Genomic DNA, 71,390 nt, shown 5'->3' on the forward strand with positions numbered 1-71,390 from the left:
AATTGCTACTAATTTTTATTTATCTAAAAACATAATTTTATTTCATTAAATTCTTATTATTTGGTTTCCTTTTTTAAGAGATATCAAATCTCAATTAACTAATTCCTATTGGTGGGTGAATGTAGAGGTTCACCTTAGGGGGTGAAGCTAAGTTTTGTTCCATATATAATCACGCTTTGCAATTATATTATATGATCCAACTTAAACTTCCACTGATATAATCATTTTTTTTTCCTTCAGAAAGCTGTCAAAATGAAAATTTGTTAAAGAGTGATTTCGAATGACCTCATGAATCATGAATCATGAATGCAATGCATACATTTATATGATAATACCCAAATGATGATATACATGAACACATCGATTTCCAAATAGACAACAATTTAAATAATGTATAAGAAAAAAATAAAAATGTATAAGAACATAAGAGTAACATCACTCTGTTCTTTATAATCACTTTTTGACATAGGAAAACAATACTCATTATGGCATATATTGATTGGGAGTGGTCAGAAGTTCATTTCCTTGTCAGCCATTAATCAAGATCCACGTTTGAGATCAGATATGCTATACGTCGTTAGAATTTCCATATGCGAATCATATGATATACGATGTTAGTAAATGGTAATAGGATAGTCAAGATATCAGACGTTGCTAGGAAATTTTTTTTTTATACTATGCTCACCCTAAATGCTCTATAAAACTGCCACGTCAGCTATTTCAAGGCACAAATAACTGACACATAGGATGAGATCTTTTTATAATTATTATAAATTTGAGTTCATATTTTTTAAATGATTCTCAAATAATATATAGGGAATATGAAATCCATTCAACTTACATACATAAATCAATAAAGTTGATCATCATATAAATAATACAGAATTGATAGTGAACTGATAAATAAATAATATAGAAACTCTATATATATTATAATTATAAACCATATTTCTAACTCCACTCCACCATCTAAATACTAAACTCTAAATCCTAAATATTAAACCCTAGATCTTAATCAATAAACCATAAACCCCAATCTAAAAGAAAATATATACTTATAACACATTTTAAACAGAAAATGGAGAAATGGATAGTACATCATAGATGTTAATCATAGTACATCGTAGATGTTTTATTCCATTTACGTACGTAAACAATAAAAATAAGCATCATATAAAATAGTATGGAACTAATAGTGAATTAAAAGATAAATAGTAATAGGAGCTCTATAAATAGTATAATCATAAATTTTACCTCAAACCCTCATCCCAACCTGTAAATACTAAACCATAAACCTTAATTACTAAATTTAAACTCAAACATAAAATATAATATACTTATAATATTTTAAATCAAATTAAAATCTAAAAACAATATATAAATTTTAACATTAAACTATACTATACTAAACAGTCTATAAATACTATACTATTTTTTTTTTATCAAACCTTTATATTAATTCAAGAACAGAGTTTAACACCCAAGGGTGGTTACAAGATGGAGATTACAAGCTGATTTCGCTAGCCGATCAGCCTCAACATTATTAAGTCTTGGAACATAAGAAAAAGAGATAGATTCGAAGGAGTCCCTCAACAGGAATATATCATGGAGGATGCCTTGAATTTCCACAGCAGAGCCTTTGCTTGAGAGCAAAGAAACGAGACTTTTAGAGTCAGAGAGGCATTCCAGCCTTCTAAGTCCCGCAGAGATGGCAGCAATAAGAGCTGTCTTTACCGCTAAAGCTTCAGCCATCAAGGCCGAGCTAATAAAGGTGCGGTTTGTAGATCCTTCTCCTATGTAGGAGCCGGTGTGTGACCGGAACACCCAACCCAAGCCGCCTATTCCAGTCCCCGCTATCCAAGAAGCATCAGTGAAACACTTTGCAGCAGAGGAGGAGTTGCGATGGTCTGAGGTCCGTAGCTGTCGAGTAGGAGTTTTGGTCGGGTTTATCTTCTGCGCATTTTGCCATGACCTTGCCTCTTTAATAGCTTTATCCACTATCTCCTGATCTGCAAAAGTTCTATTCTCAAACACCAGTTTATTCCTGCTAGTCCAGAGAGACCAGAGGATCCATGGATGGAGAGGAGAAGCAACACCAGTAGGAGGAAAGCATGTGAGCAGACGACAAGTTTGGAGAAGCTGGCCTGGTGATGATATAGTGTCTGAATTTGGTTTATTAATTGCAGGGACCAGATTCCACACTCGTTGAGCCACAGGGCACTGCAGCAGCACATGGAGGATGGTTTCAGGTGCTCCACAACTTTTACACGCAAAGGAGCCCTGTACTCCCCGAGAACGGAGAGCCTCGCCTACCGATAGAGCATTGTTCATGATTTTCCAGAGAAAGTGCTTGAGCTTCGGTAAGGTTTTCAGGTTCCAAACATTTTGGTTCCAGTTGAAAGAGGGAGAGACAGGGGCAGCAACTGCTGTTTTTGCTAAAGCATAGCCCGAGCGCGTAGAGTACACACCATTCTTTTCAGGGAGCCACACCAACGAGTCATCCATGTTGAAAGTACTAAGAGCAAGCTTCCGAATGTGATTCTCGTAGTGAGGCATTACCTTACGAATAGCTGATACATCCCACTCCAGGGTGGAGGCGTTTATTAGGGTGTCCATGGTTGCATCAGCTGTTTCTTCAGTTGGCGGTCCTATTGGACAGGTTGGGGAGGATGTTGACAGCCAATTGTCTTTCCAGATATGAGTTGAGTGACCGTTACCCACCACCTTGCCAAGGCCGAGCTTTAGAACCTCTCTTCCAGCCAATATACCACGCCAGCCGTGGGAGCAACTTGAAGGAGCCTCACAGAGTAGAAAGTCCGAGTGTTTACAATATTTGTTGAGGAGGGTTCTACCAAGCAGTGACGACGGATCTTTAAGGATACGCCAGGATAGTTTAGCAAATAAAGCGTCGTTAAACTGCTGTATCTCTCTAAAACCCAAACCACCTGCCGACTTTGGTAGAGTGAGCTTATCCCAAGCAACCCAACACATCTTTTTAATTTCCGGTGATGCGTCCCACCAGAATCTCGTCATAACAGACTGAATTTGTTTGCATAGGGATTGGGGAAGTTTGAAGCAGGTCATGGAATAAGTAGGCATGGCAGCTAGCACTGCCTTAAGCAACACCATTTTCCCCGCACCCGAGAGCATTTTCGAGGACCAGCTATGTGATCTCTGCCGTATCCTATCAACGATTCCAGCGAAGATGTCTCTCTTCTTCCTCCCGAAATGCTCCGGGAGGCCCAGATACTTTCCAATGCCTCATTCTCCAGTTATGTCTAAGCAGCGCTTGATCCTAGCTTTTGCCGGTCCTGTTGTCTTGGATGAAAACGTAATAGCAGATTTCGCCCTGTTTATACGCTGGCCTGACGCTTTAGCATATCTATCCAGAATCCGGGAGAGGGCTGAGCAGCTAGCTGGATCGGATTTAGAGAAAAACATGGTGTCATCGGCGAAGAGGAGGTTGTTGATCGGGGGACAGCTACGGCCCACTTTAACTCACAGGAGGGAGCCATTTTCTTGCGCCTGAGCACATAGTCCCGACAACACTTCCGTGCACAAGATGAACAAATAAGGGGAGAGCGGGTCTCCTTGTCGGAGGCCTCGGGACGGGTAGACCTTTCCTTGTGGAGCTCCATTAACAAGAAAGGAATACGAGACAGACGAGACACATTCCATCGTCCATTCGATCCATATCTCATGGAAACCGAGCTTAGCTAGTACTTCTCGGAGGAAATCCCATTCGATCCTGTCATAAGCTTTACTCATGTTCGTTTTTACTGCCATGGAGAACCTCTTCTTGGCTTGAGATGTACGGAGGTAGTGCAGTATCTCATGAGTAATCAAGACATTGTCGGCAATGGCTCTTCCCGGAACGAAGGCTGACTGGTGGGGTGAGATCAAGGTCGGTAGCAGCGGTTGCAATCTCTTAGTTAGGATCTTGGCTATGATTTTATAATGGGTGTTGCAGAGTGCAATCGGCCTGTAGTCCGAGACTTGTTTAGGGCCCTTAATCTTCGGTATAAGGCGGAGATGCGTTTCATTTTGACGCTGATGCAAGGATCTAGTGATGAAGAAGTCATGCACCTCGCGAGTGACGTCATCTCCAATGATGTCCCAAAAAGATTGGTAAAAGCCGGCCGAAAATCCATCGGGACCCGGTGCCTTATCCGCGTTGATAGCAAAGACAGCAGCTTCTATATATGTTTATCATATAGTATAAGACTAAAAGTTACAGTGATAACACAACTTTTTCCATCTTTAATATCGTCGTCGTTTCTGAATCATATCGGAAGAGAACTTGTGGTGAAGCAAGAAATCAATAACAAATAAAAAGATCAGTAACAAAGAAAATTTTTGAGATCGATGGTATCAAAATAGATTAAGATCGATAACTAAGGAGATTATATATATTGACATCATGGGAGGATGAAATGGACAACAATAGAGAGGATTAAAAGTGATGGTACCAAAATCTGAAGATAAACGGTAAAGAGAAACACAAAATAGTGTTAAGGTGAATTGATCATAAATGAGGTGTTTTGTTTCCAATAATGTAACATTGGTAATGAAATGATAAAAATGCAAAAAAATAAAAGAACATAGAAAAAAAGAAATGTGATATTCGTGTACACGCACACCAATTAACGTAATGTGCACACTACCACAATCGAATGGTATGTCGATGTAGCACTTTAAGATCGAATCCACAGAGACCAACTCTTACACTTTATTTCTATTGGATCAATACTTAGCTAAAACAAATATTGGGTTTTGTTTTGAGGGTAACGTGCAAAGCAAGTAAAATAATATAAATGAGAATTCAATTTAAAGAGAAACCAGCCTAGGGTTACTTCATCGGGTGTCAATACTTGTGAGCTAAACAATTATTCAAGTGCTAATAAGAACAGTCTAGAACTCGGATCACTCAAGTAGAACAGTCCACTGTCGTGGTACTGCTCCCTATGCTGATCGATCTCACCGTCTAACTGTCGTTGAGGTGAGAAGCGATCGCAAGCAATAGAGATCAGGTCCGATAGGTTCACAAAACACCCTAATATCTACTTTCGCTGATTAGGGATGCAATGCTCATTCAAAACAGATCTAGCAACCTATTACACGGTTAATGAACAGGTTAAACCTATGATCTAACATTATGCGGCCAGTTTAATGCAAGCAATAAGAACAGTTATGAATGAAGACAATCAATGGATTCACTTATCTATGTTTAGCTCACGAAATCAACACCCTAGAACCCTAGACAAGCTAGCCGACTACTCAGTCATGACACAAGAAAAGACAAGCATCAATACTGAATAATACTGCATAAAATAACAGAAACAAGAGATAGGGTTCAGGGGTTCTTCTCTATGGAGAGAGATAGCCTTCTCCCTTTACAAAGTAGCAAATCTCCAAGTAAAAAGCTCTAGAGTCTGTTTCTTTATGAAAAGTAGCGTCGAATGATGTAGAAAAATAGAAAAAGAAGTTATATCAAAAGCCACAGGCGGCCAGAGAGAAAAAGAGGATAATTAGGGCAAATCCCGAGATGTTGTATTTTCCTTATTCGTCGGGAACAACCGCGGGATCACTCCGTCTGCTTGTTCCGCTTGATCGGAAACAGTCATCAGACTGTTCTGCGTGAAAATCACCAAACTGCACTGTTTTCTGCTTCTTTTGTTCCAGCAGGTCCATCTCCCATCCAGTGCAACTCCAGACCTGTAATGACTCGAAAAGGACTAGAAAGACTCGATAAAGACTTGAAAACCAATTAGAAAACATATATACAATGATGTATAAAACACCATATATCAAAATGCAACCGTAAAAAGAAGAAAGAGAAAATATAGAATTACCATTTTTTTATCAAGATAGAATTACCATTATTATAGAATATACAAAGAATAATTTTGACTTTTTTTGTTAGTTTGTGATTTATGAAGTTTTTGAATGTCATAGGGTGCAATTTCCCTATATGTTATATGTATTTTCATTAAAAAGGCTTTTTAAACATTGAACTTCCATTAAAATAGCAAGATTTTAGAGAAAACATAACTTGAAAATCTAAAAGCGACGAGTTTACACAAAACCTCTCGGAGCCAAGCCAATAATCCCTGGAACCCAAAGCAGACAATTAAAGTAAGTAACCTAATCCTCAAAATAAGAGTTCAAATTCAGATCAAAAACTATAAAACGCCACAAAGGAGGAGAGAACTAAGCTGAGGCCAGGAGGAGACATGAATAGACCAATCAAAGACGAAATTATTGCGAACTAGACCACAAGCAAAGACCCATTATATTGATCAAATCTGAAGAGCCACCGAATACAAGCACTTGATAAACCAACCAGAAAGACGAGGTGAGAACCGAATTAACCCATTCCTACGTCTTGACTAAATACGTCTTCCTATTAAAAAGGCTTTCAATTAGTTATTAGTATCTGCTCTCAATTATCTTAGAATGTATTTTTTGTTAACCTAATTAGTTTAGTTGCATTTTCCAACAATGGTTGCTCGTATGCTTTCATTTTTTCTTCTTTTTTTTTGTTTTGTTTGTTTGGAAAGATCTACAATATGTACGCATCATGGGCGAATCTACATAACCCTGGAAGGGTGCAGATGCCCCACAAAAATTAGAATAAAATTTATTTGCATTAGATTGGATAGAGATCTTGTAGCTAGGTCGGCTTAAGTGCTCTCTTTGCCCCCATTTAATCCAGTTTCGAATCCCCTCCTACCCATTATATTCACTGTGTTTATATTATTTTCCTTTCCTTATTTTTCTAATTTCGTTTTTCTATTGTTATATTTCTTGTTTTTTATCTTACGTTGTGCTCCTTCAAAATTTTTTTTGTTCATCTACTCACTTTTCCTCTGCCTTGAGGTATAAGGTAAACTTTTGTTGAGGTTTTCGCCTCTTTTGATTTATATCACTCGAGATACTTTAAAAAAACACAAATAGTTTCTATTTTTGTTAATATTTTTTTTTCTTCTTTCGGTTATTAAACATTTCTTTAGCTGTATTATTAAGTTATTTTTTCTTCTACATATTATCTTTACTAAAAAATGTAAAACACATTCATATAAAATATATATAAAACAAATTTTTGCCCCCATTCAAAATATTTTCTAGATCCGCCACTTGTACGCATGAGTGACTAATTTGGTAAATATGGTCGAAACATGTAGATATCCACGTGAAATCAAACCAGATATGTATTTTTTCCTTTTTAGTAATCTGTTCGAAAGTTCACTCGTGAAAATAATAATTTGTTAGGAAATATACCTAACTAAACACCATTTCTATTTCAAAAAGAAGGGCGTATTAGTGGTGTAAAGACTAAAGACTCACTATTAATTTGCCCAAATTTCCGGAACTAGTGCTTACAAAGTATTAATTTAAAATACAATTAATGGAATTAATTTAAAAATTTTCGTTTTTGTAACAGAAGATAAACCTTTTTTAGTTTAAAAAGAAGAAAACAAATCCCCTTATATGTTGAAAAAGAAGACAATAAACCATTTTATATAAAGTTTATACTTTTATCCAAGTCTCATTCTCTCAACGGTAAAGGTTACAAAAATGGGTCGGGTAAGGACCCATCAATATAGTAACGGGTCAGCTTAGGACCCAGCAAGACAGTTAACTATGACAAGCTGATGAAGAAGGAGAGGGAGGCCAATCTTAGTTGGGATATTTAATGACTTTTTCTTGGGTTCACCCTTAGGATGAATCTTTAGGTTCACCAACCAATAGAAATTAATTATTTTAGATTGATTATCTTTTAAAAAAGGAAACAAAATAATTGTCAAGTTATATTATGTTTTAAAATAAAAAAGTAAAAATAAATAAAAGTAATAGTAATTGTATAAATGTATTTAAAAATAACTATATATAAATTTTAAGGTTTAGAATTTATCTAAAGGTTTAAGATTTAGAATTAAAAAATTCAGTGTTTTTATGATTTAGAGTTTGATATTTATGAATTAGAATTTATGATTTATCCAAGGATTTAGGGGTTACCCAAAGGTTTAGGGGTTAGAATTAGGGTTTAGGGTATAGTTTTTTGCTGGCGGATTTTAAATTATTTTTAAAAAATTCTTTTTTTGTTGATTACTATTTTTATTTATTTTTCATTTATTTTAAAAACATAATGCAATTTGATAATTATTTTGTTTCATTTTTTAAAAGATACTGAGTTTAAAATAACAAGTTTATATTGGTTGGTGAACCTTTTTTAAAAGATACTCATTTATTGGGTGAAACAAAGACGAGTCAAAATAGGATAATTGGTTTACATAAGGAGGATGGAACGTGGGTCAATTCGGAAGAGGGCATTGAGAGAGTGGCTGTAAACTATTTCAATGATTTATTTCGCACCTCCTCTCCATCAGGTATTGAGAGTTTTCTGGAGGAAATACCGACTTCGGTTACGGAGGACCAGAACAATAGACTGATAGCTAAGGCTACTGAGGAAGAAGTACGGGCAGCACTTTTTATGATGCACCCGGAGAAGGCGCCGGGACCAGATGGAATGACAGCATTGTTCTATCAACAATCCTGGTCAGTAATTAAGGGTGATGTGGTTTGTATGGTTAACGAGTTTTTGCGAACTGGGGTTTTTGATGGTAGATTGAATTTGACAAATATTTGTCTAATTCCAAAGACAGCGAGACCGAATAGAATGACATAACTTAGACCCATCAGCTTGTGTAACGTATGATATAAGATCATATCTAAGGTGTTATGCCAGCGGCTCAAAGTAATACTACCAAATTTGATTTCGGAAACACAATCGGCTTTTGTCTCTGGGAGGTTGATATCAGATAATATTCTCATTGCACAGGAAATGTTTCATGGGCTGCGAACTAATAAGTCATGTCAGAGAAAATTTCTAGGAATCAAGACGGATATGAGTAAGGCATATGATCGCGTTGAATGGAGCTTCCTCCAACGGATTCTATTAAAAATGGGGTTCTCGGAAGTTTGGGTTGCGCTGATGATGCAATGTATTTCCTCAGTTAGTTACAAGGTCTTACTAAATGGACAGCCTAAAGGGCATATAATCCCAGAACGAGGGTTACGACAAGAGGACCCTTTATCACCGTACCTTTTTATTTTATGTACTGAAGCGCTTATTGCAAACATTAAAAATGAGGAGAAGGGAAAGAGGTTAACGGGTTTAAAGGTAGCCCGGGCTAGCCCGGCAATTTCTCATTTACTTTTTGCGGACGACAGCCTTTTCTTTTGTAAAGCGACAATGCAGGAGTGCGGAGTAATTCTTAAGTTACTTAAGGATTATGAGAGGGCATCAGGTCAACAAATTAATTTTTTGAAATCGTCGATCCAGTTTGGCCATAAGGTTCCAGCAGAGGATAGAGTGGTTATTCATGACTTATTAGGTATTACCACTTTAGGTGGTATGGAGAATTATCTGGGCATTCCCGAGAGCCTAGGAGGGTCAAAAATTCAGATCTTTGGTTTTTTAAATGAAAATGTAAATAAGAAGGTTAATAGTTGGACAGTTCGGTTTCTCACGAGGTGGTAAAGAGGTTTTAATTAAATCAGTCTCCTCGGCTATGCAAACACATGTTATGTCATGTTTCAGACTTCCGAAGGGGGTTACGAAAAAAATAACGAGCACCACAGCACATTTCTGGTGGGGGGCAGCGGTAACAAAAAAGGTATTCATTGGTTTTCATGGGATAAAATGTCCACACATAAAGAAGAAGGTGGGTTGAGCTTCAGAGATCTACAAAATTTCAATACGGCTTTATTGGCAAAAGAACTATGGCGACTGATAGATAAGCCAGACTGTTTATTTTTAAGGGTGTTTAAAGGAAGGTATTTCCGAAACTCTCATCCATTGGATAAACACAGATCTTATTCTTCCTCTTATGGGTGGAGAAGTATCTGTTCAGCTAGATCTCTGGTTAAAAAAGGGCTAATCAAAAGAGTTGGAACCGGGCAATCGATTTCTATTTGGAACGATCCCTGGATCCCAGCTCCTCGCCCGAGATCAGCACAACAAAAAAACTCTGTTCAATTTTTAAATCCATCTTTAAAGGTGGAGGATCTCATCAATCCACTAGACAAGTCTTAGAATGTAAATCTGCTCAACGCATATATACATCCGGACGATGTAAAGATCATTAGAGGTATGGCACTTAGCCGAAACCAACGGCCTGATACATATGGATGGACGTTTACAGAATCTGGGAAATATTCGGTCAAATCGGGATTTTGAACGGAAACCATATATCCAGATAGAGAGGCAAGGACAACACCTTTCGGCCCAAATATAAAACCATTATTGGCTTTCTCCTGGAAATTAAAGTGCTCTCCAAAATTGCGGCACTTTATTTGGCAAATATTATCCGGAACATTACCGGTGTTCAAAAATTTAAAGACACGAGGAATTGATTGTGATCTGAGATGTAATATTTGTGGAGCTGAGGAAGAAACGGTGCATCATGTTCTTTTCGAATGTCCACCAGCTCTACAAACATGGGCCTTATCAAGGATCCCGTTTCCACCGGGAGTTTTTCCCTCAACATCAGTTTTTACAAGTTTGGATTACTTATTTTGGCGGCTACCGAAAGAAGTGGACTCAAACTATTTTCCTTGGATTATGTGGTATATTTGGAAAAACAGGAATAGTAAAATCTACACAAATAGGAATGGGAACCCCCAGGAGATACTGCGGATAGCGGTCTCGAGGAAACACTATGGACAGAGGCACAATTATTGATACCGGACACTCATGGAAATGTTCAGTCACCCACCGATTGGCAAACTTTGGGATCAACCAGGGTATGTTATATCGATGGATCTTGGAAGGAACAAGATGTATTTACGGGACAGGGGTGGTATTGCCGAACGACAGACTCAGAGGACAAGATGATGGGGGCAATGAATCTCCGACGTAGCCTCTCTCCTTTACACGCAGAATGTGAAGCGCTGATTTGGGCAATGGAGTGCATGAAGACCCTACAGTTCTCAGATGTGGTTTTTGCGACGGATTGTTCTCAATTGGTGAAGATGGTGTCCTCACCCTAAGAATGGCCAGCATTTACTACGCATATGGAGGAATTTCGCAGAAGTAAGACTTTCTTCTCTAATTTCAAGATCCGACATATTCCAAGGGCGCAAAATATAATGGCGGACAAGCTTGCTCATGGGACAAGGAGTTCACCATCAGCTATGTTATATGTCGACTCGATCCTTCCGGTTTGACTTTCTGAACCGGTGGAATCACGATAGAGTAGTTTATTGTTGTCAAAAAAAAATTTGCTTTGTCTCCTTTTTTACTAACTTTATTTCATTTTTATTATCTTTGCTCGCCCACGAGCGAATCTTTTTGTCTCCGATCTATTTCTCTTCTTTTCTCACTCCTCTTTTGAATGTTAATACACCAAGATTATCTTTTAACCTAAGTTTCTAAATAAAATAACGTAATTACTTTTAGAGATATTTGAGATGATCACGTACAGAGGACTTACATCGAACTAAATATGTTCAAGTGACATCCCATAATTTCATTTTCTTTATTGCTTTTGGATTTATTAACTTTGGTTTTACTTTTGACACCCATTTTATGTTTTTTCGCTAGTGTATAACTGTATATATTAATAATTCATTGATCTGCAACTGATCATGCATAGTTTCAGTCTTAATATCACTAAGCTTATAAACTCGCGTATTCTCTCGCTAACCATCCAATTCACTAACAATGCCACTTATTCACGACAACACAAGGACCTTCAAGTATTTACGAAAATACTTCATATTAGTAGACGTTTGACTATAATAAAGAAAAAACTGTTCCGGCAAAAAAAGAAAGAAAATTGTTCCGAACCAAAAGCATATTGTCTGAAGAACGTAGACACAGTTCTGCAAAATGGATCACACTTAACGACTATGTATATACCTTTGTAAGTGTACTTGTGTACATGCAATTTAATGGTGTTTGGGTACAAGGGGACGATTACGAATCTCTTCAATTATAAACTTAAGGTACTTAAAAAAAAAAAAAAAAACTTAAGGTACTGTAACTGTACACAGGGCCAAACTAGATAGTAAGGAGAGAGGGGGTGCACAGCCACCCATAATATTTTCAAAAGATAGTGTTTTCCTCAGCCTAGTTTCATATATACATATATTGTCATTGGTTTAATTTACACTGTGTGTGCGCCCGTTCAGAAATCATTTTGGATACGGCACTGACTTGTACACGCTATAAGTTGAAATACCCGGTTTCCTTTTTGTTTTTGAAACACCAGGCTTTCTATAAAGCAAGATATTAGTTTGAGTTCCAATATGAGATAGGATTAAATGAAACAACTATCAATGTATATATACTTGATCCAGCTCTAGTTTTGTGATACATACATACATATGTGTGTGTATATATGTATGTGTCTACTAAATATAAAATATTCATCCGATGTTTTTCTTTTGACAAAATTCATCCCCTGTTTTAACCAAAAGAAAAAGTATTCATCCCATGCATGTTTTGATTGATAGTTGATAGAGGGTCGTTAGATTAGTTTGTGAATTGTGATGATAAGTGGATGTCACTAGGAATACACGTTGACGTGCGACAACACTATAACTATAAGGAAGAGACAAGTATGACCCTTCAACATATTATTAGTATGAGATAGATGCCATGTTTAATATGAAAAGCATCTTTTAATTTTTAATTAAGAAAAACTAAAAATTGTTTTTTAATTATCTTAATTTTTTTTAAATTAAAAATTAAGAAACGAGTCTTATATTATGCTAAAAAAATTAATCCTAAGAATTCTGCAATAAACATGTCTTAAGAGCATCCGCAACGCGGGATATGTAGCTTTTTTTAAAAAAAAAAATATTAAAATATTTGTTGGGTTTGGTGACAGTAATGTTACTAGGCCGAAAAAATCCTAAACTAAGGACTGATTTTATTGTGTTTCGTTACTGTATCGCAGATTCTATGACACGTGATGGTCTACGATTAACTCATTATTTTCTTTTATTAATGAGATGAAAATACAAAAAAAAAACAAAATTGGAAATCGAGCCTGAGGAATACACGATTGCAGATGCTAGTATAACTACCAGAAATAAGCTAATTAACCAGCCGAAAATTACTGAGTTTACACTGTCTTTCTGTCTTTAGACCTTAGCTAGAAAAGCGTTCAGTACTACTTCCTCCGTTCATATTATTTGTCGTTTTAAGCTTATGCATACAGATTAAGAAAACATTTAATTTTACATATTTCCAAAATAAAAACACTATTACCAATACACCCAACCATATATCAACTAATAGAAAAATAGAATAGAGAATATTGTCAATAAATTTTGCATTGAAAACCGAAAATGACACTTATTTTGAAACAAATTTTTTTCTCTAGAACGACAAATAATTCGAAACGGATGGAGTATTATTTTTCGACCAAAATGGGTCATTACTAAGAGCCGATACATTTGCGTTTTGGGACCTAGTGTTATTTGTTATAGATTCACATGATTTTACGATGATAGAAGTCACAGAACCTAGTTTCAAAAAAAAAAAAGACACAGAACCTATATATATTGTCACGTAGTGACACACAATAGTGATGAGGCCATAAAACTTCTACTCAAATTTTTCTTTTTTTTATATTACTAATGATGAGTCAGAAACTGGCTCTGTTAAGTTAAAATAATAAAAGCTCATTCATTTATTTAGGAAAAAAAGAAAACTTAAAAAAAATTCTTCCTATTAGGCAATTATAGGTGTTTATGCAACTATTTTTTGGGTTGCCTTTTTGCATGCGAGATATTTCTCTAGGTCCAAAACATATGTATACTGACTTTCTATTATCTTTTGTTTTGTTAAATTGTTACAACTCAAATGCTTTTGTTTGGCATGCATGCATGGATTAATAATGAGGAAATCCATAATTTTTACATGAAATTTGGTAGGATTATTTATTACAGATATTCCGACATGATTAAACTACTGATATTATTGTCATAATTTAGTTCGTATAGTCTTCTCTATAACACCAAAGTTTCCATCAAAGGATTGAATTTCCACCTTCGACATGATCATTTCATCTCTTTCTTTTACCTAGCCACGCTTTTGTGCTACATAAGCTGTATCTTTCTGACCAACTAAGGTCTATATTTGATTACCAAAAAAAAAAAAAAAAAATTAAGGTCTATTCGTTGACCACTAACCCACCTTGAGAATTTTACAAATATGACTGAAAATCTTTGTAGAACTATATTCCTGATCAAAGAAAATGTAATGTAGTTCTTTCGAGTTATTCAAAACTCAAGTGATCGAAAAATTGAAATAAATGTAAACGCTAGAAGAAGAAATTAAAATGTAAACACGATTAGTGTGTGTCTGCCACAAACAAAAAAAGGAGCGAAGTACATTACCATTTACATAATGTTGTCTATGTCATTAATGTTCATCATTCCTTTCTGCGGCTCAAACAGCACAACTTGGAATCTCTTTTTTTTGAAGTCATCTTGAAATCTTCAAAACGATCAATCACGATTATGCTCAAGCAGTGGAAGACACAATGACGTCTCGTCTCTTAAGACAAGACTTCATATTCGTTATATGTTTATATCCAACCAAACGGCGACATGATACTTTTTTTTCATAACAAACACACTTACTTTCATAATTTGTTTAATATGGCTTTAATAATACGAATTAAAATTACTTTTCTTCTTGAAAATGACTCGGGTGTTAGTATAATATTGCGACTGCGGCACATGTCGTATAGGAATTAAATAGTGTTACACATGGGATTGATTGATTTTACTGCCAACCCACCTGTATCGTTTTCTTGGATTCAGATCCTAAATCATCTTCTTCTTTTTTTGATAAAATGTAAATTTATACCAAAAAAACGTTTTACAACATGTCGGCGAAACTAAAAAGTTATAAAAGACCCAAAAAGTGGAAAAAGCCTAATGTTAACTCGATGGAAGCATGTTGCTTCAGACTCAGAAGATTTTACTCAAATCTAAACCAGATGGAAAGGATTGATCGGTACTTTTTCCTGTCCCTTCGAGCAAGCGCAATGTCTCTAACACAACGATCAAGTTGTTTGAAAACAGCAGAATGGGGTTGGGGATTCCCAGAGTTCAGTCTTGAATTTCTTTCCCTCCATATGAGATAAATAGCAGTCTGGGCTGCTATTTCTTGTTGCACGTGTGTTTTTGTTGCTTCTATTTTAATTTCTCTATCTTGTATTCTGAAACGATGTCCCCTTAGGGAAGGGATAGAACAAAAGATGAATAAAGGTATGTTTAAAAAAAAAAAAAAAATAGCAGCCTGGGCTAAATCATCTTTTACCCTGACAAAAGAATTGCTGCTTCATTAACTCTTAACATATCTCTCAATGATTACTCCATATATGCAAAATCATTGGAAAGAGATTATAAACGTTACCATTGAATTGGAGGAAACTAAACCAAGCATTCTAGGCATGGGCCTCAGCACGAACCATTTCCATGCTGAACTGATATATATATATAATATATATATATATATATATATATATATATAATATAACAACAAACAACACTCAACAGAAAGATCCTCCCCTAAGCAGTTGATAAGAACAATAACAACAAACAACACTCAACAGAAAGATCCTCCCCTAAGCAGCTGCATTCAGAGACTCAACAAAGATTTCAAACTTTGAGTCCCTCCTTATCCAAGCAATGTAAGTTTAAGAATATAAACCCTTCAACATCATTAATGTCTTTACTTATTCAACAATCTAGGGTTTTCGAAACCCTAAAGCTGAGAAGCTTTGAGAATCGAAATCTCAGGCTCGGCATGTAAAGGGTCAACAGAGTGAACAAACTTCGCCGAACTATTCAATGCCGAGGAAGAAAACGAATAAGAAGGAGTAAAACAGGAGCAGAAGATATTTACATTTGGCATAGGCTTCCATCAGGAGTATACTCTACTCGCTCAGGCTACAACACGGCTTCTACCGCAAGTGCGCCACCCTCGACTCAGTTACCAGCTCACCTGCGAAACCCCATGGAGTTTGACTGGTTAAAAGACATCTGGACTACCAAGACATCACCAAAGCTAAAAGTTTTTCTTTGGTCCATCACACAGGGAGCGTTACCAATAGGAGAAAGTCTACAGAAGCGTGGGATTCTTACCAATGTCTCTTGCCCCCATTGCAAAGGAATTGAAACGACAATGCATCTCTTCTTCAACTGTCCCTTCGCGAAGCAAGTGTGGAGCCAAATCCCTTTATTCAACCCAGTTCACCTAGCTGAGGATTTGGACTTCAAGACAGCACTGGTGAGGCTGAGATTAAGCATATGCCTCCCTCCAACTGGCCTCAAGATTCCCATCATCTCTTGGGTTTGTTGGTCACTATGGCTTGCAAGAAACAAACTTATCTTCGAGCAGTTTCATCAATCAGCTGCTGAAGTAGCCACAAGAAGCATAACCGCCGCAAGAGAATGGGATCAGGCTCAACCTCTCTCAAGGAAATCCAAGCAAGGCCTACCAATCGCAACTTCCCAGGAACGCCGAGCCAATACCCTATCGATCACCTCCACTCCAATCTTCTGCAAGACTGACGCAGCCTGGAACTCATCAACACGAAAGGCAGGAATCGCTTGCGTATTACACCGGCCCGACTCTCCATCTCCCGAATCGTTTTCCCTGCAGATCGACAACGTCGCATCCCCGCTCATGGCAGAAGCCCTTGCTCTGCTCCAGGGTATCGAGAAGGCAATCAAATCGGAGATTACAAGCATAACTTTCCTCTCCGACTGCTCAACGCTCATCAGAGCAATCAACGGCAAGGCTCCGATGAAGGAGATCTACGGCGTTCTCACTGATATCGCCTCCCTCTCCTCCGCCTTTGCATGTATCTCTTTCAAACACATCTCCCGTTCTCAGAACGAAGATGCTGACTCTCTAGCGAAATGGGCCCTTAAGGCCGACTCCTCTTCTGTTTCATCTTTTGATTTTTCTGTATTGGGCCGTTGGGCCTAGAACCTTTGCTTCTCCTTCAATTAAAAATCGCAGTTGTTCAAAAAAAAAAGGTTTGGTCCAAGCCTTGGCGACAACTACAGGGCTCTTCATCAACCAAACATGTCGATCGGATTTTTCCAAATCAAGTTCAAGAACGTTACTTCGATCGTCTTACATAGTCTAACTCAGATAACTTTCTCTCTTCTTAAAATCAAATCTCTGGGTTAGACTATGTAAGCGAATTGGACTAAGCCCATGTGTCCAGAAAACCAGTTTGAATGGCCCATTTTCTAATTGCAAAAGCCTTTTTCCTGGATGTGCTTTTCATAACCAACCAAGCATACACTTGAATCACGATTCGTTATTGCAAGTTGCACCTAATGAAGGCTACCGAAGAGGCGAAGAACTAGCAAAGTGGTATAGCATGTAAGCAAGCCTACACAAATATAAAGGGAATGAACGACTAACTGACTTAGTGGGTCAAATTTTATATTACCTAATATACATTTTTGAAGTCACATGTTCAAGTTATAAAAAAAATTATATTCTTGGAAGAAAAATACAAAACTATGTGTCGTTTTAGATGAATGTATAGATCTATGGACCTAAAAATGTTACGTAAAACTCACCAAAATCAGATAATATGAACACCAGTGATTCTTGAGACCCTAACAAAATTATGGATCAAACGCAGCAGCTAATTTTACTTGCTCTTTCTCATGTTATCGATCATGCCACTTTTCTTTTATATATTCGTATTTCCATTTGGGTAAGTGTAACGCCTTTGGTTGTGATGGCTATGCATTCGAGTTAGTGAAGCTAATGTGATGTATTAAGTATCTTTGAGTAACATTAAAATTATAATTCGTTCATTTTTAGGACTACGTTTACAATAATTGATCTGTAACATTTAACATGCATTGATGTATCGTGTATTTAAATCGATACAAACACATTGTCTGGACCACGGCTGTGCTAATAAAGACACCGAGATTAGAAATAGATGCCGTTTATAGGACAAACGACAAACGTAAAACAAGTAATTATCCTTTAAGAATTTAACTAAATCCAAGAGAAACCCTAACCACAACTTTCACTCAGATACAGTGGGGGACCAATCTCTCTTTTAACGAACTTTTTTTTAGTTGTCTTTCATTTGGTTTATATATCTACATTGAAAAAAATTTCCAACCAATAACATGATTCATCTAAGTTTTAGTATTGACTTCAAATTCTGAACTGAAAATACACATGTTTTTTATATCACACGGCGTGTAAAAGGGAATTTTTACTTGTATTTTTATCATGCAATAGCCATACACTATATATATAATCTAATAATCGTACGGGCCTCGAGTGAGATTCGGATTCGGGGTTTGTTGGGTCCAAATCTTTCAGATCTTAGATATTAAAATTCAATAGGGTAATTAAAATTTGTCAATTCGGGTTCAGTTCGGGTCTTGTTGAATCAGATTAGTTCGGATCTAGATAGTTAGATCCAATAAAATAATTAGAATTTTTAGGTTCGAGTTCGATTCGGTTCCGGATCGAATTCGGTTCAAGCCTTGTCTGGTCTAACCCAAAAAATACTCAAAACATACAAAAGTATCTTAATTACCCCCAAAATATCTGAATTTTACCTAAAATCTAACCCAAATACACGAAAATAGCCGAACTTTTATCCGATTATCTGAATTATATTTTTGAAAATCTATTTTTTTCTCCAACATCCGAAAACATACCCGAAAACCCAAATCTGAAACTTAAAGAATACCCAAAATACCAAAAATATATTGAAACACTTATATGTACCTAATATATATTAGAAGTTTTGGATATTTCGGATATCCTACCGGGTCTCGAATTTGGATCGGGTCTAAGATTCGCGTGTCCTCTATAACAAAACTTAATAGGGTAAAATGATCGGTTAGACCTACCCGAACAAGGATTTTTCGGGTCAATTTCGGTTTGGGTTTTCGGTCCGGATAACAGGCCTAACGGTTCCTATAACTAGGAAGGTAGAGATTTACACTGAACGAGTGAAAATATTATACTATAAGGTAAATAAGTACAAGTGAGATATCGTTTTCTAACAGCTACAACATGATATTTGCTTATATTCATCGTTGGTTTTAAGGAGGTGAGAGAAGTGAAATGAACAAAAGAATTTGTTTCTTACGTGTAGATGCCAAATGGGCCTTAAATTGTTTTTATCCATATACGAATTTTGCTCACATGATCACTATTTGATATAAACGAGTGGATGGTTTCTATGATTTATGAAAAGGGGATTGAGATAAAAGAAAGTAGGTGTCCTATCAATCATAATCGAGTTAGGTATATGCTTAACAGAAGTTGAAAATGCATTTCAAATCTTTGTTGGATACTAGTCTCTCACCTTGACCATAGACTTCACAATATTTACAGTGATATGATGTGCCGAGTCTTTGGACACTTCTTGCTTCCTGACCCATTAGTTTCCCTTTTCAATAAAATTAATTAACAAGTTACTCGCTACTTTCAAACTTAACCTAACGTTAATTGGTAATTAATGATGATGCCTAACATTTGACCTGTGAGGAAAGTATACTTACCATCGGAACCACATGTGCCTCATCAATACATAATACTATAAAGGAAAAATGATCGCTATAAAACTTCATGTAGTTAGCAATCGTTTTTCATACTATAAAAGAAATCCAAAAATTAATTAAGAAATTTATGGCTAGAGAAGCTAATCCCAAAAGGAAAGCCATGGATAATAACTACGAGCCTGTAGAGAAGTGAGGCTGATTAAGCAAAGTATCAGAGGGGATGATCGTGATTTATTGAACAGTTACAGTTATTTGAAATTAATATATTTTTAAAACGAAACAAAATAAATTTGATCGAGAGAGATTAAAAGAAGAGATCACATGTCATGACTCAGACACTGTACAGTTTTTAGTAACTTCCATCTTCTCCTCTGTCAATTTAACCTGTCCTAAATCAAGCAATCTATACACAAGTACTAGCTAATCATTATTGTCAATGTTTTGGCAAAAAATTATTGTTAATAATTTAGTATCAGTTCACGCATACATACTGTCATATTAAATATCATTTTACTAGGATAAAGAAACCAATTTATACGTCATCTATATGTCATTATGTATCAATATCAGTCATATAGATGCGTATATAAAACTATTGATCAAAAAAAAATTGATCAAAAAAAAAGATGTGTTTATAAAACTACAAACTGTAAGGGAAAAATAGTTACCAGATGAGAGGATAATTTGGTATAAAAAATACCCTTGTATTATTATCCGTTCACATTCATCTAGCTACGCCGATTAACAAATCACATGTTCCGTAGACTCGCAATTAATTGACATTCTCGAAATATTTAACCTTACCGTCCTATGTTGTTAGATAGGGGTTGAATCTACTGGAATGACACGATATACATGTGAAGCTAATTCAACTATTAGAGCATCTTTAATGGGATAAGTAGGGAGATATAGCTTAGATGTGAAAAATTAATAAAATAATATAAAATGTGAAGTTTAGTAATAATTAGTAGTGGGATAAATAGTAAAATATAGAACTTGTATCTTAATAATTATATAATTTAATAATGTTAAAACATATAATAATTTTTAAAACATTAAAATAATTTTTAAATTGAAAACATAAAAAAGTAATACTAAATTTTATTTGAAAATAAAAAGATACCCAATATACAATTTCAAATTATTATGAAAAAGAAAATGAAAGATAGAAATGAAAAACATAAAAAGAAACATACATATTAATTAAAGTACACAAACATTTTATTTAATGAACCGAACAGGGAAGTTGTAGAAAAGTTGGCATGTTTGATGTTTTGGGTATTGGGTAATTAAGCCACGTCACCTTAAAAACTATCCCAAAACACTTTTTGCATAACAACCCAAAAACACAACTCTGATCAATTTTTTCTTTTTTTCCTTTTATTATATTCCTTCTTATGTGTTCAAATACTGCAATAAAGATGTTCTTAGACTAAAACCAGAGAAAAATATAAATAAACTAGATTAAACTTGTACAAAAGTAGATTTGAAGTTAATGCAGGAATTTGATTTAAAGTCCACTACAAAAAAAGAAGTGAATTACATCACTTAAATTGTATCACAACAATAAATGATATTACTTTACATTACTTATTTGCAGGGAAAATCGCATAAAAAACCCTCAAAGTGTCACTTACTAGCACTTTAAACCTTGAAGTTTTTTCACTAACACTTTTAACCTTCAAAGTGACTTTTGTATCATAAAAAACTCTCAAACCAAAAGGTTGACCTGTTTAGCAGGTAATTTTTCAAAAATAATTATTTAATCAATAAAATTCACAAAAATCAAAACATAATAAAAAATAAATTTAAATTTTATAAAATTAAACAATTTTCTGAAATTTTAACAAAATAAAAATAACTAAAATTTAATAATAAATAAGATTAAATTTAAATAGAGAATAACTAAATAAAAAGTTCAATTTAAAAAAAATAGAAAATTCAAATTCAAAATAGTTTTTTTTTAATTATAATATTTTTTCCAAAACATATCATATCATCACTAGTGACAATGATGGTTTCTGATTTTTATTTAATTTATGAGCTTTTATTAAATTTTATTGTTTTTGTTTAATTTTCTGATATTTTTTTGTTTATTTTACTTATTAAATAATATTATTTAAATATTATTTAATTAGTAAAATAATCAAAAATTAAATAAAAATCAGAAAATTAAACAAAAATCATAAAATTCAATAAAACTCATAAATTAAATAAAAATCATAAAACTAGAAAATTAATCAGAAATTAATTAATATTTAGAAAATTAAAATTCAAAAATAATGATATCAAATTAAAACAGAAAAATAAAAAATTCATATATTTCAAAAAAATGAAAATTCAAAAGTTTTAAAAAAAAAATTCTGTCATTTTCAACGATGATGTTGGAAACTATCATTGGAGATATGACAATTATCGTCATTATTAATGGTTATGTGAGAAACCATCATCGTCACTAGTGAATTTTGAATTTTGAATTTTTTCTTTTCCATTTTTTTAAAAAATTGTTAACTTTTTATTTAGTTTTTCTCTATTTAAATTTAATCTTACTTATTATTAATTTTTAGTTATTTTTATTTTATTAGAAAATTATTTAATTTCAAAAATATTTATTTAATTTTGTAATTTTTTTTTCATTTTTGTAACTTTTATTAAAAGTTTCAATTTTTACTTATTTTTGGATTTTTTTTATTTATTTTATTTTATTTTTTATTAGTTAAATAATTATTTTTGAAAAATTACCTGCTGAACCGGTCAACTTTTTGCTTTGGAGGTTTTTTATGATACAAATGTCACTTTGAAGGTTAAAAGTGTTAGTGAATAATCTTCAAAGTTTAAAGTGTTAGTAAGTGACACTTTGAGGTTTTTTTATGCGATTTTCCCCTTATTTGCAAGTGAAACCAATATATTTAATTTAAAATCAATTATAATGATTGATGTCAATATTAATTAATTTGACATCAATTCAGTAAAAATGATGCTATTTATATTAATTTGTATCATTTATATAAAACTGATATTATTTTATAAACTTATATCAATTAGATAATTGATGCATTTGTATTGTTAGTTAGTATCATTTATTTAAATGATATAAATATTACATCAATAAAAATTGATGCTAATAAAAATTATATAACCATATTTTTAATTTACATCAATTTAATAAGAGTGATGTTATATTATCTGAGTTTACATCAAAAAGAGTTTACATCAAAAACAGTTATCTATTATTTATTTACTTTACATCGTTAAAAATTGTTTAAATTTCAAATAAAACAAAAATATGAGAAGTGGTTACGATTTTTTTGATTTACGTTTTTCTTTGTGCCTTTAATCTAATTAATCTTAATTTTTGTAACTGTTTTGCTTATAAAAAGTTTTTTTTTCATCTCACAAAGCATTTTTTTCTCTCGCATTCCCGTTCATCCTTATGCTTTTTTTTTCAGTTCATCTCCCTCTCTAACAAATCATCTTATGCTTTCTTCTCAGTTCATCTCCCTCTATTTCTTATATGTCAAAATCTTCTATAGAAATATTGAATGATGATGATGATTTTTGGGCTCAATACTAAATGACCCAGAAATAGTCACACGTCTTCTTCTTCGTTTCGCATTAGACACCCACTCAGTCTCTACTACTCATGTACAAATCTCTTTTTATCTTCAATATCTTTCTCGATCTTTTTTTTTTGTAAACTATCTTTCTCGATCTATGATTTCAAATTATTAATTTTTTTGGTTTACTCGTGATTCTAACTAGATTTTCTGATATTTTTTGGAGCAGTTATCAGTTTATAAAGATCATCAACAAGAAATCATACAGTGAAGGAGAAGAAAATCTTAATTGAAGAATTCTTATGGCTAGTTCTGTTTAACTATTTTACAATCTTTTTCATGTTGACTTCATTTTTCATGTTTTGTAGGCTTTCATTTGTATTTGTTAATTGTTCTTCCTGCTTGTTGTATCTTCAACGAAATAATAAATAATTGATAAATAATTTTTTAGAAATTTATTTATTGACATCGATTGATATTTGTTTCACATCAATATGCACAAATAATATTGATATTTTAAATTATAATGGTAATTGGTATTATTATTAAAATAATTTTAAATAATTAATATTGTTTTTATTCCAGTTATCAATAAATGATATAAATAATTCAAATCGGTTATTATAACTGATGTTAATACAGGCATCATTTTGAACAGCTGATGTAAATCTTAGCATCACTCTTTATAATTGATATATGTTAACATCGTTTATAATAATTGATGAAAATATTATATATATTTTACATCAGTTATTAATAAAATGATATAAATTATTTGCATCACCACTTTCAGAGTCATTTATTTAAATGATGTAAAGGTTTTTTACATCATTTATAACTAATGCAAATATATAAAATAAATGATGTTAACCAACCTTTTTTTGTAGTGGTCGCCCAGTTTTTTTTTTTTTTGTGAAAGTCGCCCAGTTTTTTAACTGATTTTTTATTTCATCTTTCCCAGATGTCAGATATATTCCAATTTAGAATTCCATTGGATAATAAAAAAGTTGTTTTAAAGTATTCTAATACTATGTTTTTTTAAATCTTTGATCAATGAAACACGAAACCTAGTTAACTTAACCAGGGCTTTTAGCTCAGTTGGTAAAGGGTTCACAGCTGTGAGTTCCGCCACCTGGGTTTGAATCCCGGCCACTGGGGAATTAACATTTCGGCATCGCCAGGGACAGAGGACCGACATGTGACAACACATGACTAGTTTGGACCACTTCGGTGGGGCCAGGATACCTCTGTATAAAAAAAAAAAAAAAAAAAGAAACCTAGTTAACTCACGTTTGGAACCAGCAAGCAAACGGATAAACGGGGGAAAAAAGCAGCTTCGAGCTCAACACCAACCAGAAAGCTAATTCAATATCAAACCCACAAATATTGTTATTTATTAGTTTCTGATTTGACCTTTACTTAAAAAGTACTATATATATCGTACACCAATTAAAAAGAGAGATAATCAAATAATACATAGAAAGTCCAACTAAGCGACATTGAAATTGACAGAAAGAGATCGATACTGCGCAATGAACCAAAAAGAGTTGTACTAGAGACGGTTTCATGTAAGAATAATCGCAAGAGGAAACCAAACAATAAAATAAATATCAAAAATTAAAACTGAAAAATGAATTTACTCTCATTAATGTTCTTAAAAAGGCGTACGCGCGCGTATGATGTGCTTGTTAATCGTCACTAAGTACCAACCTAGCTAAGGGAGTTTTATCAAGTTGCACGAAGTTTCAAAAAGGCAAAGATGAATACAACAACAACAACAACAAAGAAAGGCCTCTTATTATTATAACGTTGTAAAGTTGAAATAATATTCAATATTTTAGTCCCTCGGAGGTGTGAAGAATGGCGTACCGGCGATGAAGGAGTTGAGTTGAGCCGGATAGAGCGACGAAGGATCTAGAATTAATCCATTGTTATTGTTTCCGGCAATAGTAACCGCCGTTTTCGCAGCAGTCTCTTCGGCATTAGTGGTAGTGGCAGTAGAGGCAAGGAGGTTAAGTTGGTGGTGGTGATCTTCATCTAGTCCTTGATCATAAAGAATGCCTTTGAAGATATGTCCTCCAATGTTAACAGCCGTTTGATAAGCATATTCTTGATCATCTTCATCCTCTTCTATCGAGCTCACTCGAACGCATCGGAAAACCGCCGGTGAGCTAACTTCCGGTGGTAAGTTTTGAATCGCCTCCAACCCTAAATTTCATTCACAATTATAAGAATAATAAAAAATAAACCTAAGCTTTTTAAGCCTCTTTTTGTAACGTGTTCTTGATTTTATACCCAAATCTTTAAATATTTATTGAATAACGGATCTTGGTTAGACCCTTTTATATCGTCAGGTTTACTAAGAAACAGTAACTTAGACAAAATAAAGCAGCAGTATCCGGCGGACATCCTCATTCACACGCAAATGATGTTGTACTTCTCCACAAACATTCATAATTAAAATTTTGACACTTTTCCTAAAGATTCAACCAATCTTGTAAGCTAAATTCACTATCATCAATTGGAAAAACACACACCATGATCAAATTTTACCTGAATTAGAATTAGTATTCACCACACGGGTAGCAAGAGCCGATCCACCACCACCACTATGGTCTTTGTCATCATCATTATCATTACCATCTACTTCGCGTAAGCGTTTAGCGTTTGAGTTTTGCGTTTCACGGCTGGGGGATGAATGGTGCTGCAAGGAAGCGAGTTGAGCTAAACGCTCACGGCGTTTAGCAGCAGGAACCCAAGTGCTCTTAACGTGAGTCTGACAGTGAAACCCTCGGCTTTTACAACAAGTTCTACATCTCATATGAGGACAATCTTTCTTAGCTTGATTCCCACAATCTTGACAATTCATACCTCCTTGTCTCGTTACGGTGAACCCTCCCGGCTCATGATCGGAGACTACGTTGAAATATAAACCCCGGCTCCGGTTATTGTTGTTGTTGCTGCTGCTGCTTCCACTTGGGATCATTCCAAAGGAGTAAAAGTTTGTAGGAGTTGTGACATGTTGTTGTTGTTGTTGTTGTTGTTGTTGGAAGTATTGAGGAGGCCAAATCTCGAAACCCTTGTTGGTGTTACAAATCTCGTCTTTGTAAAGATAAAGATAGTTGCTCTTGTCTTGATGATGATCTTGTTTATTGTTGTTGTCTCTCCCTCCTAGATAGAAAAATCCTGCCATTTCTTTTCCAAGTGATAATCAACATCACACACACAACACACCTCAAAGAGAGTAGATGATGAGGAAGATTGAATCAACTAAGAGATTGCAAAGGCCGCCATGGAATTAGTCTCTCTTCAACATTTTTGTTAGACAAAAAAAATTTGATCTCTGAAAGTGGAAGGTGCTGGGTTTTCTGTGGATAGAGAGAGAGAGAGAGAGAGAAAAGTTTTTAAGACATAGAGAGTCCTATGAAGATCTTTTGCTTTGGGCACTTCACTACAGTTATCTTTGAGTTTGAGTGAATCCCCATCACATAAATGTCACTCGTTATATATGTTTAAAAGAAAAGAAAAAGAACTTTTTTGACCAAAATATAAGCTGTCATTATTTTAAGTAATTTTCTTAGAGTAATCATGCCCTTATGTAAGTTTATTTTTTTGGTCTCAATGGATTTCAGAAAATATTCACAACTAATTCGAGGTACTCATATTGACTGTACATTTTTTAAAAAATTACATCATTCATCATTATTTTCATATTTTTATAAACGACTAAAATTAAATAATAACTATAGTTATCGGTATTTCAAGATGTAAAATAATATGCATGAAATGTATTAGTAAAATTTAAAATAATTATATGTCTTTTGTATTATTAGATTTATAAAATTTATGATGTTGTAGTTCACAAATTATATATTTTAAAATAAAATTAAACTAGTAGAAATAATTCAAATCTCATAATGTTAGTTTGTACCAAGTGACTAAAATGCCACGTGTTAAAACAGGGAGTTTATCTCCACTTGTCCCTCCCCCGCAAAACCCTCCCCACCGTTTATTTATCTTTTTCTTTCCCATTTCAATCTGAATTATAATTATATGAAACTATATAAAAATAGTATTCTATACATTAAAGAGGATTGGCATCAAAAACATTAAAGATAATTCAAAAAAGAGTAAAAAAACATTAAAGAGAATTCATATTTTTTTTACTGGAAATCTTTTCCAAAAGAATTTGGTAAGTCTAACGTCACATTGCTTTGACCTTTTATCGTCACGGACGGTCTTATCGTGAGGTTTACAGCTTAATCACGGCGATTAGACCTTCATTGACAGAGTCGAAATTTTAACTTTTTCAGTGAAGCCTACGTGCGCTAATTTATCGGTAATTTAAAGTTTTGTTCGTCTAACCTAGGTTACGTGGCACTAATAAAGTATGTATATATATGTGGGATATTTTAACCGTTAATTTTGATTTTATTCATTATTCGCGTTCGATTCGATCCGAAAATTTTGAATATCCATAAGTTTTTGAAATAAAACAAATATTAAAATATCCGTTTTAAATGAAGCAAATCACAAATATAATAATTTTAGATGCAGATATCTGCTTCGCTCCGATATTTATACAAATAGATATCTATCTATAACTAAATATATAGTTTTATATTTAAATTTTTATGTAATTATTATTTTAAGATATAATTTTATTAATTTTATTTATAAATTAATAATGAAAGTATTTAAGAAATAAATATAAAATATTTATAAAATTAGAATTTTTCTTAAAATTTTTTTGTAGAAAAAGTAAATAATTCTAAAAATTTATGAAACATAAGTTTGACTAATATTTTCTTTTTATTTTATATTATATAAAATATATTTTTTAAATAATCTCATATAGATTTTCTAGATTTTGCTTATATTAAATAAAGTAAATAAAATACTCGTAAATATTTACAAATATCTGTAAATTTTGTTTATTCAGATATCTGTATTTTTCTGAAACAAAACGAATCAGAAATTAAAAATCTTTTAAGTACAAATCAAATCATAAAAATTATGTTAGTATTTGATTTGTGTCCACCCCTTATACATTTAACATGATTACCAAAAAGAGGTGTGTATACATATTTGTGTTTTCGGCCATGATATTATACTGTTTATGTGAGCTATGTGATTCATTAAATCACGTAGGAAACCTTGTTACTTTTTAAAACATTTATAAATAATAATAATACCAAACCATGTGACAGAAAAATATACCAAACAACATTTCAATATACCGTTTAAAGTGTTATTTTCAGTTATATGTGATCGAATACGGAATACCTGATAAATTTTAGAACAAACAAAGGCCTGAAATTCATGTTTTATATATTGTTTCTAAAAATGAGGGGTTTTGATTAGCAAAATTGAATACAATAATCAAATTGATCGTAGACTCAGACTGCATAATGCAATCATATTTATTCTTTGTAGAAAACCAGCGAGATGTGTTTCCATAATTAAACCTCTATGGAATTGAACGAAAAAAAAGTAGATTTAAACGAATGGATGCATTTTTTTTGTAAATAACACATTTTCTCCACTACGCCTTTGTGACCATATCATTTTTTTGTTTAAAGCCAAGTTATAATTATGCTCTTTCCGCTAAAAACGGGTTTTGTCTTGTTGGAAACAAAGGAATGAAGTGACGCAAAGCGTCTTCCTAAAGCTAAGATATTCGATTTACTGCGTTAAGACTTAAGAACAACTTTATTCCAATACATAACGCGAACAATGCTTTGAAAACAAAACGAGGGAGAGAAAAAAACCTATCGTCTTTTTGGGTTTTGAAGATGTCCCTACTGTTACTAACATATTGAAACTCTTGTGCATTCACCTACTTTATACGAATTTCACATCGTACGTATATTTATATGTATATAAAACAATGAAAAAAACGAAAGCGATATACAAGGTGATGTGATTGTAACTGTGGTTCATGAAAACATGGCAAGTTAAGCATAATGAGGAAGTCTAATTCTGTAACCCTAGGCGACGAACACTGCATGCCAATAGTAGAAACAGTACGTACGATCACGAGATCAAACTTCTACGTACTTTACTTTCGTAGGATCTCTCCACTTGTAGGCACTAGCCCCATGCCACGTGGTCCCCCTCCATTAGCTTTATGGGCCTCATAAAAGCCCGTGGGACCATCTTCCCATCCATGCACATGCTTCACATTAAGCACTAGATATGTTAGTGTGTGTATATAAAAAGACTAGTCTTAATACGCATAGTTAAGTACATATAAGCGATGTACCAAGCGAAGAGAGGATTCAAGAAGTTAACAAAGGCCTCTTAGAAGCATACCAGGCGGAAGAAGCCTACAGGAAACAAAGGAGCCGTTAACTATGGCTGACTCTAGGTGACTCAAACTTAGGGTACTTTCACGCAGCTACTAAGGCTAGGAAAGCAAGGAACATGCTAACAGTCCTGGAAAAAGAGGATGGCTTACCCCTCTTTGAAGAAGAACAGATCTCAAACCTTGTTTACAACTACTACGCCAAGCTGTTCACTGCAAATCCAATAGAAGAAACTGGTGATACGATCTCACGAGCACTAAAACCTTGTATAACACCAGAATGAAATGCAAACCTCATCAGAGATCCATCCCCAGCTGAGATAAAGGAGGCTTTGTTCGCCATCCACGCAGACAAGGCACCTGGGCCAGATGGCTTCTCAGCCTCTTTCTTCCACTCCAACTGGGAGACCATCGGACCCTCCATCATAGAGGAGATCCAACGCTTCTTCTCGACAGGAATAATGCCTACAAGTCTAAATGAAACTCATGTTAGATTAATTCCTAAGATTCAGAGCGCAAAGAAAGTGGAAGAGTACAGACCTATCGCTCTGTGCAACGTTTACTACAAGGTGATTTCGAAGCTCCTCTCCCTCCGCCTGAAACCGGTCCTCAAAGAGATAATATCGGAGAATCAGTCCGCTTTTATTCCTGGAAGGGCAATCACTGATAACGTGTTAATCACACACGAAGTTCTCCATTATCTAAAAACGTCACAAGCTCAGAAACAGTGCTCGATGGCAGTAAAAATGGACATGTCCAAAGCTTATGATCGCGTCGAATGGACCTTCGTGGAACAAGTAATGATAAGACTTGGGTTTGACGAGAAATGGATTAATTTGATAATGCAGTGTATCACTACAGTCTCCTACTCATTCCTCATAAATGATGCAGTCTACGGGAAAGTCTTACCTCATCGTGGCATCAGGCAAGGAGACCCGATCTCGCCCTATCTGTTTATCTTCTGCGGAGAGGTCCTCTCTGGCTTATGCAGAAACGCAGAACTTGATGGCACCATGAGAGGGACCCGGGTTGCTAGAGGCAGTCCCCGTGTGAACCATCTGCTCTTTGCAGATGACACCATGATGTTCTGTAGCTCCTCACCGCAAAGCTGCCTCTCCCTGCTTCATATCCTTCAAGACTATGAGAAGGCTTCAGGGCAACAAGTAAACATCTCCAAGTCATCCATCACCTTCTCTGTCAAAACACCACAAGAAGTAAAAGTTTCTGCAAAAGCCATTCTTGGTATTGATAAAGAAGGCGGGGTGGGAAAATATTTGGGACTTCCCGAACATTTTGGAAGAAGAAAACGAGATTTGTTTACCTCAATAGTCGATAGAATCAGGCAGAGAGCATCTAACTGGTCCACTCGGTTCCTCTCCCGAGCAGGAAAGCTCACGATGCTCAAAGCAGTGCTCTCAGCCATTCCCACATACGCTATGTCTTGCTTCCAGCTTCCAGGGAATCTCTGCAACAGAATCAAATCAGCTCTTACTCGTTTTTGGTGGGATAACTCATCAGATAAGAAAAAAATGTGCTGGGTTGCATGGGACAAGCTAACAAAGCCAAAAACTGCAGGAGGATTAGGCCTAAGAGATATTCAGCTGTTCAACCAAGCACTTCTGGCTAAAGTTGCTTGGAGAATCCTAATATCACCTAGCTGTCTACTAGCTCGAGTGCTTACCGGGAAGTATTGCCACAAGAAGAGTTTCCTAGAAGCCCAACCCCCAACTGCTTGCTCACATGGCTGGAGAAGCATCATCCATGGTCGGGAGCTACTAAAAGAAAACCTGGGGAAAGCCATAGGAAATGGTCAGACTACCAAAGTCTGGAAGGAGTCATGGATCTCAAATGAAAACCGCTTCATGCCTATGGGTTCTATTCATGAAGCTGCCCTCGATTTAAGAGTCTCAGACCTCCTTACGGACGATTTACAATGGAATAAGGCGAGAATATATCTATTCTTACCAGACTTTAGCTCTCAAATCCAGTGCCTCAAACCAAGCAAGCTAGGAGCAGAAGACACCTATGTGTGGCTACCTCTCCAATCAGGAGTCTACTCCACCAAATCAGGCTACAACTCGCAAGCTCTGTCATTACCACCACGACATCCAGCTCCAAATGCTGGTATCTCCCAGCCTGAATTAGAGTTTGACTGGTTAAAAGATGTTTGGTCATCAAAACAAGTCCCAAATTAAAACTCTTCCTCTGGTCAACTATCTAAGGAGCCTTACCATTAGGAGCAGAACTACAAAGAAGAGGCATGATCTCAGCAGCTCTTTATCCTCGCTGTAAGGAGGTAGAAACAGCAATGCACACGTTCTTCCTCTGCCCCTTTGCGAAAGAAGTCTGGAATCATATCCCTCTCAAGTCACCAGTTCACATAGCTGAGGACTCTGACTTCAAAACGACCCTGGTGTGCTTCCGACAAGCGATCTGTCTCCCCCCGAGTGGAATTCGCTTCCCTATCCTCCCGTGGATAGTTTGGACGCTCTGGCTAGCAAGAAACAAACTCATCTTTGAAGACAAGACCAGTCGACCGATTGAAATTGCAACCAAAGGTTTGTCAGCAGCTCTTGAATGGAACCAAGACAGAGGCAAAACGGAAATCAGCATCCAACCTCTTCCTCGCGTGAGACCCCCACCTAGACGCCCGATCATCGGCTGTGAGAACCCGTGCTTCGTCGACGCCGCTTGGGATGCTTCATCGCAACGCGCAGGAGTTGCATGGATTCTCAACAAGGATCTTCCCACGCTAGCACAATCAGGCTACCGAACCTTCGAATTCGTCTCCTCCCCTCTCATGGCCGAATCGCTTGCTCTCCGTCATGGAATCGAGATGCTGCTGCTTAGAGGAATCAGCACAGCAACAATCTTCTCAGATTGCTTAACGCTCATCAGAGCAATTAACACAAAAAGTCAGATAAAGGAAATCTATGGTGTTCTACAGGACATCTATGGTCTCTCCTCTCAATTTGGCTCTATCGTCTTCCAGTTCATCTCCCGTTCCCAGAACGATGAAACTGATGTATTAGCTAAGCAGGCCCTTCAGGCCCAGCATCTTTCCTTTGTTGTTGTTTAATTTGGCCCATGGGCCCAAACTACCTTTTCTTTTCTCTATAAAAATTATCAGTTGCTCAAAAAATAAGTACATATAAGCGTATAATATAATAGGCCTATATATGCCTTTCAAGGAGAAGAAACAGGCCGAAGAAAAGACAGCGTTGTCGTGGATCTTTTCCTGTTTCTTTTAAAGAGAAGAAACATGAGAAGATCCACGAAGGTTACAACGACTCATTGTCATTTACCACGTGACCACCACTATTCTTCAGAGTCTAATAATATGTGTGTTATATTTTATAGCTCACAACTATAAACCTTCGTTTAAAGAATTAGATAGTTTTGTATTTGCTTGTACCATTCAAGAATCTTTAGCATTATACTCTAGTTTTAGCTTAAATACGTGAGTTGGCCTTAAAGAAAAGTGAGTTGGCCTATAAGATCTATATAATTTAATAGTTAAGCATTCAGCATCAATATGCTTTGCCCAAGGCTGTGGACGTTAGTGGGTAATGCTTTGGGCATTACAACCGAAGTCTACTTTCGCATGACTTCCAAGCTGATGGGCTTAACTTTACAGCCCATTACACATCAGGAATTTTTGGCGTTAAGAACTTTTTTTTGTCAACTTTGCGTTAAGAATATATATATATATATATATATATATATATCTTCTTTTTTGCGTTAAAGAGTAATATATTTTAGTATATGTAATCCATTGGCGGCTTCATTGGCTTGAAACTAATGGAAGAAGTATGAGCATCAATGCTGCTTTGGACTTCCATATATAAACCGCCTAATTTAACGCATATTTCATATTATTATTTCTTTTTAATTAATCACAAGTTAATCATCAAACCGCCAATGTCGGTTTACTTTTTTCCTTTCTACCGTTCATTAATATTTAATACTAAACGTTCTAATAATTATCATTGACATTTTATTATATATAAAAAATCAAAACTACTTATCACAAGAAATAACACAAAATCAATCAGCAAAAGGATATATATATTAAAAAAAGTTTGGGTTAATTTAAAAAAAAAAACGAGAAAGCGAAAAGACTAGAGTTATTTCTTTTTATTTGGCTAATTAAAAACGTTAATTATAGAGAATTAAGATTCGGTGGCTGATATAGAAAATATTTCCTTTCTCAATATCTCGTCGACTCGATAGAAGCTTCTATCGTTTCCCTGAAGAAAAAGCTTTATCGTTGCGTCTCCGATGGCGTCTCACTGGATCCCTGAAGATGACTTTCGTCTCAGAAAATCCATCGAGGTTTTAGCTTTCACGAAACCCTAATTTCAACTATGTTTTTTTTCTTCTGTAATCTTCTAGTACATCACATGTTCTTGTCTTTTCGTATCTCGTGTTCCTGTAAAGTGATGATGTTACTGAATCATGAACTAAAACCCTAGATCACTGCAGCGTTTAAACCCTAGAATCAACATGCTAGCTTGTGTCCCAAGTCATCCAATCAAAACTTGATTAATGATTATTAACCGATATGATATAGATCTTGAATATTTTAAGTCCAGGATTTGCAAATTTCTAATCATTATTATTTCTTGTTATAATAGAATGGAGCTTCTCTAGAGTCTCTAGCTAAAGGAGCAGTCAAGTTCTCTAGGAGATTTACACTTTCTGAACTAAGAGATCGATGGCATTCTCTTCTATACAACACTCATGTCACATCTCTATCTTCATCAGTTGCATTCGATCACATGTACTCGGACCAGTTTCTTCCACAAACTCATCATCAAAGAACACCAGTCAGGTCTCACTATTACACAGCTTGTAAGAGGAGGCGTTTGGAGGAGCTGTATCCTCTTCCTAGTAACGATGATAACGATGTCATTAATGAAGATATTGATCATGTTGCGTTTGGAGAACACGCGTTTGAAGGCTCTGAGTATTTCGACATGGAGTTTGATGCGGTAGACTTGGCAATCATTCATAATTCTTTCCCAGGTATCGATGATGATGATGGTGGTGGTGGTGGAATGGTGAATCAGTTATTCAACGATTGTGATGTTTCAGACACAACAGCAGCAGCGAAAGCATTAGAACAGTTTTTGCTTCAAGAAGACACTCAAGATCCTATGTTGTTTCAATCCTTAAATGAGACAACATCAGTGTCACATGATCAAGCAGAGACTTGGTTTGATCCAGAGTCTTTGCCAAGCCAACCAGAGGGATACTGTCATAATAATGCTATGTCATTGCCTGATTGGGATCCACATCCAGAAGTCGTTAACGGTGTTATAATATGCACACTAAACGAAGAGTCCGATGAGATTCCAAATAACGATGATATTGACTTTACTCAGTACACACAGAAAGCTCGAAACCCCTCATCATCACTGAGGAAGCATATGCGGCCACCTCCTTATCCAAACAGAGGCTCATCATCACCACAAGCCAGAGGTAGTAATGACATGTTCCAAAGTTCTGGTACTGGAGATAGTGCTGTTACAGAACAAGCAAGTTGTTCTAATGCATTCGAGGCTAGCTATTCAGAGAAAGCGACTTCTAGTTTTACTACAACAACTTCAACACCACAACAACTCTACGAACAGACTTTGAGTGCTGTGTTAAGTGATCCAATGTTACAAGAAGAGGAAGACAACAATGAAATTGAGAGTGATGAAGATTTGCCTTCCTATTCAGATGTTGAAGCTATGGTATATAAACTCTTACAAGCCTGTGAAATTTATTGTTTTTGTTTTGTTGTTTTAATTTACTGAAACTGTGTTTCTTTTTCTTAAACCAATCAGATTCTTAGCATGGACCTTGAACCGGTTGGTCAAGACCGGTACGAGCTGGAAGGTAACTAAGCTGTCGCACAATCTGTAGTTTTTTTTCTTCTCTATTTCCCGGTTTTTATCTTTTGTTTAACAAATATGTGATGATGACTGTGTGTAGCGTCAAGATATCGAAACGAGGAAGTGGCGCGGATGATAATGAGATTAGAGCAGAGCTCTAAGTCTTACATGAACCGTAATATCACTTCCCATGAAGCTTTTGCTATGCTATACGGAAGTTCTAAGCATTACATTAATAAACCTGAGGTTATTGAAATATTCTTTTGAAGGGTGCTTATGTAGAGTTACTAATCGTTTTAGTTTGAGCTTAAAATATTTAACGTTTTCAATAATATTCAGGTGTTACTTGGACGAGCGACTGGAGAATATCTAGTGGATATCGACTTAGCAAAGTCAGGGTCTTGGAAAAAAGTGTCTAGACGACAGGTAATGACGCTATTTCATAATATTAACATGTATTGATTTGTTTTTATATACCTTTCTAAGTTTCTGATAGCTGGAGAGATTCAAACTGTGAGTTTTATTTAATTTTTAGGCTCTAATCAAGTTGAAGAAAGATGGATGTTTTGTAATCAAGAATCTTGGGAAGTTTTCGATATGGATAAACGAGAAAGAAGTTCAACATGGAGAGATTGTTACTCTCAGGAACAACAGCTTAATCCAGGTGATTATTTTTTTTGTTACTTGTGTTTCAGTATTAGGTTAAAAAGAACCGAAGCTGATCAATGTCTTTATGTTTCTGCAGATACGAGAAATGTCGTTCATATTCGAGACGAACGAGAAAGCAGTCAAAAGATATCTAGATGGAGTTTTCAAATGAGATTATATATGTATAGCTATTACTCGTATTAGTAGACTTTTTTCTTGTTAAATTAGCAGAGACGTTCTTCAAAAAAAAAATTAGCAGAGACTATGTTAAAATACTTGTATGATCATCTAAACGTAACACTTGACATTTTGATCCAATCAAAAGTTGGGTGATTTAAAAACTGGTGGATTTTCGTTTGTTTTCAAATAGTCATCGTATAATAATAAAGGTGAGAAGAACAAAATTCGAATCAATTCGATGAGGATATGAGTTTATTAATGCAAATAATGAGCAGTGTTGTATATTTGGTATATAAAATAATGTGGGGTGCATTCGTATTCTTTTTTTTTTGTATACTTTAAATTAATGAAAACTCCAAAAGTGGACCAATAAAGTCATTAAATTTGCTTAACAAAAAATCACATTGAATCGCTGTTAAGATTCGATGGGTTTCGAGAATGGCCTCCCCACCTTCTGCCCATACATGTCCAACTTTTTTTTTTTTTTTTTTTTTTTTGAACAACTATTTTCGATTGATAAAATTAAAGGAGAGTTTTAGCAGATAAAGCATAAAGGTTTAGCGGCCCAACACAGCTAGCCCAATAAAACAGAAGAGACAAATGAGGCCTTAAGGGCCTGTTTCGCTAAAAGATCCACAACGCTGTTCTGGGAACGAGGGATGTGGAGGTAACCGATCGAATCGAAGCTTGACGAGAGAAACTTGATGTCCTGAAGGACGCCATAGATTTTTTTCACTTGATTCTGGGAGGAGATTGCTCTGATGAGCGTTGCGCAGTCGGAGTAGAAAGATACCGATGAGAATCCTAGGTCACGGGCTCGTGCGATAAATGATTTTGATGACATAGTTATGAGCCGGGTTATGAGACTTAGTTTCGATCTTTCTTTGGTCGAAAAAAATAAAAAGAAACGTGTAGATTAATTTGAATCAGAAAATGAGGTGAAAGATGTGGTGGTGACCGAGTCGAAATCAAAGTGTAGAGTTTCGAACAACGTACGAGAGACACGACGGCCCGACTAGCCACGTGCGGTCTCTCTTCTTTCCCACCCCTTCGTCCACCTTCATTTGGGACTAACATCAAAGTTTTATGTTTTGAAATTCAACGTCTCAAAAAGAAAAGTCAATCATGAATAACTGAACATCATGAACTACCTAATTTCAGCAAGTTTTTATGATTTATTAACATCATCTAGACTTCTAACATAATATAAAACAAACAAATCATCTATTTTGACCTAGTTTTTTATTTGCCATGATCTTATGATATTTTTAAATGTGTGTCAGCCATGATTATCCACTAGCTAGTGGCTAAATATAGAACATGACACTATGAGCGTGGGGTCCATTTTGTTCCTTAGCTCGCATTCTCAAAGTTATAACTAATCTACAATATACATGGTTGATTTTTTTCCCATGTAAATCAAAGATGGACGAACAAAAATACTCGGTTTGTTTAACCAAAATTTGGCCTAGACGTGTAGCTGGCAAAAATAAACTAATCAAAAATAAACTTTGCTTCAGATGTTGGTGACACTAGACAAAATATCTGTAAATTTTAATTATATTCGGTATTTGTTTCGATTGGATATCTATAAAAAACAAATCGAATCATAAATACTAATATTTTTAAGAATAAATATTCAATCCGATCTGTTATATGCATATACATATATTTAAAGAAAATTATAATTTATATAAATATTACATTGTATATAAGTTTTATAGTATTTTAATTACTAAATTTATTAAATTATTTATTTGAATTTTAAAATAAAGAAATTTTTATTTTTGTAATAAGTTATTATTATTTTATATGATTTTGTAATTTTATTTTATTTTATTTATTTTTACCGATCAAATCTAGTCAAAAATCTAAAAAAAATCGGATATGCAGAACACCAAATATTCAAATGGCTACGTAGGACTGGGCGTTCGGGTACCCATTCGGGTTTCGGTTCAGTCCATTCGGGTTTCGGGTTTTCGGGGTCAAAGATTTCAGCCACATTCGGATATTTCTAAATTTTGGTTCGGGTTCGGTTCGGATCTTTGCGGGTTCGGTTCGGGTTCGGATAATCCATTTAAAATGTTTATAAATTTTCAAAATTCATTATATACTTTAAATTTTCAAAATCTATAAGAAAGATAATATATTACATATAAATTTTCATAACATATATGTCAAAATACCTTAATTTAACATATAAATTGATTTTCTTTGAATATTTGGATAAAGAATCAATAGATATTTAACTATTTTGGTGTTTTCAGTATACTTTAGCTATTTTAAACATTTACTTTTGACTATTTGCATATATTTTCCGAGTATTTTGGAAAATTTAAAGGTATCTTATATATTTTTAATATTTTTAATATACATTATATATAAAAATAATGTATATATTTAAGTATATAAATTTATTTCGGATACATTCGGGTACCCAAAATATTTCGGTTCGGATCGGGTTCGGTTTCGGTTCTTTAAATACCGAAATTTTGAACCCGTTCGGATATTTAATCAATTTTGGTTCGGGTTCGATGGTACTTTTTCGGTTTTTCAGATTCTGATTTTTTGCCCAGCCCTATGACTACGGATCGAATCAAATTAGATAATTTATTATTCAGATGAAACGGATCGAATAATATCTCTAAAAACCCCCCGAATATCCGATTCAACAACCTTACATGAGAGACTGTATTATGTGCTCTCTGTCAAATAACATCGATTATGTTAGTGGTTTACTTATTTATTTTTAGTTTCTTTTTTCAAATACTGGTGGTTATGAAACAATTTCTTTTAAGATCGATAAGAAAGGTTGCAGACTCGCAGTGAAGAGCATAGAGGCTGAAGGGTATTTTAGTGGACTCATAACAAATTAGTATGAGCTAGATACATGTATTCTTGAAATTTTAACTTAATAGATTTTGTAATACCTATTAGCCTATGACTATACTTTCCACCAAACAAAAACAAACTTCTATAATGATACTTGCCACTTGCAAGGGTTCTATATGGGTTTAAAGTTTCTTTAACAATACGCCTTTAGTTAATTGACCTATCTTTTATACGCTACTTTTCAGGATTAGAATTTAGGAATATACAAGATATGGTGCTACTAGATTACACTCCTGATAAATATTCGGTATAATCTTTACTTGATAGTGGGTCTAGATTTTGAAACTTATCCTTGGCAACTATCCAAAGCAATTAATATGGGTACAGTCCTTTTAAAGTTTTGTCTCCAGTTACAAGCTACGTTCCATATTTCTTTTTTTTATAAGAATTATTCTTATCAGATTTGTTTTTTTTGTTCACTTTATCAGATTTGTTAATTATAAAAATAGCTAGACAATTTGAGAAAATATTGAAATACAGCGTTAGTTCATCTAGATATTTTAATGATGGAATGAGATTTTAGAACTCAATAAAAATAACAAAAAATGTGAAATCTAAAGTTTCATAGAACTATAAAAGGGCTGAAACATATTTGATATTATTTTTCTTTTGTAAGGGAAAGATCCACTCCATTACCTGTACTTTATTATGTTCAATACTCCCGCTCCACACACCCACCATCAAGGAAAAGTTGTTGGCTTCAACCATAATCTGTCAAAACAAAGATAACACAAAAAAATTGGAAACATTTTGGTAACAAGTTGATATATATGGATATATAGACAACTCTTTAGCATATAGCTGGAATTGTAACTACGTTTGATCTCTATTCTCTGTTTGGACCTATAGTGCATGACTGCATAAGCTTTACTATAAATAAATAGAGTTTAAATAACCAAAATGCCATTCGACGAAAACAGCCAGAGTCGACCATTTTCGCTAAAACAAATGTAGCTTTGTATTTTATTCTTTAAATATTGGTTGAATTTGATGCTTAGGGACACTTCCTGGAAAACATCATAGTATTATCTTTCATATAAACTTTTTAGAGGTTATAAACAATGCACATGTTGCGTTTCAAATATATACATTCAAAATATATTTGTTGTTTGGTAAATTTTATAGTATGCCCCATGTGATTATAAAATGTTGAAATTTGAAAACATAAAAATAATTGTTCCGATTTTCGTATCTTTAGAAAACAATCAACCCAATACTATCAACGAGTTTTTGTTTAAAAGTTTTAAAACTTAATACTCCACTAAAAAAATTTACATGTCTGCAAAAAGAAAATCTGATTCAATTCAAAAATTGTTTGATCAATAAATTCAAAACTGGAATTTCATATTAAATATGTATGTCTCTTAGGTCTCGTAAAGTTATGCTTCTAATATATTTATCATTTTTCTTATAAATGTAATATGTAGTATAATAATTAAAAAAAATATTTGAAATGCACTCATTTAGATGATCTATTTGAAATGCACTAACTTTTGCCCATCCCTATTTAGATCCCACTTTTCGAAAATATATTCAATCAACAATACTTTAAAATTTGGTTTAAGATTTAATAATTATTGTTTTGGTTTAGTATCTAAGAGGTGGATTGCGTATATTAAATTATTTGTAAATAATTTATGATGGTTAATTTTATTTTTTTATAATAAATTTAAGATATTTATAAAAATGGATATTATTTTAAAATTAAAAAATATAGTATCAAATTTGACATAAAGTTTATATTCCCCTTTTAATTAATGATTTGTTAATATTATTAATGTACCATCTGGTCAGTTGGTTTGTATTAATGTTCTCAATGATTATACCTGGCCATTCCAATAGTTTAGATAAAGTTTATGTTCGCATACAAGTAAGTCATTGATTTAATCTTGAAGGTTTAGGAGTGAGTGTCTTCTTCAGTTTTTGTTTCATTATATAAAGGTTAGTTTTGTCAAGTTGTTTAGACATCTATAAAATTAGTTTAACTAGAGATGTAAAAAGGTTTTAAAATAATTTAGTGAAAGATATGGTGATTAGTGTATCATACTAATTAATAACGATTTTTCTTATTGTACTGACTACTGGGGGAATTATAACTTTTTATATGTAAAATTCTAATATTAATATGTTGAAATATCTCATGCACCATTAGTTCTTTTAATTATATAGTTCTGTTTCTTCTCGAAATTTGTAGTTTTGGATGGACAGAACTAACATGGGCACTTGCACTCAGTCAAGCTCTCATATTATCACCGCTTGTATTTTATTTAAAAGGTGACTGGAAAATGAAATGAAATATGATGTAAAAATAAGAGCACAGAATATAGATAGATTTTTTTTCGATCGCGATAGGATTTTTCTTTTTCATTTTTAAAAGGTTACTTCATGGACTCATATAAAACAAGGACTACTTTTTTGTAGTAAAAAAAAGAAAGAGATATGATTTAAAAAAAAAGAAGATGATGATGATATTACATAAGCAACCCTCTTATTATTCTTTTTCCCTTTTATTACAAACTCTCACATCTTCTCTCCTATCATTTTCAGCTAAGCTCTCGCTTTATCTCTCTTAATCTATCTACTGATGAAGATCAGGTGCGACGTCTGCGATAAAGAAGAAGCCTCGGTGTTCTGCACCGCCGACGAAGCGTCTCTGTGCGACGGCTGCGATCACCAAGTCCACCACGCTAACAAACTCGCCTCAAAACATCTCCGTTTCTCTCTCCTCTGTCCTTCTTCCTCCGAGAACTCCTCTCCTATCTGCGACATCTGTCAGGTCTCTTTCAGTTTCTTGTCAAGATTTTAGGACATGGGTTTTGTCTTATTCCGTTGATCTCAAAGTTTGTTTTTCTTTTTGGTAAACTTTAGGAGAAGAAAGCTGTGTTGTTTTGTCAACAAGATAGGGCTATTTTATGCGCAAACTGTGATTCATCGATCCACTCGGCGAACGAACACACCAAGAAACACGATAGGTTTCTTCTCACAGGGGTTAAGCTATCTCCAACCTCCTCTGTTTACAAACCAACTTCAGAATCTCCTTTAAATAGTCAAGATTGCTCTGTCCCTGCTCTTTCCAAGAAACCTATCTCAGCTCCTCGGAGTCAGATCAAGAACTCCAAGATCCAACCCTCTAAGATCAGTAGCGATGTAGGCATGAATCAGTGGGGATCCACAAGCACGATTTCAGAGTACTTGATCGATACGTTACCTGGTTGGCACGTTGAGGATTTTCTTGATTCCTCACTTCCTCCTTTTGGTTTCTCTAAGGTATGTTGTTCTCTCTAATCAAGAAAGATCAACTTTGATTAGTCAAGATTTTATATTTATTAGTAGTAACTTCATTTCCTTTGTTTATGTGATATCATATCATATCATATCATATCAGATCTAACTGTGATATAAATAGTAAGAAACTTTATAGATGTGAATAGATCTTTTCTACTTTTGAGATTTTTTTTTCCTTTTCTGGTGGGTTTGCTTTTGTGATTACAGAGTGGTGATGATGATGGAGTGTTACCATATATGGAAGCAAAAGATGACAGCACTAAGAGAAACAACAACAATACAGTGTCACTTCCATCTAAGAATATGGGGATTTGGGTCCCTCAGATTCCACAAACTCTTCCTTCTTCATACACAAACCAGTACTTTTCTCAAGACAACAATATTCAGTTTGGGATGTACAACAACAAAGAAGCATCACATGGAGTAGAGACTTATGCTCCAATACAAAACATGAAACAACAAGGACAGAACAAGAGATGGTATGATGATGGTGGCTTCACTGTCCCACAGATAACTACTACTTTTACTCATCCTCCTCCTATTACTTCTAATAAAAGGTCCAGGTCCTTCTGGTAATCTACCTGGTGTTTTCTGTTTTGTTTGTTTGTTGGCCTTTTGGTCTTTCTTGATTTCTCTGAACTTCGTTCTTTGTAGAACTAGGTTTACTTCTTGGTGTATTTTGTAAATTTTGAGTGTGATTGCAAATGTTCTTTCTTATTCTCTATTGCAAGTTTTCGTGTAATAAAAGCCCCGTGACTTATATTGTGAATCACGGCGCAAGATTTCTCCGTTTTTTGTGGAAGCAAGACTTCATTTCATAGAAAGAAATTAGTTATTTTCGATTGTCATCCGCATTATTGTAAGTCAAGCTTTAATTGAGTTTTAAATGCTATGTATGAAATCTAGTGGTATATTTTTGCATGTGACGAAGAGTCATTTTCATGTTCTGCCTCCTCCAGTTCCCATATGGGCGAAAGCATTGTTCTTGGATTTGGTTTGTATTTATTTAATATATATATTGAGAAATAAAGATTAAAAAAGCATATAATGGAGACAAAGTCACCATAACGTGCCCACCATCGTCGGTATATTTTTGTTTTTGTTTGAATATGCCTGCAAATCTCTGTAACTATATAGACACTTCATTATGGCTGCCAAAACTATTCAAGTAATGTACCGACACGTCGTTAACTCGTTTTTGTTTTTTTTTGTTTGGGTTTTTAAACTCGTTTTTACCTATCTATAGACGGAGAAAAGAAGGAAGTAAGAAAGTATTACGAATGGAGTCGAGTTGAAATGTAGACTAATCATGAACGCGCCCAATTCAATGACTATCTTGTTCATAAACACGGTTGGGACGTAGAAGTTGAGTTGCCTTCAACAATAAGAGGAGCTGTTGAAATTGCTCCAAGTGTGATTTGCGATGGGAGATTACAATCGTTTTGGCGTCAGGAAATCTTTGAGAGTGAATGCAGCGCTCGCTTGCATAGGGGGACAAGGGGGTGCCTGAGTCCAATACGTTGTTCTCTTATTTTTTGATAGGTAAGAGTGTTTTTTTTTAAAAAAAATATGTATTTTTATATTAAAAATAAGAAAAATGGTCCAATTTTTATATGAAAGTTTTTCATTTTTTTATCACAACTATATTTATGAAGTACTTATAATATTTTGAAAATAAAAAATATTTATCAGAAACTTTTAAAAAATATTAGTTAGGGCAACATTACCATGTTTTAGGCAATTTTTAGGGGAGTAAACCCACAAAAATTTACAAAACCGAGGGAAAAGTCCCAAAATAAGAGGCGAATTATGTTGAGTCATTGTACTGTGCGCGGACTTCACTAATACGTGACGACCCGCGATTAGTTGATTTTTAATTTTTTAATTTTTTCTTAATCGGACAAAAAAACTAAGAATCCCTTCTGCGATGATGATGCCAGAGGACTTAATTTTTTTTGTTGCCCCGAGAAATTATTGAACCGTCCATGAGTGGATGTAAAACTGTATTCACAAAAGAAATAAGGTAAATGCTTCATCCCCCAAAAGAAAATAAATTAATTAAAATAATCTCTATCGTAAACAAATTAATAATAACTGTTCTTATGTCAATAATTGTCGTTGAAAAACACTAGTACAAGCAGAAGATTTGTTTTTCAAAAGATCTTCATTACAGAAAGCAAAAAAAAAGGCTTGACATTGCGTTCGCAAAAAAGTCTACTTCCTTTTTCAACCTTTTTAGTTCGTTATAGAAAGCAAACAAAGAAGAATATTTAGGTGAATCAAGATCCTAATACAATAGCTATTTTCTCGTGTTTAGCACTCAGGAAGCTCCAAAAGATTTGTAGAAGAACCCAAAGAAAATGTTCAAAAAAAAAATAAAAAAGAACCCAAAGAAACAAAGAAACAAACCAAAAAAAGTATCGTAAAACCCAAACAGTATGCATGGATATATCTCTCTAGCGACGGCAATGTGGTTTGCAGAGAAAGAGACAATCATAGAAACAAAAACCTCCACAGTGTTGAGGACATTCTAATCTCTTTCCATTACATTTACCGTTTCCTTTGCACTCGGCATATTCTCTTTTCACAAACTCTCCTCTTCCTTCTCTTCCTTTTCTTCTTCCTTCTCCTCCACAACCCCATTTGTACCATCCTCCACCACCACCTCCTCCTCCCCATCCCCATCCTCCACCGCCGCCACCACCACCACCTCCTCCTCCCCCACCGCCACCACCGCCACCCCATCCCCATCTATAGCTTCCGCTTCCTCCACTATAACTTCTTTTCTTGTCCCTGAGAACTACTACTCCAGTGGTTGTGTTGTTGTGATCAGTGTTCTGGTTGTTCTTTACCGTTTCTTGATCAGTGGAAGGGACATGCCCACCCTCTAGTATGTTAGTTTGCAAAATCAGTACGAGAAGAAAGATAATCACCAATGATGAAAGTGTCTTCATTTTTCTTGATTTTCTCCGCAAAGTTTGTAAGTAGACTTGTTTTCTTTGATTTGATACGATAGCTTCTTTGCTTTGGTCTTCTCTTTATAGTCCATTTGTTCTTGTCCCCTAAAATAAATCGAAAAATTCTCATTGACAGTTAGGTTTGGTCCTACCAAGAATAAAAAAAAATTGTCATAATTATGTTTTTTTCTGTCAACTTATTATGCGTTTTGAGAATGGATATTGACATAGTTAGTTAGCTTAATTTTGTACAACAGAAAATATTCTTATAAAGCGAGATTCACGTTACTAATTTATTTAATATTCCTTGTATTATAAGATTGAATTTTGTTAGTTGCCACTGGTATTAGTACTCGTACAATTACAGACTACATGGTTAATCCATCATTTCTTACATATTTATTATTGAAATGAAACCCATTAGGTATATCAAGCTTTATATTATTAGTACTAAAATATATTAGTGGTTAACTAACAAATTATTAAGTGGTTATAAATACATAAAAAGAGAGATCCCTTAGGTAACACTACTAGTGGAGGTAGTCGCCACCAATCAACACTGCAAGTCTTCTCCTTCAATGAACATTCTTTTTCCTTTGTCAAAAATTACAAAAGAAAGCTTAAGCAATGATGCCACTAACGCATGTTAACCCCTTTTTTACCAGTTTATGCGTACAGAAACAACGAATCAGAAGAGTGTACATCAATCCATCTCCTCCGCATGTTTAAATATTGCTGTAAATTCGCATGCCAATATTAGTTTTCCAATAAAACTACAATCAAACCATTGTTGCAAGTTGGTATTTATCGAGTATTTGGTATGGTTGGTTATACTTCACTTTTACGTTATCCAAATTTCATTTCATCTACTTATAGATGAACTGGACCACGGACCACCATTAGTTGTATACATTTGTTTTTTCGAGTTTTTGTGATATGTATACAACTAACTCTTCAACAGTTTATTTCGATACCAATGGACTAATAAATGGAGTTTGATTATGAATGGTTTGCTTACGAAAGACGTTTATTTTGCATATGCAAGATTATCCTCCTTAAACTGAGCTACACCTTTCAATTACTCAAAGATTACTACGCAAATGTATTCAAATAGAATCAAAACTCAGAACTACGAATCTATCCAATGTCATACAACACAAGCAATGTCTCAAATTTCACACAAAAAGAAGCACACTTAACTCACCCCAACAGCCGAAAACAACAATAAAGTAGCAAGCTAAAACGAGAGCGCAAAGCTATAGAAACACCAAACATTAAAAGCTAAGAACAATGAAGAACTTCAGTAACGGCCGGAACCACGGTCAGCAATTCGAGCAGATGGGCACTCATAAGCCATATGTCCACGGCCACCACAGTTGTGACATATTATCATAGCGCCAACGCCGCTGTCTCTGCCCACTCGGCTCAAACCATCTCTTTGCATACCGCCGTCTCTGCCCATCCTGCCAAAACCATCTCTTTGCATCCCACCGCCTCGAACCCTGCTTCCTCTGTCCCTGTCTCTGTCAGAGTAACTGCTGTCCCCTTTCGGGCAATTTCTGGCGACATGTCCCGAGATGCTGCAGATGTTGCAGACAGGATCGTTCTGGCAATCACGAGCTATGTGACCTGAAGTCCTGCAGTTCTTGCACGCCTTGTCGTTAGTGCAGTCGGCCGCGAGGTGCCCCGGTTTGAAGCAGTTGTTGCAGAGCCTCAAGTCTCCTGCACGAGAAACCGGGTTGGTGCAGTCTCTCGCTCGGTGTCCAGTTTTGCCACAGGAGTGGCAGATTCCTTCGTTTGAACAGTTGCTAGCTACGTGACCCGGTTCTCTGCAGTTCCAGCACCGTGACTCTGCAGTGCATTCCGCTGCAATGTGCCTGCAGATAACAATATAAAAGCCATAAATGAAACTATGTATATGGGAATATACAGTAATAAAGTAAGGTAGGAGATGTATATAGTATATACCCTGGAAGGCCACAGTTGTTACAGACGGAGACATTAGGACAGTCTCTTGCAAAGTGACCAGGTCGCTTGCAGTTGTTGCAGAGATTCGTTTGGCTGAACAAATTTTTTTCCAAAACAATCACAATCAAAATCCACAACTGAAACATAGTAGTTACAACAAAACTTTCTCAAAAAGTATGTATGCAAGCAAACAGATGAACCTAAACAAACCTAACACTATCAAAGAAACAACTGCAATTAACATTGATCATATCCTAATCACATCATCTAGATGACAAGGAGAGAAGTTGTTCAGCAAGTTAGCACAAACGGTTAGTGTAATAAAGTAACATAGAAGAAGCATAAAGAGAATGTTATGGTTTTGCAGCACGAGAGAGTAGCTACTGCAGTACACAAAAACAAAAAACCTGAAAGCACGACGTGGCTCACGGTCCCCTCTACGATAAGGAGCATCACGATAAGAAGAACGTTCAGATCTCATTCTCCTGTCTCTGGGGCTCCTACTACGGCTCCTGTCACGACTGGGACTCCTGCTCCTGCTCATTGAACTCATACTCCCACCACCTCACCTCACCAACTCCAACAAACCACAACACCTGCCAACAACATTCAACCACACACCAACATTACCACCTCCTTTCACTCCCAATCACACACACACACACCAATCCCCACTTTTCTCATAACAATTTATCAACAAACCCCAAACTACAGATCCATTACGTCACATCTGAGTATTTCAACATCATCATCATCATCATCATCATCACCACCACCATCACCACCACCAGATCTAATGTTTATAAATCGCTTTTTCGATAGAATATACAAACAAACTTTCAACTTATCATCCAAACCGCAATACACAATCAGATCTGACAACCTAACAAAACAAATTATTCAACCACAGATTTTTATGAATCGAACCCTAACCAGATCAATCAATCCCGTTAAAACAGTAAATCAGAGAGCCTAATCCCAGACGGAAACGTGAATAGCGATGTAGATGAACACAAACATGAAAATGAATCAGAGAGAATCTACACTCAAAAGGATTGAAGAATGAGAGTATCTATCACGAACCTGGGTAGAGAAGAAGAATCACAGCTCTCTCTCTCTTCCTTCCACTCTCTCCGCACGCGATCCCAACGAACCAACGGGCTAATCTAATCTATTTATCTCTTCCACTGAGTTTTGTTTGGGCTGGGCTTTTATATGGACCGAGTTATACCTTTACTCTCAAACTCTTCTTGATAGTGGGCTTACTATATGATCAAAAAAAATCTCCGTTGCCGGGACTCGAACCCGGGTCTCTCGGGTGAGAGCCGAGTATCCTGACCAGCTAGACTACAACGGATTTGTGACAGTCGGTTTGTGTATAAACGTGAACTCCGATTACGTTAGCCTTTTAAGTTCTCCACCATCTCTTTCTCTCTGCGAATAAAGTCCAAAAAAATATTTGAGATCAAATATTGTGTGCGGGTTCAACATACAAATGTAGCTTCTCTAGTCTCTTAAAAAGGCGGAAAATGAAATCAATATGATCTTTTTTTTTTGTTCAAACTAGAAATTTCATTAATTGGGCTTAACTTTGTCTAGGGTCCAGAGGGTTTGTTTTGCTACAGCATCAGCCCGATCATTTGATGATCTAGGAGTAAATGAAAAAGAGATTGCGTTAAATGAAGAAAGCAGTTGGTAGATATCACAGAGTGGTCCATAGGTCTCGAGCTTTAACTCCTTCTTGTTGATCGTATTGATGAGTAGTTGAGAGTCTGAGAAGATTGAGACCGATTCCATACGGCGTGATAAGGCAAAGTTTATGGCGTGGAGAACAGCCAAAGTTTCTGCCATGAGTGGCGATGAGACGAAAGTCGCATTCGCTGCATGTTGGGAAGGCGAGACCAGATCATCAACGATCCAACCAAATCCTGCGTTTCCCGTTGACGGATTCCATGCTGCATCAGTGTAGATTGCGCAGGCACCAGTGGGCTTAGGGTTTGGTTCGATTCTGATCAAAGGTATCGGAGGCTTCGAGGTTGGGGGAGGTTGCGCCTCTATCCATTCGCGAGCATCTGAAATAGCCTTGAGGACAGTTTCTTCAGGGGAGAAGCTTCTTTTTTCAAAAACAAGTTGGTTTCTGGAGCACCAGATAGTCCAGACAATCCAAGCAGATAGGGTTCCTGCTCTTGTTCCTATTGGAGGGAGTGAAGGTATCTTCCTGACTCGCTCCCATCCCTCCTGAACTGAGTTGAAGCTTTGGGTGTTTATTGGGACCGCTAGTGGTGCTATCTCCCACACATTCTTTGCAAATGGGCACTGGAACAATAGGTGTAGGACTGATTCTTCCTCATTACACCGCGCACATAGAGGAGATACAGGTATATTCCTAATTGCAAACTGTTCTCCTACTGGTAGAGCTCCATGTAGGGATTTCCATAAAAAGAGTTTTATTTTTTCAGAGGTTTTGATGTTCCATACATTGGGGAGCCATTCAGTATCTGCCTGTTGAGCCAGCGTGGGGATTTCTGCTCTTTCGTCAGTGAGTGCAAGATATCCTGAGCGTGTAGAGTACTCACCATTTATGTTTTTGAGCCAGACTCTCGTGTCTTCTGCTCGAAACTTGCTCGGTCTGATGTTGAGGATTTGGGCTTTATGCATCGGTAAGCATTCTTCAATCTTTGGTATATCCCATTCTAAGGTTCCTGTCAAAAATATGTCTGAAACTCTTAGATGTTGTAGGTGCTCAGGCGCAGGGCCATATGGCCTTAGCTGTTCACTGTGTGATAGCCACGGCTCTGTCCAGACATTTATTGATTCCCCATTTCCCACCATCCAGCCTAGTTGCTTCACCAACAGGTCTCTGCCAACCAGTACACTTCGCCAACCATGCGATGCCGTAGAGGGGGCCTTTACTTCCAGAAAGGTGTCTGTGTGGCAGTACCTCCCCAGCAGGCATCGCGCAAGTAAGCTTGTTGGGTTCTTTATGATGCGCCAGCCAATCTTTGCTAGGAGCGCATCATTAAAAGAGGTTATCTCCTTAAACCCCAGTCCTCCTTTACTTTTCGGCTTTGCCATCTTATCCCAAAAAATCCAGGATACTTTCCTTTTTCCAGGTTCTGAATCCCACCAGAATCTGGTCAGGGTTGATTGTATGTTGGAGCAGACTGATTGTGGGATTTTGAAGCAGGTCATAGAGTGTGAGGACATCGGGCTCAGGACACTCTTGATCATTACCATTTTTCCTGCGTAGGAGAGGAATTTTGATGACCAACTGGCTGCTCTTTGGTGTATGCCATCGACTACCGAGGCAAAAAGATCCTTCTTCTTCCTGCCGAAATGCTCTGGGAGCCCAAGGTACTTCCCCACTCCCCCTTCTTTCTCTATATCCAGAGTTGTTTTCATGAGGTTGCGGGTCATTAGGGGTGTTAACTTGGAGAAAAAGATTGATGATTTTTGTTTGTTGATGAGTTGACCCGAAACCTTTTCATACACTGCTAGTAATCCTTTTAAAGCTTCAGCATTCTTTCTGTTTGCTATGCAGAAGAACATCGTGTTATCCGTGAAGAGGAGGTGATTGATTGTTGGGCAGTGTGTGGCTATAGATACACCTTTCAAGCTTCCTTTTGCCATCGCGCTATTGCACAGCCCAGTTAGTATTTCAGAGCAGAGGATGAAGATATATGGGGACAAAGGATCCTCCTGTCGGATGCCCCTTTCAGGTTTGACAAATCCTCTTTCTGCTCCATTGATGATAAAAGTATAGCTGACAGTAGTAATACATTGCATTATCCAACTGATTAGCTTAGGGTGGAAATTCATTCTCTGCATCACCAGTTTGATAAACTCTCATTCTAGCATGTCATAGGCTTTGCTCATGTCTGTTTTAACATCCATTGAGCAGTGCTTTGTGGCTTTTGAGTTCTTCAAATAGTGTAAGACCTCGTGGGTGATGAGGACATTGTCTGATATTGCTCGTTTTGGAACGAATGCAGATTGCGTCTCGGAGATTACGGATCGGAGGATTGGTTGGAGACGTTTGGAGAGCAGCTTAGAGATAGTCTTATAATAGACGTTGCAGAGTGCTATTGGACGGTAGTCTGCTGCTCTCTTTGCTCCTTTTCCTTATGGTATCAGTCTCACTTGGGTCTCATTAATGGTTCTTGGCATGCAGCCAGATACAAAGAACTCCTGCACTTCGGCGATGATGTCTCTCCCCATCACTGTCCAGTTCTTTTGGAAAAAGCATGCTGAGAAGCCGTCAGGCCCATGGGCTTTCCCAGGATTAATGGAGAATAGCGCCTTCTTTATCTCTTCTGCAGTGGGTATTTTGGTAAGGGCTTCATTCTGTTCCTCTGTCACTCGTGGATGAATGGCCTCCTCCAATGTGCTTCTCATAAATTCGTGGTCGCAGGGTTTTGTTGTGAAGAGGTCACGGAAGTATTTCTCTATTGTAGCAGCTATGTCCTCTTCTTTGTACAATATTGTTCCTTCATCATCTTCTATCATTGCAAACTTATTTATTGCTTTCCTCTTTTTTGTAGATGCATGGAAGTAGCCGGTATTTTTGTCCCCTAGGTGCAGCCACAGTTGTCTACTGCGTTGTTTCCAGTAGTTTTCTTCTGCTTGGAGGGTCTCTGATAGCTGTCTTTTCATCTCTTGTAGCAGCTCAGCATCAGGCTGTGCTGAGGAGTTTTGCTCTTCAATAGTTTTCCTTATGGTTTCCAAGTGAGCTAAGTTTTCTTCCCTCTGTTTCCTTGACCATTTTATTATAGCAGTTCTGCACTTGTCAATCTTTAGCTTCACTTTGAGGCGTGTGTTCTGGCTCTACGTATCTTCGATGATCTTTGTAACCGCTGCATTTGTGTTCAGCCTTCTATCATATCTGAATATTCCTTTCTTCTTCTTTCGCAGAGGTTCGAAGTATGTGATGATTGGTCTGTGGTCAGAGCTCTCTATGAAATCAATATGATCTATATACCTAATTTTATACTAATAATTGTAATATAGGGTAGTTTATGTATTATGATAAGAAGTTAGGACAATGTTTCCTTCTCTTTTTTTTTTCCATCTAGAAATTTTATTCATGGATCAAAGTCCAATAGAAACCCAAAGGGCCACAACTAAAGGAGACCATATGGGAGTAAAGCCCATCCCATTATCCCGATTTTCGCCAACTATAAACCCGGCCCATAAACCCAACTGATACAAACCCAGGCCCACCCGACTTAACTCGGTCCACGTGTCAAAATGCTTGATCCGCTCCACGTGTTGCAGCCCTCACCGATGAGGAACACGCGTTTCTCGACACAACCACGTCACCACCGCTTCCCGGAGCACCGCCAGGGAGATTCACCGGCAAAGCCACCGGAAACCCGCACCGCGTCTCCTTCCTCACTTAATCGACTTTCCACGGAGAGCTATCCTCGACTCATCGAGATCTCCTCCGAGAAACATCATCCCATCACCACGCTTTTTCTTTTCTTTTTCTTTTTCAGATCAAACTTCATCTGTTAGAGAGATTCAATCGCCCTGTGCGAGATCTCTTCCAACCCGACAAATCCTAACCCAAAAAACGTAGTTCCACACATAATATCTACGCACTCATCTAGGATTAAAACCACCTACCATCGATCCTCCATCGCCGACAACATGCAGCAGAGAAAGACATCGAGAGGCAGAGTATCGAATGAAGCAAAGAGTCATAGATCACCAAGATCGGTTTGAAACCGAAGACGAAAACCGCCTCCCGAGAAAACTTTAGCCGGAGATGGAGTTGCTAAGGAAACCTCTTCTCCCGGAATCATAAGCCGGAGAAGTCGAAGGTACAAGAACCAACACTTCCCGGAGTCAAAGCCGGACCACCACCAAAGATGCAGATGCGTAGCCGAAAACAAAAGGAGGAAGAAAGAAGAAGGGCCACCGCGACGCTCTCTCTCAAAAAGGATCAAGAGAGAAGATAGAGCGTCTATCATCCATAGGACAATGTTTCCTTCTCATAACATTAGTTTCGAACTAAATTATTTAAATACTCTATGTCCTATTTTATATATTTTAAGAACAACAAAACAGTACTACTCTGGCCAAAATTGATTTAGACGGTAGTTGTTGTGTCTTGTAAATTCGATTCAAAATAAACATAATGGTCCTTTATGTATTCTGTTTATGCCACACCTACTCCTCTGTTGCGGGACCCATCAAAACTAGACAAAATTTGAAAAGATTGATGAGTTTCAGTTTTCATGTGACCAATCTCATTGATGGAACATGTGCGGTCTGGTTTCATTCTAAAGAAGAGATTCGCGGTTCGTTACGAACCTTTCTTCCTTTGTTTTCATCGTTAAGAAGTAGTATAAGTGTATTTTACACATCGTGCAATTTCAAGAAAAATATACAGCTGTCACTTGTTAGACCAGTCGAAGATATTAAATTCAAGAAGCCGTAACGGGTTCGAGTACTGTCATTGTACGAACGAGACACTTTAAGTCATTATCTCCGTATTTATAAAATTTAGATCATGTCCGTATTTTAATTTTTAAAGCTCCTCAGCCACACGTTGCCGCTTTGGTTACTGTTCATGGATCAGGCTGGTTGTTATTGTACAAACAACAAAACCCGTCACGGCTTCCACACTGTTTTTGTCTCTCCTTCCCTCCCTCTCGTTTACTAATATTTATTTACTTTTCCCATAATATTCGTGATATTTTGTTCTTATTCCTACATTGTATTTGTAATACATCAATTATACATGCAAACAAAGTTCTACTGTTTTCTGAATTTCTTGTACGTAACTGTGTGTGGGCATGCATTTCGGACCTTAGCGATGTCAAGATAGAAAGTCGTCTGCCCAGAACTTACAATACAAGCCACTAAAAATAAAAATACTGTTACGTAATTTTAAAATCCTGCCGGATTATTATTTGTATGTGCAATTATGGATTCAGAACAATACGAATAACCATGTGAGTGTGTATACAATAGCTCTGCGGGATAGTTATTTAGCCGCAGGAAGTAAATTTAGTTTTGGGGTAGGGCGGGGCTACTACTGCAACTTGGAGCTGTATTCAATTATCAAAAAGTTGTCTTGGTTTTTTTGGTATTTGATTATCAAAAAGTTATCTCGGTTTATATTTATGTTATTTTTAGATATTTTTTTGGACAATATGTTATTTCTAGCTTGCTGATTTAATTGCTACGCCAACTTTTAGCTTTAAACGGAAAATTATTTATATACTTTTTTAAAAGTGGGCCACGTACGATACCAACTCACAGAAAATAAGAACGTAATATATTACTAGAAGTTTGAAAGGAATCAAAAAAAAAATTGTCAAAATATATATATTACTAGAAGAAAACAAGGATGTATAATAAAAATATGTTCATGTACATCAACATTCAGTTTACCTGACTTAAGAAATTATGATGGTGGTAAAAATATACTGTAAATTATGGCAGTTGTAAAAGCGTAACAAGTCTTGAAACTTTTTAATAGTCGTGAAATTTAAAGAGTGTAATTATAGAAGCATCGCGTCTAATGTATTATGAAGGCATGTGAGTCAGTTGAAACAGTTGGAGAGTCCACGTTCGATTACTACAGTTTTCTTGGTTTCAGTTTGTGGTCCGAAACATCGACCCCTTCCCTCTGCTTCTTTGTTTCTTGAAATTTATTGTTTTTGCATGTATTTTAATATAAATATAGATTCACCGTATATGGTTTTCCAAGTGGAAAGAAGTTCGGTTATACGTGTAACGTTAGCACTTGAAGGATTATCATATTTCCTAGTTCTCTATATAAATATTTGTATTTTTCCCACTAGTGCTGCATTGGGTACAACAACAACTTCCCTTTTATCCTTGTGAAGTTTCAGCTTTCATATCTTTTCTTTATTCCTCTAGATTCACGGGTTCAATAATCAAGATCGTGGTACTCTTCTGTACTTTTCTTCACCTTGGAGAAATATACAGGAAAAGTGTGATCAATTTTCAAACTTAATCTGAGAGTATCATGAGAGCATTTGCATTTGGTGTGTCTCTCAACAATTAGTCTTTTTTAATATAATATTATTGTAGTTAAATATAAAATTTTTAAATTTAAATATACATACATTAGACCAATAGAAATAAAAGAAATAAATATTTGTTAGAATATGAGCTAACGCTTTTACACAAGAGCTGCTCTCTTCTCTTCCATTTTATCATTCGCTTTTTATCATTTTATGTTCTTAGTTATTTTAGCGATAAGAGCTTTGTCTAGAACTTACTAATAATGATGCCCTGGTAATCTAGGACTGTAACTGATAACTAATAAAAGAAATAACTAGAATGATATGAATAATTACTTATGGATATTTTTGGAATGTAAACAGCATTCTATTTATTTTAAATCACTTCTATGTGAAATGATTTTAAATGAATATTGTTGTTTTTGCTAGAATAATATAGAATAATATGAAATGAAATACGGTTTCTATTTCTTATTTTAAATGGTGAACATTTTGAAGAATACAAAAGAATAAAACCTTTATGAAGATTTATTTCAAAAATGAATTACAATTGCAATTGACTAGTTTAATTCCAGCTGAATGATGACCTGTTTCTATCATCTGATAATATTTGTAAAAGTTTTTTTTTTTTTTTTTGAGAAAGGGCTTTACTATTTGTAAAAGTTTTACAGACCATTTGTATTTTCCCACACACGCTAATCTCCAATTTGTACCTACGTGTAGTAATAGTGAAACAACTCTTTAACCAATAACTTATAATATCTCCATTTTATATTGTATGATGTTTTGAATAAAAACACAAAATTTTAAAACTTATTTTGTAAAAGAAAAAAATTAATAAGTTAGTCGTTCATAGAGAATGTAATAAAATATCACTTGTCAATCCATTTTAATAATATTTAATATATTTAAAAATATCAAAATACACCAAATTTCTCTAAAATATTTTATATTATGAAACGGTTAGAGTAAATTATATTACTGTTTGACAGCGTGCATGAAGTAACACGGTGTGTGATAATCTTTGGAGTATTAAATAATTCATTAACAACTTGGATAAAATCATAAAAGCCCGGCGCTCGATCGATGTAGCGAAAATGACTAAATGAGACAACTAGATGGGAGAATGTGTCAAGAGTAAACAAAGGTGGAGACAATAAAGGATATAATACATACGAATTTTGAGAACTACAGAACATATTGGAATAAAACCCTAATCAACTTTTTACCCCAAAAAAGAAAACCCTAATCAACTTCGAAGGATGAGAAAGAAACCCTAGTTAATTAACAAAATCAGTGAGCATGCATGAACCAAAAGAAAAAAAAAAGAACCAAAGAAAATCGATATTGATGACAAGAAAAAGAAAATCGATATTCAAATATATTCCACACACAATCGGCTCACTTTATACCCCCACATCTTCGCATGCTTTAGAAAATACATTTCGCATTTCTTTAACTAGTGACATGCTCTAGAAAATACATTTCGCATTTCTTTAACTAGTAAAAATTGATATTAATCTAAATTAAACCACGGTTTTTTTTTTAGTTTGATATGAAAATATTTTGGAGCCAAATAAGATGATGACCCAAGCTGTGAGTGTCAAGCCAGCTTTATAGTTTCATACACACGCATGTGAGTGTGCATAAATTCGTATATATACGTTTTCAATTCCGTATATTCATATTTTATATTTATAAAAAAATCCCACTCACAATAGTCTTCAATAAATACCCCCAACCACAATTCTATGAGCCCTCCTCTCACACTTACCCTTCATTGTGAACAACAAAAAGGAAAACATCAAGCAAATACCCATCTCATTTCCGAAGAAATCGAAGAGAATGGCGATGAAAAAAGCAAACAAGCTGACACAAACGGCGATGATCAAACAAATCCTGAAGAGATGCTCGAGCTTGGGGAAGAAACAGAGTAATGTGTACAGCGAAGACGGGAACGGACATCCTCTTGACGTACCTAAAGGACATTTCGTCGTCTACGTTGGTGAGAATCGGGTCAGGTACGTTGTACCCATTTCGTTTTTGACCCGGCCCGAGTTTCAGCTTCTTCTCCAACAAGCAGAGGAAGAGTTTGGTTTTGACCACGACATGGGTCTCACTATCCCTTGTGAAGAAGCTGTTTTCAGATCTCTCACCTCCATGCTCGGATGAACCATATCTTTTAGGGTTTTAAAAAATTATATATTTGAGATGGTTTTATTAGGATGAGAACAGTGGAAGTTGCTGAGTAAATGCTTCTCTGTTTTAGCAAACTATTTTTTTACATGTTTTGGCTAATATGGGTTTAGTGTTGTATTAGAGTGAGACCTAACCCTTAGAGAAAGAGATGCTCGCGAAGATCACTCTCATGGTGGTGTGGTTACTGAATGTGTACCCTGTGAGAGATATTTTGATATTTGATGAATGAGACTTTTAATATTATCAGCTTAGCTTCAATTTTTCTTTGGTTTTGGTTTTTCTTTTGCATATATAGGTTAATGAATCAGTGTGCAATATGTGACATTTTACATTGTAAAAGACTCCCAATTTTAAAAATGTATTTGTAAAAGACTCCCAAATTTTGATAAAGAAAAAAAAGACTCCCAAATTTTCTTTTCAATTTACGTAGGTTAAAAAAATAGAGCTATGGTGTCTGTTTCTTAGCCGGCGGTTTTTAGCCGTTAAAACTGTTGAACTAGCTAAAAAGATTAATAAAGTTTTATGGACGGGATGTTAATTGCAGAATCGTTACAGTGTATAACTATAGAGAAATTGCCAAAAATACCATTTTCATAGTACCACTTTTCATGTTTACACTAACCACTTTTACCACTACTTTTAATGAAGGGTTTAGATTTGAACGTTTAGGATTTAGGGTTTAGATTTTATGTTTTAGGGTTTAGATTTGATGTTTTAGGGTTTAGGGTATAAAGTTTAGGGTTTAGAGTTGAAGATTTAGGGTTTATAGTTGAGATTTTAGGGTTTAGGGTTTAGGATATTGAATTTAGGGTATATAGTTTAGGGTTTAGGGTTTAGAGTTGAAGATTTAGGGTTTAGGGTTTAGAATTGAGGGTTTAGGATTTAGAATTTTGGATTAAAATTTTGAAAAGCATATAAAAACAAAGATATAAGAGTCATTAACATTTTAATAAATAAGGTATTTTTGAAAATGTGTACTTAGTAGTGGTAAAGATGAATAATGGTACCTTTAAAGTGGTATTTTTGAAAATTCCCCATAACTATATGCAGGGCTCTGCTATGTTGAGATTCAGAAAAAGCGTTTTACTGTTTGTATTAATTTATGGGATTAGAAACTATGGTACATAGCTATACTTTATTATGATAAAAAATAAATTTGAAAACATTATTTTGTTAAACCCATACTTGTTTGAAATCATAGTATTAGTTTAAAATTCTTTTAGCTAGGTTGGATGGAAAGTCCTAACTGCTATAGTATTTTCTATAATATAGATACATTTCAGGAATTATTAACTTTCACTACTCTATTTGTACCAAAGAATTAAAAGCAACAACCCATAACTCCTAATGAACTAACCTTAGATGCCGATGTTCAACCGCTAAATTAATTTCGCTATTATTGCAATATGGCATTTAGTTTTGTTATTATATAAAACCGCACACACTTTACTTCAAACATATAATAAAATCACGAGTATAACCATACTATAAAAGCATAGAATGTGAAAGAGTTTTATGTTTTGCTTGACATATACATTCGACCACTGTGCAGAGATAAAAGGAGTGTTTGAAAGTTAGTCTTGAAAACAGAAAAGAAAACTTGGGGATGTCAAAATCAACGTCAGAAGGGATAAGCACATGCGGATGGGACCAAAAGCTTAAAGAATTCTCGTATCGTTGAAGTCCCTACACAAGATTCTAGTGTGTTAATAATCCTCTAGAACACAGCGTGGTTGGTGGTGGACCTACTTCAATTATTTGGACGGCTACGATTATAACGATAAACTTCTCTGATCATGGGCTTCGTGATCACGATAAGATTCACCGTATCGCCTAATGCACTCCTAAGATACTCCTTTAAACGCCAACACCTATTCTCCCTAGTCCCGACCGTACGGTACTTAACGGGAGGTTCGAGCGAATGAACAATTTTTCATAATTAACTTAAAAGTTTAATATATTTTTTTGTTGTAAAAGGGTATAGTTTAATAGATTTATAATATATTTATAGTTTATATTTAAATAAAAAAATTCGTTGTGTTTTGTTTTCTCTTTTAAAGATGGTATGTAATTCATCAAAAAACAGCTGATCTGATTGTAAAACTTTTTTGGGTCAAATAAATCTTGCATTTATAAAAAATGGTCGGTAGTATAAAAGTCGGTTTGGTTGTTTTTTTCTTTAAAACATTCTTTGATTATTTATTTCCAACAAATATGATAGTTGTAGATTTGCAATTCTCTACGTTTTGTTGATGGGGACTGGCATGTACAAACTGCTCGTGAATTGATATGCCATAGGCTCATAATATTACGCTTTCGTAGGTCCATTTATCTCCGTATCCATTAGTTTTGTTTGATAAAAGGTTTAGTACGGATTAATTGTTAAAGATATACTTTTTCTTCTCTTTTTATTCATTTAATCTGCTAGAATTATTATCCGTTTTCTTCTGGTCGGCAAATTTTATTTTCGACATTTTCTCTTTGAACAAAAGATTTTAATTAAATGAATGGAAAAGGGTCGGTAAAAAGATATCAATCCCACCAAGTCCGAAAGTGCTACAGCTCCACTAAGTATAGCATATCATTATGTGATTACGACGAGTCACATTTCGAATTCTTATTATATACTAGTACATTTTATGAAATATTAACTACAATTACATTAACTATAAATTTAGTTGAATGCGACAATACAGCTAATTTACTTTATGGAAACCAATATAGTAAATGGTTAGGTGACAGTTAGTTAAAGTTAAAGCCAAAAAAAACCACCAACTAGTTATTTAAATAGAACTTCCACATGAATAAACATTTTAAATATTAATTAACCGATTCCTGAACCTATTTGGCTATTTTAGACTTCTATTTGAAGTTCTGATTACACGAGTATGGGTTGTTGCATGGTGGATGATTCATGCATCAGAGTGGACATATAAGCACCACCATCAGTCTCGTTAAAGAAAGAGGAAATGGAACCTCGATCATACCGAACTGGTTATTTCTTCTTAGTCAATCTTAGTGATTGACTGATTTCGAGTCGTTGGGTCTTTCCTAAATGGACTTGGGCAACAATGTTCGACTCTCCAAATTATCGGAGTATGCAGGAAAAAATAACCGTCTAGATCAATTAAATTATTAACTTTTTTGGTATTCTAAATCTTAAAATAGAAACCAGAATTGTATCAAGAAACACTCTTTCAATTTTCATTTTCAATTTTCATCAAAGTACCTTTTTGTTTTGTTTACAACTAAATTCTCATTAACTAAACTTCAATCGTACAATGATAGAGTTGAGTTCTCAGGACTCTTTGATTAGTACAATAAAGCTTAAAGCTTACATAGTTCTCAGGACTCTTTGATTAGTACAATAAAGCTTACATAGCCTATATCTTCGGAAGTCGTTAACACAATAGTTCTCTCCACAAAAGCTGAGGAACGAGGAGACGATCTCTCTTGGCCCCAACAAGAGGAAGTTGATTTAGACTTCTCCAAGAAAGAGTCTAAGGGGCTGAAAATGTCTGATCAGTTAATGATGATGATGTAGCTGAGCTTGCAGTCGTTGAAGGTAATGAAATAACTAATATGAGCTTTTGGGTCATCCGCACTGGATAAATTGACCAGGACCAAAGGATACTTCCATTTAACAGCAATATAAAATGTCTCTTCTATGAGAGAGGGAAGTTGGTGAAAGTCCTCTCTCCACATGGGAAGAGGAGCACTGTGTTTTTTGAAACTCGTGGTGTGATTGCTGGGTGGACTTGTTGAAAGCTGGCCAATCTGCAGCAAATACACCAAAGGCTGACTCGCGGCGATGTAGCAGACGCATGCTGGAAAGTTGGTATGGTTGTGCATATGAATTCGTCGGATGTTTTATCACTAGCACACCATAACATATATAAAGAATAGACGGCGACGCTACTTAGTACCGGAAAAACTTTAGATCTGACAGTTGTTGGTTCCTAAAAAGGTCGCCGATTGAGAGATGAAGATCGTCGGAATAAAGAGCAATCCGGCAGGCTCCAAACGATAACAAAAAACTAGATTAAACAAAAACTTTAAATTAAGTTTTTTGAAAAAAAACTAGATTTAAATAACAACAATATTAGAAAAGCAACTTAACAAATGCACTAATTGATTATATATGGAAGTATTACGAAAATATTTTTATAATAATGTAATATTTTATTTGTAATTTAATATTTAATTATGTATTTCTATGTAAAATTATATATATTACTGTATCATTTTGTTATATATATGCTATTTATTTATAAAATTTTATGAATTTAAATTAAATATCATAAATATAAGGACCATAATATAAAATATAAATTCTTTTGAAATTATGTTTGAAATTTTGCTTTTAAAAAAAAAAAATTTAAAACTTTCGAGTTTTACATATTTCAAAATAGAGTATCTTTTCGGAGATGCTCTTACATCAAAACGTCTAGAATTCCGGTTTTACACATTTGTGGTTGTGTTTGAATTTTGATACATATACAAAACTTGGATTTGTTAAGTTTTGTTCAATTAGTTATAACTAATTTGGTTTTACAAATCTCGAACCCTTTTTTTTTCAAATCTCGAACCTTGTCTATAACTACGGATTCGTACCTTCGAAAGCATCCCAAAAGATTTAATATCTATTTGTTCTGCATGAGCTGAGCTTGTCATTCACTAAAGGCTAAAAAGCTTATCAAGATTTGCCTATCAAGATCCTTTCAAATACCACCCATGATCTATATCAACTATAAATCAGTCCCAGCTTAACTTTAGTGACCGTAAACAAGCTTATGTTACTGTTGATGTATTCAACGACTAAATGTAGTGACTGATGGAAAGATCCGTTTTAACAAGTCACCATGATAATGAATCGAAAAAGGTAACAACATTTCATCATTAACAATATACCTCAAATTATCGCTATAGCTCAAAATGATAATTATTCCAAATGTAATGATTCATGAAATAGAAATTGACAAGTGTCATCAACCTTACTCTCCTTTTTTCCAAGGGAATTTTCCTGACCTCAAAAAGAATTCGGCAAAGGTATGTCTCTACAACGAGTGAAGGAGAAATCATTTGCGAATGACTTTATTCACATTTTGAGCTGGTATCAAAAGCCTGTTCTTTTGTTTGCGACTAGGTCAGAAAATTTTGAAGAAATAACATATAAGTGGACGTATAATCTGACTTTTCAGATACTTAAAAACGAAATCAAGGTTGTTTCTTAATTTCCTCATACTGAAATCAAAGCCTAGAGTTAGATCTCAAACCAATAAATCAATACCATTAAAACATGATCATTCCTGAATTATACCCTTAATGAATATTTTAAATTTTCCAAAAATGTCCTTAATGATATGAGCAAACTAAAAAATTCATTAATGGCATTATGGTCTTTCGATTTTGTGGGCCTATTTCAACATTTAGATGAGCTTGCTAACTAATTAAATGGGTTATTTTTTATATAATCAAATTCAAATTCCATAAACTTTTTAATATCAATACCACAAATTAAAGTCTGCAATAATTTTAATAAGTTGATATTAGAAATTGAAATTCTACATGACGATGAGACTTAATCAAAAATATTATTGGGCAGTTTATATGTTTAGCAATATTTTATATAAATTATAAATCTTTAGAATTATATAATAGCCCAAGTAAGTATTTCGGATAAAACCAATGTTTTGAAAACCGACCCGGACACTGAACCGGACGATTTACCGGGTTACTAGGTCATTGAGTCGACCGTAGGTAAACCGCGGGTGAACCGCATATTAATAAATAAATTTGTTTTATTATATAATAATATATTAGCTAATAAAATAAAATAAAATAAAAATATATAAAACTAAAGTTACAAACTTTCTAAATATCTTTAAAACATAAAATAATAATTTGGATATGTATATATTTTATGTTTAATAAACATTTAGAATACTTAACTTAACTTTTTATATTTTTATTTTTATTTGATATACAACTAAAAAAAATTTATCTACTGGTTCAACCGGTGGTTCAACCGGTACCGGGTTTTGGGTTTTAGTTAGTTTGAGCGGGTTTTTGCGGGTTTTTAAATTTTGGGTTTTTTACAAAACCCAACCCAAATTTTTTTTCGGTCACCGGGTTTTCCGGTTCAACCGCGGGTCCGGGTCGGATTTCAAAACACTGGATAAAACCATTATTTAATTTATTTACAAACATAAAATGGTTGTGACGCATTTTAAATTTCGTCATACTGTACACACTGTAACAAACCCGCATAATTGAGACTTGATCATGTCACAGTTTATATAATTAAAACGAAGAATTATCAATCTTTATATTGAAAAAACAACAAAAAAATAAGGGCGGGTCAGAATCTAGTTATTTATTATGAATCTATCAGTCCAGTGTATAGTATAGTTGAACGTATAATCATTAGAAGAACAAGGGTAAAAATGTAAGGTCAAGGCTTCAATCCCACTGGGCCTCACTTCGCTGTCCTGTGGAACGAATCTCTCATCTTCTATTTTTTTCACTACTCTCATCATTTTTATTCTAAATAATTGTTGTATCAAAAGGACATCTTCCTCGTCATTGATCTCCTTCCTGGCTGCAACTATCTTTACCCTACATTGTTCTTTTGACCATTTGGAGAAGACTATATCCGTCACGTTGATCAGATTTAGACCAAGATTCGCTTTCACTCGTACCATATTAAAAGGGGCTTTAAACATAGTCTTTTCTAACACAGTATTCACCGTTGGTTTCAATTGAGGTAGATCCACGTGCATGGCGTGGCGTCATTTCTCTTTCTCAACCCCAACTCGACTTTCAGTTCATACTAAAAATTCATGCTGCATACTATTCCTCGAATAATATGCGTAAGCATATATTGGTCCTTTATGTATTCATCATATGTAATGTGAAGTTTTGTGTGGTGTACAATATCAAGTACATGACGTGTTCTGAGTGTCCTATATTTGTGGATGCAAGAGAAAAAGGATCATGTCATATGTATTTTGTTTATGCTTTTATCGGTGATTGTTACTATGTAGGTTGATGCTAGTGTAACTCTTTTGAGATGCTAGATTCCTTTTCATTTTGGCTACAAGTCTACAAATATATTTTCACTACCGTTTAAATTTAAGTTCAACCATCTGCTCTATCTATGTCTTCGGAGATCAAAACAAGCAACTTTACTTGGCCGATTACAAATATATCTCTTTTGTTCATTATCACATTGTTTTCTGATAAACCTAGCCATGTTTTCTTCCATATAAACAAAGCGGGGGAAGGAAACGAATTAGACCAGAATCCAAACTCTCTTATTAGCACAAACCCAGGCTGTCTGAACATTCTAAAGTAGATTACGGCGAAATAAAGAAAACCACCAATATGACAAAATTATGTACCGTAGACTGTACCTTTCACTGTTCGAAGAACGTGCAAAAAAGTTTGATGAGAGTGAAAACAGAGCAAAGTGGCTATTACTGATAATCTTATCCTTCACATGACCTGGTCGGATTTGTTTCCTTCTTTTTTTTTCCAATTACTACGGTCCAATTATAAACTACTTTAACCTCGCAGAAGTTAAAAAGTTAAAATATTTTTTAGTAGTAAATTCACACAAACTTATTTTTCTATTTAAACTTTAGAGGTTCATTGTTGAAACGTTTCTATAAATTATTTGCAAAGTGATTTCACATATAATGATTAAATATTACGTAAAAATTATATTTAATGCTAATTTATATTTTTTGTAATTTTTTTAGAATATGGTAGTATATTGTACATCATTATAAAAGTAAATATATTCAACTATAATACTAAATAATATAATAATAGAATATGATAATATGTTACATTTTAAATATTATTTATTTCTATTTTTTATAACTATATATTTTTTATAAAAAAATAGTTTCACTTTTTAACATTTTTAAAAAGATTATAAAATTTTAATCGTAATATCATTAATTTGTTTTATATATTATTTGTTTGATAATTATACAAATTTTATATCAAAAATATTTTCTCAATTTTATACAAGTTGATTTAATATATATTAAGCAAAAAATAGAAAAAAATTATCTACAATTATTATTTTATATTTTATATTTATATTCCTAAATATAATTGTAAATGAACAAATTTATTTATTTTAGTTTATATTCAACTAATTTATGTCAAAATATTGGTAATAAAATAACAAAAATTAATATACTAATACTTTTATTTTTAAGTATAGTTAAATTTATAAATTTTATTAATGTACGTGGTACAAAAAAACAACTAGCTCAGACCAATGGGCTCAGACTATATACTACTACCTACATATCACCTCAAAGATATTTCGGGGCGGGGGTGAGGGGAGGGAATACATCAATTAAATAATGTTTTCAGTCTACATACCATATATGTATAGTAGGGAATTTTATTATTGGTCAGGTTTTCTACAATGGTTCACGTTTCAAGACCCTTCCTCTATCTTTTGACACTTCATATAATTTTTTTCTTTATTTAGCTTTTTATTCGACACATATTTAAATTCTATAGAGTACAATAATTTTGTTTAACAAAATTTGACATCTTATTTTACTAATTAATAATCATTTTTATGTTTAGATTAAATAAAACTGGTCTTTATTTATGAAAAATTATAAAATGATCAATTTTTATATAAAAAGTAAAAATATATTTTCAGTATATAATGAAATTATTAATTTTAAGTAACTGAAAAATATGAAAATATTAAAAATCTTTAAAAGATGACATATGTTGTCGGCGGCTTTTCGCTTTCTTCTTATAATATCTTGAGTTTTTTCAACATCAAATCATTTATATCATTATATTTTATTTTTCAACACTTATATTATAATAATTTAACTGTTAAATTATTTATTTAACGGTAAATAGTTACCGGAAGAATATATCAGTTTAATTAGTGTTTTCAGTCTACGTGCAATATGTTTTGTACAATATGTTTTGTAGTATAGGTAAATAGTAAATGATATTTTAATTTAGGAAATTACCAGCAATATATCAGATAACTATTTATGCAAAATATTCATAAAACCTTATAAACTACTCTTTCTGTTTTATATTAAGTGTCATTTTAGTTCATTTTTCTTGTTTCATAAAAAATACTATTATTCTACAATATTAATGCAATTTATACAACTTTTCAGTTCAAAATTAATTGAAAAATGCATTGATTTTATAAATAAATTTATTTATCTAAAATATTATTGGTTAAATATGTGATATTAATGAAAATATAAATGCATTTTAATGAATTTCTTAATATGTGTGAACATTGGCGAAATTTTGTTGTCTAGGGAGGAGGCATGTGCCCCACAAATTATAGAAATAAATCAATTTGCATATGAAACAATAAGCTTTCCTTAGCATTGTTGGCTTAAATCTTTTGCTTGCCCCTCTGGTCCACGGTTCAAACCCCTCCCAAGCCTTCAACTTCCTTTTTTATTTTTTTTTATATCCCCACAAAATTATTTTCCTAGATTCGCCGCTGTGTGTGAAAAATGTATGAGTGACACTCTTTGTGAAACAGAGAGGGTAGTTTACAGTAAAAAAAATTAATGTCATTATGTTAGCTTAAATTTTAGTCTATAGTTATTCCGAAATTACAAAAAGAACTATTAATTGGCTTAACCACTCATCTATCTAGACTAAGTTGTGCTTAATAGAACCATTTATAAATAGAACGATCTCTGCCGGGTCAGCCTTAGTCTAGTGGCTAAGTGGCACCGGGGTTCGACTCCACCTTCAGAGATTTCTGGGTAGAGATTTCCTCAAGAGACAAAAAAAAAAAAAAAAAAAAAATAGAACGATCTCCATTACATTAATCCGCTGGAATCTTACACACAGATGTTTAGAATCAGTAATCAAATTTCTCCAATTATTAAAAATAATCTATACAATTTAATTCAACTGGATGGAGATAGAGCCAAAATCAATTTTAAATCACATTCAACGGCCATCTCTTTTGTATTCGCCACCGCGTCTAACTCAGCTCAGTAAACTCGCCGCCTCACACAGAAAGGAACCAATAAATAAATAAAGAGCTAACATGGCGAGTCGAACCGGAGTCAAGTACAACGGCTCTCTTTTTATTACTCTATTTACTCTGTACGTACGTTGCCGACAAAATGATTCAGTACCATATTGCTTTCTCGGAGACGCCGTTAAGCAACGGCCGAGATTCAATCCATCGATCGCTTCTGAGCTCCACGTGGCAGTTCTTCTTGACATCATCCGGACAACAAGTAAACCCTCTTGACCGAGAAATAAACCGAATCGACTCCTCGAAAACCGATTCTTCGCAAGGGAAAACCAAAGGACCTTGGTTCACGAAACCGAACTCTTCCTCCGCCTGAACCAGAAGATCCCACAGGGCGGGGTGGTTCAGATACGTCGCGCGCACCACAAATCTCCTGCAGCTGCTACCCACGTAGACCGCCACGTGTCCTGACGGTACATCCGACGGTACGCTGCGGCGGAAAGAAGACGTTCGCGCTTGGTCGCGCCACCGTCGTAGCATCTGTCTCAGCCTCACAATGTGGCGGATCTTACTGCATTCTCCGAGACCTCCAGCCATTTTTTTTTCGGTTTAAGTAAAATTTTCTGGTTAAGTGATTAAAGAGAGAAAATGTCAGAGGGGTTATGATAGTTTGCGAGGGACGAAGTTTATATAGTAAAGGAAGTGAAACAATGCCATTGGTCCTCGAAATATTTACGAGATTCTCTGTGGTCCTAATTTTTTTTGTAATATATCATTTCCATTTTTATTTTCAAAACTGAGTTATTCTAAAATATAATCGCATTATATTTTTATTATATATTTTTTAATATGAAATTAGAGAAGTGGATTTAAAAAAAAAAATTGATTACTATGCTCGAATTTTGGAGAGTAATTATTTTTTACTTACAATTAATTTTTGTAAGATAGAGTTTAAAACATTTTAAAATAAAACTTGAAATGAAAAGTAGAATAGACTTAGAGATACTTATATGTTTTCTGTATAGATTTATGATGGGTTAAGATTCGGGAAATTAGTTTTGCTGATCAGATGATTGGGAAATTAATTTCAAAACGATTTGTTTAGAAGAGAGAACCAAAGATTTTAGTATGTATTTTTCTTCTCCATACATTGGATGTGCACGAAGCATTCGTAGGTGATAGATTCGACATGTGTAATCTATCCGCTGATTATTCAAGGTCTTTAATAATTAGGCTAATGAATTTAGCGATGAGAAAGGATTGAATTCTATTAATTGAATAAATAAGTGTCACTTTAAAAGAAAAAGAAATGGTAGGGAAGTAAGAGCATGTGGTAGTGTTGGATAAGACGACCAGTCTTTGGAAAGAGTTCAGACATCGCTTTGGGATTTGATTAGGGACATATTAGAGTCAATTTCTTTCTTTTATGTTCATGCATGTTCTGTTTGGTTATAATCAAAGTGTTCAAACGTTAGAAGCAAATATAATAAACTGATGATATTCTATATTTCGATCTCCTATAAAGGTACTTGGTACATAGTTTCATACATAGCTTACTAGTTCATATCCAACGACTAACAAAAGTGGACATGCAAATTCGGTTGATTAACTAGTCCTCTCATATTGTTTATCTGATTTATTTTTATATTAAAAGTTCATCAAAAATAACAATGCAAAATATTATTATAAGTATTATTTTAGTAATGTTAAACTTAAAACTATACATTTTAATTGACTATAATTATCTGTGAGACAATTTGAATTATATATGATCAAACATTCTGAATTACAATTATCTCGGAACATGATAAATCTGATAAATCAAGCTAAAAAGAAATATGCATGATTGCATGGTGGCTCATCGACCTTAGGGTTAAGGTATTCGAAAAAAGTAAGATATTAATGATCAGATGAGGTACAGTTACAAAAGATGAGGTACAGTTACAGCTAATTAACGCATTAACCAAGCAAAGTCATAGATAACTTGATTACAAAAACAAATCATAAATAATTCCTTTAGATAATAGTATAAGATTGAAGTGCTTTTTTGTCAAGATTAAAGTGCTTTTAACAACATATTATGTATACTGAATTTTTCATATGTACACTATATAAATTGTTGCTCCAAGATAGTTCGTGCATGCTTGTGGCAAACAATGGGCATCAGCCACATCGCCTGCTTGAAAGGTCAGAACCTTCATATATACTTATATTATAAACAAGAAAAATAATACTATATACTAAAGTAAAGTTTTTTAAAAATTATTGTAGACACGAAATACAATATATCTATTAAAACTAATAAAATTAATTTCGGCGCACGGAAAGTGGGAGAATTTATGTTAAACAATATAGTATAAATAAAACTACCACATGGATAGCTGGGAAAGGTATGGAAATTGTATTTTAAACAATGTAATTTTAAATCCTATGTGATTCAATACTATAATCTAAACATAGAAAATTATATATAAATGGTTCTCTTACTATACGCAGTTAGGATTAACTGAAGATGCTTTTTTGTTTAATGAACATATTAATTTAGTATTTGGCATACGAAATGGACAATAATGTGTAATACGGCGTACCACACCAAAACGTCATTATCTTGTAGTTTATATATGTGTCCATGCCGCCATGTGCGCGAATGTCTCATCTAAATTATTTATTTATATTTTCAGAAGTAACAAGCAGCCAAAAACAATTTGCATGTATTGTACTTGGGAATAATGTGTAAATTTAATTAATAATCTCAACATTTATCCATATATACATCACACATTTTCATGTGCTCAAATGCTTTGCTACTGTCAGTCTAATCTGAAGTAAGTTTTCCTTAGAATTCAAGATGGTGTCTGATATATAACTAGGGCTGAACACTATTTTCGATAGTATTATTCGTTATTTGACCACGTCTTGAATTTTCAAGTATTTGACATTATCGAAGAAATACAAAATAAATACCAAATATCATTTTGTTTTTAAGTATTTACCTTGTTACTTGTTACTTATTATCAGTTGTATAAAATATTTGGTACTTGCAATATAATACTTGGTACTTGTAACATGATATTTGGAGCATTGAAATAATGTGGAAGAAAAATAAATTTCAAGTGACTCCGCTTATTTTATTTTTGTCTACTTCAAAATTTCATGTGACTTTTGGATGTTAAAATTTGGAATGTATATGCCTTTTTGTATAAAATATGTATGTTCATATCGACTACTTGCAAGTAATTAATAGATAAGTATTTGATTTGGCAAGTAACAAGACAAGTAAAGTAATTTGCAAGTATAATTTTTTTTGCAAATACTTGATAAAATAAGTATTCATTTCGAACAAGTTAAACAAGTAGGATCTAACTAGTGACCAATGAATGAAAAAGAATAGTGTATTTCTTACTATTCTTAGTTTATTTTATCATTTGTAAGGAATTGTTTTTCCTTTATATTCATTCTCATTTTTTTATTGTAAAAAAATATATAACAAATTTATTCCTCACCAAAATTGAGAACGAATAATTTTTATTTTCATTTTTATAATTTTATTCATCTACATTTTTTTCCTATCTATTTGTAATGTTTCTATGATAATCACCAGTTAGATCCGTATTAAATAGTTTTATTTGGACAAGTCAAGTAGCAAGTAGTTTAAAATTGACAAATACTTGTCCCGCGTCCAACCCTATATATAACATTACGCCAGAAAACACAAAGACAGTATATCTTCTATATGAATTACTGTTAGTTACATATACAATTATTTTAGTAAACCATACATAGTGTCTTTGCAACCATATTTCAAATCTTTACTGCATTGCAGTTAAAGTAAGCAATCACAGTAAGATTTTTGTGCACCTTAAAGAAATTGTTGAATTCGAAATCATATATAAAATCGCTCATCAAT

General features: G+C 34.5%; 9 protein-coding genes and 1 non-coding gene across 11 annotated transcripts; 5 read left to right on the top strand and 5 right to left on the bottom strand.

Moving 5' to 3' along the window:
• Positions 1–3,859: 3,859 nt before the first annotated feature.
• LOC108824603 (uncharacterized) lies at positions 3,860–17,023 on the top strand. Its single transcript, XM_056991321.1, has 3 exons — positions 3,860–3,893; positions 3,971–4,128; positions 16,127–17,023. The coding sequence occupies exons 1-3, from the start codon at positions 3,860–3,862 to the stop codon at positions 17,021–17,023; spliced, it is 1,089 nt and encodes a 362-aa protein (XP_056847301.1).
• Positions 17,024–24,133: 7,110 nt separating this feature from the next.
• LOC108816384 (protein SHI RELATED SEQUENCE 5) lies at positions 24,134–26,608 on the bottom strand. Of its 2 annotated transcripts, XM_018588958.2 has the most exons (3): positions 25,707–26,608; positions 25,023–25,361; positions 24,134–24,400 (listed from the first exon to the last, which is right to left on the bottom strand). In XM_018588958.2, exons 1-3 carry the CDS (start codon positions 26,344–26,346, stop codon positions 24,366–24,368), a joined length of 1,014 nt encoding a protein of 337 aa, XP_018444460.1. In that variant the 5' UTR covers positions 26,347–26,608; the 3' UTR covers positions 24,134–24,365. The 2 variants fall into 2 exon arrangements, with proteins under 2 accessions (XP_018444460.1, XP_018444461.1); XM_018588959.2 differs by lacking the exon at positions 24,134–24,400 and having other exon boundaries at positions 24,671–25,361.
• A 5,112-nt stretch (positions 26,609–31,720) lies between these two features.
• Positions 31,721–32,539, top strand: LOC108815283 (uncharacterized). The gene has a single exon (XM_018587927.2). It carries the CDS (start codon positions 31,721–31,723, stop codon positions 32,537–32,539), a length of 819 nt encoding a protein of 272 aa, XP_018443429.2.
• Positions 32,540–33,590: 1,051 nt separating this feature from the next.
• On the top strand, positions 33,591–36,275 carry LOC108816632 (uncharacterized). Its single transcript, XM_018589196.2, has 7 exons — positions 33,591–33,795; positions 34,098–35,201; positions 35,295–35,346; positions 35,443–35,588; positions 35,682–35,768; positions 35,878–36,006; positions 36,088–36,275. The coding sequence occupies exons 1-7, from the start codon at positions 33,742–33,744 to the stop codon at positions 36,160–36,162; spliced, it is 1,647 nt and encodes a 548-aa protein (XP_018444698.1). The 5' UTR covers positions 33,591–33,741; the 3' UTR covers positions 36,163–36,275.
• A 5,285-nt stretch (positions 36,276–41,560) lies between these two features.
• LOC108818522 (B-box zinc finger protein 21) lies at positions 41,561–43,140 on the top strand. The gene is made up of 3 exons (XM_018591517.2): positions 41,561–41,838; positions 41,931–42,329; positions 42,555–43,140. The coding sequence occupies exons 1-3, from the start codon at positions 41,647–41,649 to the stop codon at positions 42,921–42,923; spliced, it is 960 nt and encodes a 319-aa protein (XP_018447019.1). The 5' UTR covers positions 41,561–41,646; the 3' UTR covers positions 42,924–43,140.
• Positions 43,141–44,626: 1,486 nt separating this feature from the next.
• LOC108816170 (uncharacterized) lies at positions 44,627–45,340 on the bottom strand. Its single transcript, XM_018588742.2, has one exon. The coding sequence runs from the start codon at positions 45,299–45,301 to the stop codon at positions 44,804–44,806; it is 498 nt and encodes a 165-aa protein (XP_018444244.1). The 5' UTR covers positions 45,302–45,340; the 3' UTR covers positions 44,627–44,803.
• A 1,053-nt stretch (positions 45,341–46,393) lies between these two features.
• Positions 46,394–48,513, bottom strand: LOC108814291 (zinc finger protein GIS2). The gene is made up of 4 exons (XM_018586826.2): positions 48,356–48,513; positions 47,680–47,868; positions 47,273–47,365; positions 46,394–47,181 (listed from the first exon to the last, which is right to left on the bottom strand). Exons 2-4 carry the CDS (start codon positions 47,823–47,825, stop codon positions 46,605–46,607), a joined length of 816 nt encoding a protein of 271 aa, XP_018442328.1. The 5' UTR covers positions 47,826–47,868; positions 48,356–48,513; the 3' UTR covers positions 46,394–46,604.
• Positions 48,514–48,556: 43 nt separating this feature from the next.
• On the bottom strand, positions 48,557–48,629 carry TRNAE-CUC (transfer RNA glutamic acid (anticodon CUC)). Its single transcript has one exon. It is a non-coding gene; the product is annotated as a tRNA-Glu (tRNA).
• An 8,368-nt stretch (positions 48,630–56,997) lies between these two features.
• On the top strand, positions 56,998–57,714 carry LOC108816370 (protein SMALL AUXIN UP-REGULATED RNA 51). The gene has a single exon (XM_018588945.2). The coding sequence runs from the start codon at positions 57,118–57,120 to the stop codon at positions 57,442–57,444; it is 327 nt and encodes a 108-aa protein (XP_018444447.1). The 5' UTR covers positions 56,998–57,117; the 3' UTR covers positions 57,445–57,714.
• Positions 57,715–67,302: 9,588 nt separating this feature from the next.
• LOC108816029 (protein SMALL AUXIN UP-REGULATED RNA 12) lies at positions 67,303–68,130 on the bottom strand. Its single transcript, XM_018588590.2, has one exon. The coding sequence runs from the start codon at positions 68,078–68,080 to the stop codon at positions 67,637–67,639; it is 444 nt and encodes a 147-aa protein (XP_018444092.1). The 5' UTR covers positions 68,081–68,130; the 3' UTR covers positions 67,303–67,636.
• Positions 68,131–71,390: the final 3,260 nt, after the last annotated feature.

This window comes from Raphanus sativus, chromosome 7 (assembly GCF_000801105.2).
Source record: "Raphanus sativus cultivar WK10039 chromosome 7, ASM80110v3, whole genome shotgun sequence".
In the NCBI taxonomy this organism is placed as follows: domain Eukaryota; kingdom Viridiplantae; phylum Streptophyta; class Magnoliopsida; order Brassicales; family Brassicaceae; genus Raphanus; species Raphanus sativus.

Coding starts and splice junctions, on each gene's coding strand:
- LOC108816384 (XM_018588958.2), bottom strand. CDS start 26,346: ATGGCAGGATTTTTCTATCTAGGAGGGAGAGACAACAACAATAAACAA. Junction 25,362..25,706: donor GAATACTAATTCTAATTCAG/GTAAAATTTGAT, acceptor AATGAAATTTAG/GGTTGGAGGCGATTCAAAAC. Junction 24,401..25,022: donor ACTCAACTCCTTCATCGCCG/GTACGCCATTCT, acceptor TTTTTTATACAG/AGGTATCCTGGCCCCACCGA.
- LOC108816029 (XM_018588590.2), bottom strand. CDS start 68,080: ATGGCTGGAGGTCTCGGAGAATGCAGTAAGATCCGCCACATTGTGAGG.
- LOC108824603 (XM_056991321.1), top strand. CDS start 3,860: ATGGCTCTTCCCGGAACGAAGGCTGACTGGTGGG. Junction 3,894..3,970: donor AACGAAGGCTGACTGGTGGG/GTGAGATCAAGG, acceptor TGGGTGTTGCAG/AGTGCAATCGGCCTGTAGTC. Junction 4,129..16,126: donor ATGATGTCCCAAAAAGATTG/GTAAAAGCCGGC, acceptor TCCATCACACAG/GGAGCGTTACCAATAGGAGA.
- LOC108816370 (XM_018588945.2), top strand. CDS start 57,118: ATGGCGATGAAAAAAGCAAACAAGCTGACACAAACGGCGATGATCAAA.
- LOC108814291 (XM_018586826.2), bottom strand. CDS start 47,825: ATGAGTTCAATGAGCAGGAGCAGGAGTCCCAGTCGTGACAGGAGCCGT. Junction 47,366..47,679: donor GAGCCACGTCGTGCTTTCAG/GTTTTTTGTTTT, acceptor AAATTTGTTCAG/CCAAACGAATCTCTGCAACA. Junction 47,182..47,272: donor AACAACTGTGGCCTTCCAGG/GTATATACTATA, acceptor TGTTATCTGCAG/GCACATTGCAGCGGAATGCA.
- LOC108818522 (XM_018591517.2), top strand. CDS start 41,647: ATGAAGATCAGGTGCGACGTCTGCGATAAAGAAGAAGCCTCGGTGTTC. Junction 41,839..41,930: donor CTATCTGCGACATCTGTCAG/GTCTCTTTCAGT, acceptor GGTAAACTTTAG/GAGAAGAAAGCTGTGTTGTT. Junction 42,330..42,554: donor CTCCTTTTGGTTTCTCTAAG/GTATGTTGTTCT, acceptor TTGTGATTACAG/AGTGGTGATGATGATGGAGT.
- LOC108816632 (XM_018589196.2), top strand. CDS start 33,742: ATGGCGTCTCACTGGATCCCTGAAGATGACTTTCGTCTCAGAAAATCC. Junction 35,769..35,877: donor AAAAAGTGTCTAGACGACAG/GTAATGACGCTA, acceptor TTTAATTTTTAG/GCTCTAATCAAGTTGAAGAA. Junction 36,007..36,087: donor GGAACAACAGCTTAATCCAG/GTGATTATTTTT, acceptor ATGTTTCTGCAG/ATACGAGAAATGTCGTTCAT.
- LOC108815283 (XM_018587927.2), top strand. CDS start 31,721: ATGATCTCAGCAGCTCTTTATCCTCGCTGTAAGGAGGTAGAAACAGCA.
- LOC108816170 (XM_018588742.2), bottom strand. CDS start 45,301: ATGAAGACACTTTCATCATTGGTGATTATCTTTCTTCTCGTACTGATT.